General features: G+C 54.0%; 1 protein-coding gene and 1 non-coding gene across 3 annotated transcripts; both read left to right on the top strand.

Moving 5' to 3' along the window:
• Positions 1 to 27,995: 27,995 nt before the first annotated feature.
• Positions 27,996 to 54,521, top strand: LOC105860107 (cardiac-enriched FHL2-interacting protein). 2 transcript variants are annotated; one of them, XM_076010227.1, is made up of 3 exons: positions 27,996 to 28,473; positions 44,099 to 44,201; positions 50,000 to 54,521. In XM_076010227.1, the coding sequence occupies exon 3, from the start codon at positions 50,144 to 50,146 to the stop codon at positions 54,419 to 54,421; it is 4,278 nt and encodes a 1,425-aa protein (XP_075866342.1). In that variant the 5' UTR covers positions 27,996 to 28,473; positions 44,099 to 44,201; positions 50,000 to 50,143; the 3' UTR covers positions 54,422 to 54,521. The 2 variants fall into 2 exon arrangements, with proteins under 2 accessions (XP_075866342.1, XP_012600038.2); XM_012744584.3 differs by lacking the exon at positions 27,996 to 28,473 and having other exon boundaries at positions 42,755 to 44,201.
• Positions 54,522 to 60,565: 6,044 nt separating this feature from the next.
• Positions 60,566 to 60,672, top strand: LOC142875765 (U6 spliceosomal RNA). The gene has a single exon (XR_012923058.1). It is a non-coding gene; the product is annotated as a U6 spliceosomal RNA (small nuclear RNA).
• Positions 60,673 to 70,474: the final 9,802 nt, after the last annotated feature.

Here is a 70,474-nt window from a genome sequence, read left to right as displayed (position 1 = left end):
CATTTATCATACATCTATCCTTCTATCCATCCATTCATCCATTTATTCAACCATCCATCCACCCATCCATTCACCCATCCATCTGTCCATCTACCTATTCATATGTTCAGTCATCTATTCATCCATTCATCCTTCCATCCAACAATCCCTCCATTCATCTATCCACTCATCCATTCCTCTGTCTATCCTTTCATTCATCTGCCCTTCTTTCCCTCCATTTCCCCATTCAGCAGACCCTTGCTGCATTGTGAGAGCCCGCACGGTGCCAGGTCCTAGAAGATATTAATGCCTGTGACCCAGTCCTTGTCCTTGAGCATCTCAGGAGAGATGGTTGCCACATCTGGTGCCCCTGGCTGGCAAGGTGCCCTTCCTTGTGCTCTCATTGCACCCTGCCCCTCCCTTATCAAAGAGCGTCATGGTGGCTTATCTTGTCTGACTTCCTGCTGGGCTGGAAGCTCCAGGGTGACAAGCGCTCACACTCACACACACCCACGCACAGCACCGTGCTCGCGCTCTGTGTGGATTAACTGACGGCAACCCGAAGAAGCAAGAACTTGACAGCTGAGGAAAAAGAGGCCCAGAGAGATGAAGTGACTTGCCCAAGGTCATACAGGCAGCTCAACCCTGACCCTCTGGCTCCAAAGCGTGTGACCTGGACAAGGACCCCTGATGTCAGGCAGGAGAGCAGGCTGGGGCCGGGTTGGCTGCAAAGTCCCAGAACCCAGCACAGAGCCCGGCCTGCCAGGCGGCTGGGCAGTGTGGTTAGGGGGGCAAGTGGCCGCAGGTGCCGGGTGCCAGGGGGGCACGGGGAAGGGAAGCAGGGAGGGGAGGAAGGAGGGAGGGGAGGAAGGAGGGAGGGGAGGCGGAGGCATGGGGAGGTGGGAGAGGAAGCAGCAGCCTTGAGCAGGACTCTTGGGGCTGGGATGTGTGGCCTGAAAGAGGAGCAGTGACAGTGACATGAGGCTGCAGTGGGCAGGGCTGATTCTGAGGGATTTCTGTCCAGCAGGGGTGAGAAATCATTAACACACTTAGGCAGGGAATGTGACAAAATCAGAGCAGTCAGTGGCAAGGTGCTTGGTAGAGTGGGCCTGCAGCAGGGCACCGAGACAGGAGCGAGGTCGGGAGGCTGCTGCGGGTCCTGGGTGAGCTCCGGAGGCAGGGAGGGCATGGGGGAGGAGGAGGCAGGTAGGGCATGGGGGAGGAGGAGGCAGGTAGGGCATGGGGGAGGAGGAGGCAGGTAGGGCATGGGGGAGGAGGAGGCAGGTAGGGCATGGGGGAGGAGGAGGCAGGTAGGGCATGGGGGAGGAGGAGGCAGGTAGGGCATGGGGAGGAGGAGGCAGGGAGGGCATGGGGGAGGAGGGGGCAGGTAGGGCATGGGGGAGGAGGAGGCAGGTAGGGCATGGGGGAGGAGGAGGCAGGTAGGGCATGGGGGAGGAGGAGGCAGGTAGGGCATGGGGGAGGAGGAGGCAGGTAGGGCATGGGGAGGAGGAGGCAGGTAGGGCATGGGGGAGGAGGAGGCAGGTAGGGCATGGGGAAGAGGGGGCAGGTAGGGCATGGGGGAGGAGGAGGCAGGTAGGGCATGGGGGAGGAGGAGGCAGGTAGGGCATGGGGGAGGAGGAGGCAGGTAGGGCATGGGGGAGGAGGGGGCAGGTAGGGCATGGGGGAGGAGGAGGCAGGTAGGGCATGGGGGAGGAGGAGGCAGGTAGGGCATGGGGGAGGAGGAGGCAGGTAGGGCATGGGGGAGGAGGAGGCAGGTAGGGCATGGGGGAGGAGGAGGCAGGTAGGGCATGGGGAAGAGGGGGCAGGTAGGGCATGGGGGAGGAGGAGGCAGGTAGGGCATGGGGGAGGAGGAGGCAGGTAGGGCATGGGGGAGGAGGAGGCAGGTAGGGCATGGGGAAGAGGGGGCAGGTAGGGCATGGGGGAGGAGGAGGCAGGTAGGGCATGGGGGAGGAGGAGGCAGGTAGGGCATGGGGAGGAGGAGGCAGGTAGGGCATGGGGAAGAGGGGGCAGGTAGGGCATGGGGAGGAGGAGGCAGGTAGGGCATGGGGGAGGAGGAGGCAGGTAGGGCATGGGGGAGGAGGAGGCAGGTAGGGCATGGGGAGGAGGAGGCAGGTAGGGCATGGGGAAGAGGGGGCAGGTAGGGCATGGGGAGGAGGAGGCAGGTAGGGCATGGGGGAGGAGGAGGCAGGTAGGGCATGGGGGAGGAGGAGGCAGGTAGGGCATGGGGAAGAGGGGGCAGGTAGGGCATGGGGAGGAGGGGCAGTGCAAAGGTCCAGGTTTGTGTGGCTGAGTGGGCGATCCAAACAGCCGCCTCAGGAGCCCCTGCTATGTGCCAGGCCCTGGCCGGCCCTTACACAGCACCTGGCTTCGCAATTGCAGCAGAGCTGTGAGGCGGGTGTTCCTCGTTATCGTTTTGGGGAGAAAACTGTCAGAGCCCCTCCACGTCCCACGGACCACACGCCATGGCGGGGACGGGCCCAGGGCTCTGTGTGACTCCAGAGCGCCAGCACCAGGAGACCACACTCAGGTCATCGTCACTCCGCTGAGAGTATGACATAGCGACAGCTGCCCTGGCCTTGTGAGTGGCGTGGTGGCTGAGCGCCAAGCTACAAATCACACCACGTCACCACGAAAGCCAAAATCACAAGCATCCATGTGTGGTCTGCTCACTCCAGCTGTCTCAGCTCACCGGATCTATTGACGATTCCCTAATCCAGCGATAGCTGCGCGCTGACCAGACTCACCCACAGCCGAGCCCAAGGCGACACCAGCCTGCTCCCAAGCCCTGGGATTAGTCAGTGCTGGTCCACCCTTAGAGTCGCCTTCCGCAGATCCGCCTTGCCCGGGTGCCCTAGATGGTGGAGAAGCAGACACCCGGACCTTGTGACAGATCCTCTGCTCGGGCTTCCTGGTGTCACCCACCTGTCAGTGGCCATGTTGGTAAATTTCATTCATGAAAACACCTGAGTGGTGGCCACCAAAACAGCAATCCATGTCCAAATCTCTGCAATCTGTGAACGTGACTTTATTTGGAAAAAGGGTCCTTGCAGGTGTAATTAGGGGTCTTGAGATGAGAAGACTGTCCTGCTGCACCCAAAATGCAAAGACAAGTGTCCTTGTCTGTGTAAGACAAAGTTAGGGGATATTTGAGACAGACAGGAGAGGAACCAACCACAGAGGCAGAGATGCAAGTGACACTGCCTCAGGCCAGGAACAAATGGGCCCCGAAGCCAGACGATGCAAGGAAGGATGTGGTCCCGGCGCCTTCCGAGGGGGATGACCCTGCTGACACCCTGACTCTGGGCTCTGGCCTCCAGAACCGTGAAAGAATAAATTCTGTTGTTTGAAGCCGCCCGGCACGTGGGCAGCATATTACGGCAGCCACGGGAGAGTAGCTAACACGCAAGCTGACTTGGGTTTCTGACTGTGAGCATAAGTTGCTATTTGCAGGGGAATTTGTGACCTCATGCTTCAGGCCCCCGAGCTGGTCGGGTCCTGTTTTGCCCTTGGCTGGAAAGGGAATCCCGAGGCTGCATCTGCCGCTTGGGTGTGGGGCTCTGGGCCGGAGCAAGATGAGAAATGGGCCTATTTATAAACGGCAGAGCCAAGGGCGGGCACGAGGTCAACCGAGGGCTTCACCAAGGTCGGAGGCACAGTCCCCGGTCCGGCATGGCAGCAAAGGGAGGAAGGCAGGGGTGGGGCAGGGCACTGGGCCTTTCTGAGTGGTGGGCCGTGGTCGCCTTCTGAACGGCCGGACGCAGGACTGTCCAGCTGGCTTCCAAGTCGTACCTGGTGTCGTGGGCGAAGGGCAGGCCCGGGTGGGTGGGAGCAGATTCCTCCCTGCTGCCTCACTGCCGCTCTGAGAGAGGAAGCGTGAGTCCCAGGAGGGGCGCGCTGCACCAAGCCCACCGCCCGTCTGCGGGCAGTTGTGCCGCCCACGCTCCTGCCGCCTCAAGGGGGACCTGTCCCAGTGAGTGGGCCTCTGTGCTCCTCTGCGTTTCCCCCTCTGTTGGCAGGGCCAGGTTGGAGGGACTTAGTGGACAGGAAGTGCTGCACAGTGCCAGGATGTTGGTGGACAGGGACCCTACTCACGAGTGGCTGGGTTGGACCAGGGTCCACTCTCAGCCCACCTGGCACGGGAAGAGAGGAAATCCCAGCACCCGCCACCTTCCGCGCCCACCCCTGCTCCCTGCTCCCTGCTCCCTGCCCCAGGGAGCGGCAGAAGGCTTCCCCGACCGCAGGAGCGGCCTCCGGCCCAGTTCCAGCTCGGAGCCCTGGGCTCGCCACACCAGCGGCCCTACCATGAGCTCGCCGCGGAGTCTTGCCGGCCTTTAGGCTCTTCTCCCCGTAGGCGGCCATGTCTTACTGCATCACTCCAGCAGGAAGAAGAATGTGGGAGATTTTTACTTGCTCAGGTTCAGAAGGAACAAGCTTTAGCAAGCCTCAAATCCCAGCTTCATCCCTTCGTTATCTGTGTGACCTTGGGCAAGTAACTCAACCTCTCTGTCTTGTTTCCTTATCTGCAAAAATGGGGTAACAGGCCCGCTTCACTGCTACTGGAGGTTAAATGGGACAAAACCTGTGGCCAAAGCTCTAATCCCTGTAAGAGGATGTCTTATTTCCTTTTTAACCTTTCTTCTTGAGCAAGTCTGCCCGAGCTGCAGTGGCCCAGTCCACCCTGGCTGTGTGCCTGGGCACACACATGGAGTGGTCACCACAGTCCCACGTGTTGCACAGGGCTGGCCTCTGTCTGCCGGACATGCTCACAGGGACATCGGTGCAGCCCGTGCGGGACTCACGGAGCCCAGGCCCGCCGCCCGCACAGCCACTCCATCCAGCCATCCGGACTCTGGGCTCTGCCCAGCTGGCTGTGGTTAAGGGACCCAAATTCTGAGCCTAACCCCAAACTTGTGTCTTCATCAGTCACGTGCCAAGCCTTGTCCTTCCCGCAGAAGTCGAGTTATGGCCTTTTCAGGGTTAAGCTCAGGGTAGAGGAGGCGTAGAATCGTACTTGGCAGGGATCGTTTCTGGGAAATGACCACCACTCCTTCCAGAGCCACAGGGTGCTGCTCCACGCTTCTTACGTGGTCTTGGACAAGTCACTTTTTCCTCTCAGTTTTTTCACCTTTAAAATGGGTATAACCATGCTTAAGTCTCAGAGTAGCTGTAGGTTGATGGTAACCCTCTTGGCCTGGCGCCCGCCCTCTGGCCTGAGCGCCTAACGTTCAATCAACGTTAGGCTCCTCCCTGCGGTGGAACCCCCAGCCCCACCTTGCCTGAGGACAGCAGTGTGACTCAGGCTTCGGGGACTGGGCGCTGGCTCAAGGAGGGCCGGAGACCAAAAGACTCCTGGGCTCTACCTTCTCCCCTGCAGGGGCTCGCCTGAGGGCCTCGCCCCCGGAGGCAGAGGAAGGAGGGTGCCAGGGCGCCCTCTGCTACCCGTCCCTGGGAAACCCACAGAGCATTCTCCTGCGTTGCTCGGATTTGCAGAGCAGTGGACGGGGCAGCAAAGCTCGCAGGCTGCGCTGGCGATGCCGTCTCCCGGGCCTCCCTTGAGCCTCTCAGCAGCTCCAGCCACACGGGAGGGCCAAGTGCCCAGGAGGGCCAAGTGCCCGGGAGGGCGCGGTGAGCAGGCAGGGTCTCCTCAGGGAAGCAGGGAGGGCGAGGCTGGGGGAGGTGGTCTGGGTCCAGGTGGTGCCGCTGACACCTGCGGCGTCTGATGGGGTGGGTGGCAGGCTGGGACAGCAGGAACCCCGGGAGCTCAAGCCCTACTGTGGGTCCCGGTGCGGCGTTAGAACAGAGGCTAGAGCCAGGCCCCCACGGGAGGTTGGGGAGGCTGTGGCTGGGTGGGCAGGTGGCCAGGCAGCCTGCCCTGCTGACAGAGCGGTCGGAGGATGAGGCTGCGGGGCTTGCCCCCAAGGGCCTCGGTGCCTAGGAGGGAGGGGCGGGGCGAGCCGGTGCCATCTGGCAAAGAGCTCCTTAAACTGAAAACATTAAAAGATGACTCCCATGTATGTAAAAAGATGTTCAGACAAACTAAATATGCTTCGGCCGCATGCCATGCTTCGGCCACAGCGGGCCACGTGGGGCAGGCCCGTTGCCTGAAGCCCCGAGTTGGGGGGCAGAGAGCACCGCGTTCCTGGATGCCATGGGCTCAAGTGTGGCCCCCAAAACCTGCGAGAATGAGCTTATTTGAAAAAAGTGTCTTTGCTGATGAAATTGCATTACAAATCTTAAAATGAGCAGATCATAATTATTCAGGTGGGCCCTAAATCCAGTGACACACAAAGAGAGACACACAAAGAGAGACACTCAGATTGGAGAAGGCCGTGTGAAGACGGAAGCAGAGATTGGGGGGGTGCAGCCCAGGCCGGGGAAGGCCAGAAGCCACCAGATGCTGGAAGAGGCAGGGCAGGACCCTCCCCTAGGGCCTCGGAAGGAGTGTGACCCCACAGCACCTGCATTCCAGACTTCTGCCCCAGAACCATGACAGAATCAACTTCCATTGTTTTAAGCCCCCTAATTGGGGCAATTTGTTAGAGAAGCCACAGGAAACGAATGCAGTGGCCTGTAAAATGGAGTAGTGATATCTACCTCTTACAGTTATAGGGGAAGATTTTTTTAAAGTGTTCATAAAAGAAAGAGCATGAAGTTCCAACCATAAGAAACTGGCGGAGATTATATGACATTTACTCAAAGGAATAGAGTACAGCATACAAAGAAGTTTGGGGACAGTAGTTAATGATGGGGCAAATGTTCACATTAAAACATTGAGTGGGAAAACAGAATATTAAACTATAAAACTCTAAATATATGTGAATCTGGTTTTGTTTTTTGAAAGTATGCTGAAAACAGAAAAGGTAACTGACCACTTCTGGGCAACATAACGTCATGTTCTTTATTTTCTTCATGGTTATTTTCAGTATTTTGCAAATCCTTCTCAATGAATATAAATCACTTTCATTATCAGGAAAAAAAAGCGATTCTAAAATTGATTTTTTTTCCATACATATATTATATGCGGTTGTGCAAGAGTTGCTGGACTCCATTTTCTCCCCATCTATGACCTCATGAGAGCCTAATAACTGCCACCAGGAGGACCTGCTGTTACTCTGAGTTGGAGGTGAGAAGGACAGCCAGGCGCAGTGAGGTGACTTGTTCGGCCACAGAGGCAGCCTGGGGCCAGCCCGGGAACTGAACACGCCTGTCTGCCCTGGGAGCCCAGGCGAGGGAAGCCACATTCCCCAACTCCAGACATGGCCGACAGCAAGTGCCACCACCATCACCCCCTCCTGACCACACCAGGACTGGCGTTGTCCTTCAAGTCGGAGGCAGGTAAAAGTCTCAAGTGCCCTCCAGGCAGAGATAAATATCAAAGTGCCAGCCAGATCTGGGATTCTGCTTTCCTATTTTTACATGGGGTGAAGGATAAATCATTTCGGCTAACTGTTTTTACCTGGCTGCAGGAAATGATGCATCGCCATCTTTTAAAAGAAAATTAAGCCTTTAATTCCATGGTACATGTAATAAAATGGTACTTCAGCTCTCTGCGCTGAATATATGGCCCACCGTGCCCTAATTTACTATTTCAGCGCTGCCTGAAATGTTCTGAAGTTATTAATGCAGCAATATATTCCAGCACAAAAGCTGGCCTTCGAAGGCTGCCGAAGCACTCAGTTAACACAGTGCATGGCCGTGAGGTGCCAAAGGGGCAGACAGCAAGAGGCACTGCCCTGGGAGCTGGGTGTGCAGCTCGCCCTGCCATTGCAGACACTGCGGTCCCTGATTCACAAGCAGGCGCGGGGTGCCTGGCTCACCGCAGCTCCTGAGGAAACACCGTTTTGCTCCCTTACCTGCATTCCTGGCTGCACCAACGTCTCGCTGTCTGCCAAGAATGCCCCAGATGCCATTCTCCTTGTTCTGACTTTGTCAGTCCACAGGGGATTGCAAACGCTTCTGCCATGTGCAGACGCTCAGCATGTGCGTGCACGCACACACACGTGGCAGTTCATCCCAGGCTCCAAGCTGGCACGTCCTGCCCTGTCTTGGAGAACCAGCCTTCAGGGCCGCAGAGCTGGCCCAGTGATCCCTGCGAAGATACACCGGGGTGCAGGTCCAGCGTGCAATAACAGACTCGAGACTCCTGTTCATCTCCTGGGCGCCCCTGCCCTCTCCTGCCCCCGGGTGATGCTGACTGGTGCGGCCATCTGCCAGCCGACTTCACAAACCCTCCCTTTTCTTTAGCAACTGGACAGCCACTGCATGGGGACATCTGGATGGAGCCACTCTGCGTGACAGCCTTTCAAACATACCCCGGGGTCTCCGGGCTCGGGGCCCCGCTCTGTCTGCGGTCTCCTTGACAGTGCAGAGCAGCCCTCGCCTTCCCCGGGCAGACGCTCATCTTGTGTTGGGGCGCAGGCGTTAGGACAGCCGACCTAGCTTTCCGCAGCGCACAGGCGAACTGCAGACCTCTCACGTTCCCACACACGGACCTGCTCCCTCGGCGATGGGCTTGAGCAAGTGCCCTCTGAGCTGGTGGCCTGAGGTGAGAACCCATTTTCTGAAGGAGCCAGATGCGCAGGCTACTAGCCAGGTGACCTCAAGCAAATGACTTGGAGGACTGTAGTACTTCTGTCCTAACATTGCTGCAGTTATTAAAATGAGTCATCACGTGGCTGTCACCCAGGGCTGTGCCTGGCACGTAGACCCAGTAGGGTCACTGCGCACTAGCTGTGGAACGTGCAGGCCCCTCGCACCGTGGTGTCTCCGAATTTCACGCTGCCGTAAGTGACTTCCCCACACTCCCACAGCGAGTGAGCATTCAGCACTGGGAGTCTTCCCCGCCCCTCACAGGCAAGCCTTCAGCGAGTGACACACTCATTAAGAATTCGGAAAATATAGAAAACAACAAATTCTATCCCAGATGACCCCTCCTCTCCTCTCTCTGAGCCTCTGAGCCACCTTCAGTCTCGCCAGAGCCCTGCGGTGGCCTTCTGACCGGCCGCCTGCCCTGGCCTCATCCTACAACATTCCGTTTTCTGTTCAGCAGCCAGAGAAGTCTTTCTAAAATGTACAGCAAATCCTACGGACCCTGATTAAAGCCACTGTTGTCATCCTGTGACACTGAACAAAATGCAAACCTGTGTCCTGGCCGCCAAGGCTTCACGCAGCCTGGTCCTGTCTGCCCCCGCTCTCCTCGCAATGAATCACGGGCCCAGACCCCAAACGTACGTTCTGGGAGAGCAGGGCCCTGTCTGCTGTACCCCCATTGCCTGGCCCGTGGTGGTTACAAAACAATTACTTCTAGAATAGATGAAGGATTTGGGTCCATGTAACCTAACTCTGCTGCATTGCACTGGGCAGAGGGAACAGGTGCTAGTGGGAATAAATCACCGCCACTAAGCTCACCTCGGTCCTTCCCCCTGACCTGGGAGCCAGTGGGCCCAGAGGGCGAGGAAGAAGTTTGTCCACTGCCAGGCTGAGTCTCCAAGGACCCAGGTAGCCTTAGAGGGGCCACTGAATCCAGTCACGCAGGCTGTGGAGTGCGCAGATCCCGGGGTGCCACTGATCCTGGGGTTTTAGATGGGGCAGAACGGTAACCCTGGACCCCCAACCTGCCCCCTCAGCCCTGCCCAGGCCGCACTGTGCCTCTGTGCCTCGATTAGTCTCCTCCTTCAGAACTCTCAGACCAAGAAACCAGGGAACAACACGAATGGCCGCCCCTTGGGGAGGAAAGAGGACCGAGAGGCAGATGGGGCGAGGGAGACCTTAGTCCCATCAACACAGCTCTCAGTCTTGTCCCCACTGCTTCCTGGCTGTGTGCCCTGAGTCCTCCACTTTTGTGAGCCTCAAGCTCTCAGTGCAGAGAGATCCCAGAGCATTTGGAACAGGCCTCTGTACGGTAGGCTGATCGCAAAGCACGTGCCCATGGCAGACTCAATGGCACAATTCGCCCAGCGTGGGCACATGCTCTCTTCCCTGTATTTGCCGTAACAGTGTGTGTGAATGACCATTGTTCCTTCTTGCAGATGAGGGCAGAGGGCCAATGGCTCCCAAGTCCCGGGCCCTGCAGCTCCCCCCAGCCTGTGGTGCTGCCCAGAGGCCATCGGGTCAGAGGAGCCGGAGACTTTGATCTTCGAGGCTCAGTAACATGCTCCGGGACCCTGGGCAGTTCCCCAGAACCAGCCCTCTCTCTGACCCCACCCTGCTCCCCACATGTCATCCAGGCGGCTCTGTGGGGTCTGTCCGAGAGCCTAAAATCGGGGTGGGAAGGAGGTGGGACTCCTCCTGAAAGCCAGATCCCCACCTCGTAACTGAGCCTGGCTGTCAAGCCGAAGCCTGATGCTAAGTCTGAAAATCTGGGGCGGTGCTGCTGACAGCCCCATGACAGCCCAGCTGGGAGCTCGGCTATATTTAGCGCAGGCTTGACCTGAGATGCTATCAGGAGCAGATCTGCAGCAGCCGTGGGAAGCAGGAAGGGAGGCCACCAGCCCAGGGGAGGCTGCACCCCAGCTGTGCAACCTCAGTTAGCTGCTAGGGGATGCTTCCACTTCCCAGGCACTTGGCTTCCAGTGTTAGGAGGGTCTTGCAGTTTGCCTAGCACTTTTGGCCTGAGAGCAATAGCTGGCATAGCAACCTCGTTAGGAGGTAGAAGCTACAATCAATCCATTCTGTTTGCAGCAGGAGGAATTTCAGCACAAAAGAGTAAAGAAACATGTTGTCCATTTAAAAATACTGGGGAGACACTTGCATACTGAAAAAAGTTAGAATAATTTTCCTAAGTTACATAAAACATCCCTCGCAAACCATGATTAGAATTGCCTTACATTTATGGATGAATGAATGGAGAATTTGAATCTTTCTAAAACTGTGTCTTTAGTTCCCTTTTAGATGCAATAGTGAATTTGTAATATCTACACATTTCCCTGTAATTTTGCTTTATCTTTATTCCATATATTTGTAATTTAGCATTTGTATCAGTATTCTGTTTGTTACTTATCTTTAATTTTGTTGAATAAAATCAGACAACATAAAAAAAAAAAAGAAAGAAACATGTTGTCCATGCTCATGTTGTCCAGCTTCCTCCTGCATCCCCGGGCAGGACAGCGCGCCAGTGAGTCTACGTGCACCGGCGTTTGCTTTGCGGGGAAGGGAGCTCAGGCCGTCTGGCAGCACAGACCCAGATCCTCCTTATTGGTGCTTCCTGCCTCTTAGAGTCTTTGAAAAGATCGAATGAAATAGAGCATGAGAAGTACGCAGCACGACAAATGCCATGACTTTTCTCCCTTCCCTCGATGCTCCTGACCCTACGAGGTAGTTTTAGTAGATTTATCCCCATTCTACAGATGAAGAAACTGAACCCAGCACTCCAAAAGGTGGCTTGCCTGAGTTCTCAACCAGGATCTCAGCAATATCTGTGCTGCAGACACATCAATATTCCCACCTCCGTGGTTGACCTCACTAAATGGTTCAAGAAAATGGGGGTGGGGGCACTAATTTCCCAGAAGTGGTCTTACCTCTGCTCTTTGAAGTGCCACACAGCTGAGTGAGACTGCTCCTGTCAGCAGCCCTGCCTCAGGCTGCCGGCAGCACTTTTAGCACCTGATTACAAAGGGGCCTCGTTTCCTGAGCAGTTACCGGCCTGCCCCTCATGCTCTCACCCCAAAGGAGAAGAAACAGAGAAGAAGGCAGGCAGGCTGCCGATGCTCCCGGGACCCTGTCAGAGCCTCAGAGGGGGACGCAGCTGACCCCCTGCCCCGCTGGCAAGTCCGACTTGCGCGCAGCTCCCACCATGCCAGCCCTAGCCGTGCCTGGAGCATTCCACACCAGGTGTGGCCTTCAGGGCGAGCTCCTGTCACAGGCTGTGATCCGGCTGCTGGGGTATTTGGAAACGAAGCACAGGGAAGAAGGGGCCGGCCTGACTTATGGTTGTCATCCTTTCAGCTCTGCTTGAGAACATGTTAACCTCACACTATAGTAAAAGGAAACACAGACTCCGGAGATTACCTCTTGGCCACAATCCTAGGGCCAGGAGCACAGCAGAGCAGGGACTCCAAGCCGGGGCCCTGCCCAACGGCACCCCTACTCTGCCATCCGCCGCGGAGTGCCCGTGCTGCCTACTCAGAGAAGCTGGAGGCTGCGTCCACCCAGGCCCGTCCCCTCTGGTCCCAGCAATGGAAGCCCAGAAGGGTGCCCTGCCCTGAGGGCGGCTAAAAAGACCACTCCCCTCTCCCCCTGCAGTGCCCTCACTGGCATTCTGCTCTGCACTCTCCACTTGGCCTCCCACATAACCGGGAGGGTTTCGCTCCATTTCCCACAGCTCACGGTGGCAGGGACCCTCAGATGGAAACGTCCAAAGCTGCCGGAGCCGTGATCAAACAGGCAGGCCAACCCGCTGCTGGCTGTGGTGGGAAGCAATTTGCCAATATGTGTGCACATGGAGCTTAATAATGTGTACCTCTTTGACCCAGTCACGACACATCTGCAAATATACTGTAGGCGATGGATCGAAATAATTCTCACCTATAAAAATCTTTATCATGGCATTTTGTAAACAGTCAAATAACATCAAAGGCCCATGGTATAAATATTAACCCATTAAAAATAATGTTTCAGAGGCATTCATAGTAACATGAAAATTCTTTTTATAAAGTTTAGTGACAAAAGAGAGTTATGAAATTATCCAAATGGTGTGATCATAGCTATGTGGAGAAAATAAGAAGTAAAGATGTTAAATACACCAATGAATGAATTGGTATTCAAATGGCACACGAGATTATGGGCAGAGTTTTTATTTATTTGTTTATTAACAGTCTTTATTTTTTAGACTAGTTTTAGGTCCACAGTAAAATTGAGCGGAGAGCGCAGAGACATCCCCAGAGGCCCCCGCCCCACACATGCCCGGCCTGCCCATTGTCGACACCTGCCTGGGGTCCCCGCTGTCTTGTTTTTCACCACAAAATTATCTAGAATGAGAAAAATACACTGTGTTAGGAAAGAAGGAAGAAAGGAAATGAAGGAGGGAGGAGGAAAGGCAAGAAGAGGACCCTGTCACCCCCAAGGAAGACACAGGAGGCTCCTGTCCCTTTTGGCTTTCACAGTCCTCGCCATGCCGCCAGCGGTCGGCTGCTCACGGGCTAGCACGTGGCCTCATCCCCCGCCACATGTGCTCTCCGGAGGGCAGGCCGTGCCAACGCCCCAGCCCCCCTGCAGTCACCAAATCCGAGCCGCCTCCACAGGACACCTCCTGGGCCGGCTCCCCAACCCCGGGTACCTCAGGCAGGGTCCTCCTCTGATGGGGCCCAGCCCTCTCCCTTCACCTCCGTCCCCACGCCCGGGGTCCCCGCACAACCTGCAGGGTCGGCTATCCGCCAGCAGGGGGCAGTGTGCTGAGCCCAGGTGGGACCGAGCCCAAGCCTGCGCATCTCAGGGTCCCTGGTGCCCAGAACCCGGGGCACAGGAACACTGGCTGCGTGAGGGGTGTGTCCACAGGCCTCTGTCCAGCGCCCTCAAGAGCGTAACACAGGGAACGGGGCTTTCTCAAGCAGCAGCGGTGGAGCCCGCACGCGTTAGATTGCCCACGGGAGCGGGGTTCCTTGCCGCCTGCTGCGGTCTGCTGAGGGCTGTTCCCACCCAACCGTGCTGCCCAGGAAAGAGCCCGGGGTTGGGGTTTGCCACCCACACCCAGGTCACCTCGGACAATGCCCCTGAAAACCTCACAGTAGGTATGGAGCTAAGGGTTTCCTGGCCGCTGTCTTAGCATAGACACAAAATGCCAGGTCGGTATTGTTACACCCACTTTCTCAATCGGACAACTGAGGCAGAGGGAGGATAAATAACTTGCCCGCACCCACATAGCTAGTAAGAGAACAAACTGGGATTTGAAACCAGATGCCAGGTCTTTCCTCTCCTCTGACCGCCTCGCAGTCTGTCACCCGGGAGGGTGGGGAGGGACATGGCAGCCAACACTCCCTAAAGGAGGCGGAAAACATCCCTGAGGTCACAGCCCTGCTTAAGTCTTGCTCTCTTTCAAGCCCAGCAACGCAGCAGGTTTCCTCTGGGCTGACCCAGCATTTCAACAGCAATTACTATTAAATTAGTTCCTCAAGGGTGTGGCCTGGGTTTGTGGCTTCATCCTGCTCCAAATTAAAACTGTGGTCAATGGCAGCCCATTGTCTGGTAGATGCAGTTTATGTCTGCCTTGCCTCTTCATGCAATCCTTTGTTTTAAAGAGTTCTTTCTCTGTAGCGAAACAAAACCTGTCACCCTAGTCGATAGGGTTTTTGTGGGGGCGGGGCTGTCCTCAGGTGGGGGATTCTTCATGTGTTTACTGGCCAAACCGACTCTCACTTCCATGAAAGGCATGTCTGCGGGGCGTGCATGTCGTCACTCCCATTCCTGGCTCTCCGCGCCCCTTGCGGTGAAGCAGGGAGCAGACCCTTCCCACACGCCGGCCGAGGCCCTTGTCTTCATAGACCCTGCGCTCTCCGGGGAAGGAGTTCATGGGGCGTCTGGCTTTGGAGTCGGGACCCCAGGCTTGAGTTCCAGCTGCCCTCTGGGCTCAGAGCCCCACCTGCGGAACATGAGGGCAGAGCAAGGCAACGCGCCGAAATGCTTTGCGGAGACTAGCAGCTGCAGGAGGATGCTCTGGAGGGCTGGCAAACACAGCCCACCTGAGTCTCTGGTTCAGTGGAGCCTGGGAATCTGCATTTCTAACAAGCTCCAAGGTACTGATGCCGCTGACCTGGGACTCACACTTACAGAACATGTTAGAACCTCTCAGAACTTGGCCCGAGGAGAACTTCTGGTTAAGAGTGAAGCCCATCGTTAGGATGAGGCAGGGCGGTGGGTCCCGCCGGAGGGAAGCCGACCCCATGCCACCATTCTGCACACTTCAAAGCAGTGCTTCCCGATCCCAGATAAGCCTGCGCTTGTTTACAGACAAAACAACAGATTGTTGGGCCCTGACCCAGACTCACCAGATTCGAAGTTCCGTAATCTGCACTGTAACAAGGCTCCAGAGACGTTTGGGAAATGCTGCAGCTCCACGGCTAGCTCCAGATTGGAAAAAAACTGTATGGGAAAGCAAATGTTCACATCCCCTGCAAGTGGGGACATGGGTGAGAAGCGACGGCATCGTTTCCGGGAGAAGAGGGGCCCTGCAGCCTGGGAACGGATGCCTCGTGAGGCAGGCCCGGAAGCAAGGCCTCCGTCGAACGCTTCTGGTGGCATCAGGAAGCAGGACCGAAGCGGCCTCCACAGTGCAGCCGGCCACCAGCACCAGGAGCGGCCTGCCTGCTGCAGGGCATCCCGCCTCTGCCCCGCAGGCACCGTGTCCCTCACTGACCCTGAGGGATCCTACGAGGAGGAAAGCATAGCGCTCTTGAAAGCTGGGGCGGCGCTGGCCTGGCTGTACCTCAGGCTCCCCTGGGAGGCTTTGTAACCTCCCCCAGGGACAGAACATTGCCAGACCCACTGAGGCAGAAGCACAGAGCTGGGACGCGCCTGGCAGGGCGGAGGAGGCCGCCGCCGCTGGGGACGGAGCACTGCCGCAGCCCGGAAGGGGGAGGGGCCGCGCAGCCAGGACCGCCGGGTCTCGCCCTTGCTCAGGTGCCCACCCCCTCTGCACGGAGCAGGCAAGGACAGGGACCAAGTGCACGGCGTGTCCGGCTTGCGGGCTCTCTTACAATAAAACCCCGTCAAGTCATGTTCGGATGCTCCTTTAAAAACTATTTTTGAAAAGATGCTCAACATCATTGATGGAAAATGCAAATCCAAACCGCCGTTAAGACGCCAGCGCACACCCTTGGGGTGGCTGCTGTCAGAACGGAAACAGCAACCGTCGGCAAGGACGTGCAGAGATGGGACGTCCTGTCGCTGCTGCGGGAATGGAAGCGGTGCAGCCCCTGAGGAAAGTGGCGTGGCATTTCCCCAAGGGCCACACACAGAGCCACCGTAGAGTCCGGCAACCCTACTGCTGACTACAGACACAAAAGAAGCAAAAGCAGGGACTTGAGCAGATGTTTGTGCGCCAATGTTTGTAGCAGCATTATTCACAGTGGCCAAGAGGTGGGAACAACCCAAATGTCTGTCAGCGGCTAGGCAGAGAAACGAAGTGTGGTCCCCACACAGTGGAATGTGACGGAGCCTTACAAAGGAAGGAACCCGACACACACCCAGTGCGAGCCTTGGGGCCGCATGCCAAGTGAGATAGGCCGTCAGGGAAAGGCAGAGACGGCGCGATCCCGCTTACACGCGGTTCCTAGAGCAGCCAATTCACAGGCCGAGAGTAGACGCTGGTTGCCAGAGGCTGGGGGGACAGAGTGCTGTCTGCACGATGAAGACAGGTCTGCAGTGTGATCGCACCGTGATGCAAATGTACCTGCCACTGCTGAGCTCTGCGCTCCACACTTAAAAGTGGTTAAGACAGTAAATTTTATGTTATGTGTATCTTACCACAATTGAAAAAGAAAATCACAACATAAAAGAGCACTGTGGAAACAACTGGGGTGCCTTTCACGATAAAGCAGGGCCTCGTTTGAACCTAGTGTCGGCGTCGGGGCTGGGGCTGGGGCTGTGAGGCCCTGCGTGTGGGTCTTCGTGTTCCCACACACAGAAGTAATCTGCTAGGAAACAACCGTGAGCAAGAACATTGGTCACAGAAGTCTGTGTGTCGATGCCAGCACACATTTACGATTTGCTTCGTTCATTCATTCCTCCTCCTCTACAGACAGTTGCGGGGCGCAGACCCTGGGCCAAGGAGAGGCAGAGGGTCAGGGTGCAGGCTCCGGCCGGCAGGTCTTTCTGGAGAGAAGCGGCCCAGGCTTGGGAAAGAGGCCGAAGTGAGGGGGAGAGCCAGGGAGGGGCGCCCGGCCGCCTCCCCAGGCAGTGGGGGAGCAGCTGGAGGGCCGGTGGAGGAAGGGCCCTCCGGGCCTCATGCTGGGAGTGGCTTCGGAGGCCTCCCCGTGCCTGCTTCCCTCTGTGGCCCCAGCCCCTGGCACACAGTGGGGACCCAGCAAATGTGGGCTTGTGACATGTCAGGGAGGGGCCAAGTTTGTGAGACATCCTAAAGGGCTGCCCGACCTCAGCCCGGGATGAGTCTAAAGTGCAGACCTTCACCCAGGGTCTGGGAGGACTTGCTCCTCTCCTCTTTCGGGGACAGCCCCTCTGCTGGCCCATGGCCCTCCAAGCCAGCGATGGATCATTTTCATTCATTCAGATTGAACAGCAAGACAAACTGGGTCCAATTTCTGATCAGCCTCCTTTCTCAGGCTGCTCAGGGAAGATAGCGTCCGCTAGCCGCCCCTGCTTCCCTGCGAGGGCGCCACTCCCCGTGCAGCAGGTGGGGCTCTGGAGGGTGAAGACTCAGTGCATGTGGATTAGTGGCTGGCTTGTTGTAGGTGCTTAATAAATATTCAATCGTAACCATCTTAATTACTGGATTACATCATGTCTGTCTTAGGGTAGGACATAAATAAGTAATGCCACGATAATAATGAGGCCCGAACGGAGAGTCGCTCTGTTTGAGTTCCCACAACCACACAGGCAATTTTAATAAATGTAGGTGGATTTCATATTTCATGGAGAAGCATCTGCTCACAGCAGGTACACGTTTCTCAAGATAAGCCTTATTTAGTGCTAACGAGAGCAGAACACTTCCAGGTTTCCTGTTTTATGTCCTCTTGCAATCAAATCATTTCAAGGTGGGATGCAGTCCTCCGAGTGCCTGGGAGTGTCCACAGGCAGGGTCAAGGAGGGGACAGGGCTGTGTGGTGGGGGGTCCAGCACGAGAGCTGGCGTAAGGTGAGACAGGGAGGCAGGTTGGCTTTGCTGTGGTCCAGCGATACCTGCGTGACACAGGTGAAGCCGGGCTGGAGCAGCAGGTGTGAAGTCTCTGGCCGAGCAGCTTCTGTAAATGAAGGGAGACAGCAGGTACTCGGCAGGCGGGACAGGCTCCGTCCACAGGGCAGCCCCACACAAGTCCTGCCTCTGCCCCATACGGGAATGCCACCCAATAGTACCCGATCCCCCATTTAAAAAAGCCAGAAATGCAGCCATCACTGCAAAAATCTCTTGATTTTTAAATGCTACGAATCAATTGGGATTATTTTAGGACAAAACACACTTGCGGGTTTTGGGGCCACATCTGGCCCTGGGCTGCACCAGGCAACACTGGCGTTTGGAGCACACAGAGCTTTGTGCCGGGCCCTCGGTGAAAGTCTGGAGTGGGCAAGGGCGGGAAGGCCCCTGGCCAAGCAGTTGGGCACCCAGCTCTGGCTCCGGCACCAGCTCTGTTACCCACTGGACCCACCATGTAACTTCCCATAAGTCTCCAAGCCCCTGCTCCCAACGCTGGAAAGCAGGGAGGCCGGGGTGGGGGCACGAGGATGAGGAGGCTGCCGGGACTGTGCTGGGCACCACAAGTCCTCTGCAGAGCCGACAACACCAGGCCCCTCAGAACAGCAACTAGTGGATGCCCAAGAGACTTCTGGACTTCTGGTGAATGCCTCACATCTCCTTGAATTCTGGCCTCTGGAATCTTCTGGAAACTTCTGGAAGCAGAGCTAGTCTTGCGGAGTTAAGGCCTGAATGTCAGATACTGACCCCAAGGGGAGACGATGACCTGCAAACCTGCTCATCTGAGCGTGCACAGTCTGGCCTGCCCCGACCTCACACAGCACCAGAGCCAGGCCCGGTCCCACTGCGAGTATCCGTGTCCCACTCTGTGCTTAAACCTGGCAGGACGATGAAGAGGAACCTCCTCTGGGGAGCTGAGGTGTGTGGGGCAGGGGCGGCCTTGACACACTCTGTTCGCCAACAGGAAGTCCAGCAGCTCTGACCAAATGGCAGGTCTGTGAGCTGGGCGGCCCGTCCGGGGGCCTGAGTACCCCCACCTCCCTCCCGGGACCCGAGGTGACCCTGTGAAGCAAAGGCAATGCCCACAAAGGAACCCTGGGGCCTGCAGGAAGCAGTCTCCAGGAAGCAGCTCCTTGCCCCAGGCACGGTCACCAGCCACAGCACTGCCACTGGGGGGTGACCACTCACTGGCGCTTGGGAGAAAGTGTAATAGACAGTCCTGGGCTTCCAAGCGAGACTCTGCCGGCACTGGGGTATTGTTTAAGCCCCACCATCCCATATATCCACTCTAGGGGCATTGACATCCCGGGTGAAAGGAGCCACTCGCCTTCGTGTGGTTCCAGTAGGAAGTCTCGGGCAGCCGTGTGGGGTGAGGCAGGGGAAGTATCCCCCGTCAAAAGTAGGACCAGGTGTTCTTCACCCTGCTGCAAAGCACCTTAATGAAAAATGCATTAGTATCTTCTTAAAGAAGAAATCAACACTCAAACCTATGTATTCTGCTTACAAGACTATATTTGTGGTTTTAGGTATTTTTTTCCTTTAACACTTGGCAACATAGTATTTGAGACTTTTTAATATAAATACATTTTTATATTTTTTCTTTACATGAAAATATATATTTTTACATTAACATATAAACTCCACTTTTACTTGCTTACTTAACAATCTACTACAAATATTTCCCCCTATTTTAATATTTTAATCTGTAAGGGCAGCCTTAGGCAACCAACCTCTAAATTGTTTTTGGTGTTTGATGTACTTGCCAATATTTGCAGAGATGTCGAGCTCCCTGAAGCCACATTATATCAAATAACCCTAAGTGAGGTTACCAGACAGACTGGAGTCTGCAGGATGGCCACCTCCTCTGCCATGTGGCCCGAGGGGCCGTCTCAGGTCTCACCCTGGCTCCCACAGGGCCGCACCCGCTCTCTGCTGCCCCGGGGCTGTCAGCTGCCTGGCAGCTCCCCTGACCCTTTCTGTCCTCCCTGCTCCAGGGAATTTTCCATTTCTTAAAATTATGGAACATTTGAAATGTATACAAAAGTTCAGAAGATGGTGTGACAAATGCCCAACTTCAAAAATATTGCTTCGCCTAAGCCGCACCCCGTTTCCCATGCACTGCACGGCTCTGCAGCCCAGGCGTCACATTTCATTCACAAATACCAGTGTGGGTCTCTCTATACAGCAAGGCGTCTTTTCTCAACATGATACTATTATTGTGCCTAAAATGCTGGCAGCGATTTCTCAATATCGTCAATTACTCAGGCAGTGCTCGGAGTCCCTAGCTGTCTTACAAACGATTGCTAGAAACAGTTTGTTGAGATCGGGATGCAGAGAGGGTGGGCATGTGGCGCTTGGTCGGCTGTGTCTCCAGAGGCTTTAAAGTGACAGGTCTCACCTGCCTTGTTTTCAACAACTTATGTGTTACGGAAATTGGTTCCTGTTCTGCAGAGTTGTCCACGGGTTTGTCCAGTTTTCCCAGAGTTTGCTGATTGCTCCCTCGTGGTATCACTTACCGGCTTCCTCCATTTCTGTTCTTCCTGGAGTTTGGCAGTTAAATCTGGTTCGGAGACTCGTTCTAATTGAGGCTCGGTGTCTCAACAAGAACACTTCCTGCGAATTTTCGCAGGCAGTCGTTGGCAGTCGTTACCCCAGCCATGGTTTCATGGGGGGGCTGAAAACCTCTGATGGTCTGTTTCCGTTCCTCCTTCCTTCTCCATCTGTTAGGGGAAGCTTCCTTCTCTGCCACTTGGTGCCTGGGACTGTTGGGCTCAGTTCATAGGGGGAGCAGGCGTAGTCCCCCACCCCGTCCCACTTTGCAGCAGAATGGAGCTGCTCCAGGCATCCGCCAAAGGACCTCGGAGTGCTGTTTGGGCTGTTACTTTCTCAGTATTGTTATGAACTCGTGAGTTAAACACATTCAGTGTTTTTTATCCATTGTGGCTTTTATCCATACTGATGTACAAGCCAATCCACCCTCCACTAGCGGGGCCTCTGTAAGTCAGCTCCTTAGTGCGAACGTGATCCCAGGAGTTTTGGTAGCTGCCTGCCTTTCTGGAATGACAGTGTTCCAGACTCTTCTTATGTATTTTCTGTCCTTTTTAATGAGAAATGGTATTTAGAGACAAAAATCCAGGAGCAAGCAATGTTCATTGCTATCACGTTGGCTACTGTTTCTAGATCTTATCAGTTAACAATTTTCTTTTTTAAGAGAAAGTAATCAAGAGTTTATATCAATATTCAAATATGGGAGTGCAGGGCTTTACTTTTTGATATATTTGCATCTCTTTTCTCTAACAATAAAAAAATTTGCTTTCAAATGACATTAACATCCTTACTAATTTACTTTATGTGTGTCTACCTACATTTCTCAGATGAGTTTAAGATTTTATTTAACAGTTAATTTTGTGTTAGGATATATTCATATTATGAATTAAATCAAATTGCTATATTTTAAAATCACTTGATATAATTCTCATCTGTGAAATTATGCCAGCTACACATTAAGTTCATTTTCATTTCACTCTCAATTTTAGGAACTGCCTTTTTTAAAACTTTGATTTAATTTAGTTTTAAAATTCTGTAAGGTGCTTGCATGGGTCCAAGTCAAATCAACCCAAAAAAGGGCAGATTCAGAGAAGTCTGGCTCCTATTCCTAATCCCAACAACCTGTTTCTCCTTCCCCATAGGCAGCTTTTTAAAAAATTCATCCTATTTTATTTTCATATAAACAAACACATGTAAATACACATACATTTGTAGCCTAACCTATTTGAGTGACTGGTAAACACTCTGTACTCATGTTTCTCCTCTGTGTCCTGAGAGTTACTCCCTGCATGGACAGACAGACAGACGTTCCTGGTTCCTTTCTACAGCCGCGTAGTACTGCATGGTGAGGAGGTGCCCAGCTTCTTGGCCCTCCACGAGCTACCTCCTCAGCCCCAACCACCAAGGTTTTCAGTCATCGCACACCTGCTATTGCTCTCCAGCCTCACCACGACAGAGCCAAGGCGACCACAGTTATGACAAAATACTGCCGCTGTTGTACCTGAGCGTGTGCATCCACCTGTGCTAAGCACCTGCATCAACGCCAAGCGAGGGGCCGGCAATCAGCGTTTTCCCCTCCGGGCATTTGAGAGCCACTGCCTGAGATGAGCCCAACGCTCTGAGGCGGGATGGCAAGGAGGGGCGAGGCGGGAAGAAGCTCCCGATGGGTCAGCAACCCCCGCCCATTCCCTGCGCATCAGGCACAGAACAAGGCAGGCAAGAAGCGGTGCTCGAGGGGCTGTGTTCTGGGGGAGGGGCGTGTACAGGCGGCAGGAACCTATGAACAAAGAGGTGAGAGGGTTTCTGGTAGTGACCAGAACCATGAAGGATGCAACAGGGGCATGGCAGAGGCCAGCTGAGGCCAGGGTGAGGGCCTCTAGATGGGGTGGCCAGGAAAGACCTCTCTGAGGGGGTGGCACTTGAGCTGAGGCTTGAATGTCAAGAGAAAGCAGTGGTGTGCAGATCGGGGGCAGAGTGCTCCAAGCAGGGGGCCATGCAAAGGCCCTGAGGCAGGATGGCGTCTCATGCACAAAGACGGGCAAGGAGGCCAGTGTGGCTGGAGCCAGGGATTCTTGCCTTGGTCCCCCTCTGGGACTAAAGCAGCCCTGCAACCCTGCACCAGAAGTGTGTAGGGGACAGACAGTGGGGAGGAGAGCTGGGGTGCTTGGCGCTCCAGCCCTGCCTGTGGAGCCCCTTCCCCCACAGCCAGGCTCGCGGCGGGTCCCCCACAGCCAGGTGCGCGGCGGGTACCCCACAGCCAGGCACGCGGCGGGTCCCCCACAGCCTCTCCAGTTCTGCCAGGCGGCCCTGCCTGCCCCGCACGCCAGTGTCACGGCACCAGGGAAAACTGCGGTCTGAAGAGACAGGGAGACCTGACGGAGACCAGCTCGGCTGCCAGTCACATATTTCGGCCCAAGAGATTTTGCTTCTTTGAGCTTGATCTGTATCTGGAAATGGAGCTAAGGACGCTGGCCCAGGCGCTGTGAGGATGGAATGTGTGCGTGTGTAGGATGCTAACCCCACTCGAGCTTCCAGTGGGCACTTGGAAAATGGTACACTCGCTATTTTTTTCTTTATTCTCAATTTCCTATGGCCTGATGTTGTCTAGACAATGGTAGAAGCAAATGGTAACAGCACCAGTGATCTAGGAACCGTTGCCCGAGTTCCTACTTAACGCTCCACGCAGAGCAGGTGCCGATGGAGAAGCCGAGACCTTCTCCCCACGGCACCAGCCCGGTCCCGGGCAGGCCTGGCCTGAGGAAGGGCCAGCAGTGAGGGCGAGTGTGGCCCAGCACACAGCCAGCCCGGCACCGGCCAGTGGACATGCAATGTGTCATTTTAAATTTCCTAGCAGCCAAATTCCAAAAGCAGAACGAAACCTGTAAAAATAAACTTAAATAAAATGCTTCATTAAGCCCAAAATATGCAAAGTATTATCATTTTGACATGTAGTCAATATATAGTATCACTGAGATATTTTACAGGGTTTTGTTTGCATCAAGTCTTTGAAATCCGGGATGCATTTTACACTGACGGCACATCTCGATCCTGACGAGCCGTGTTGCAGACGCTCCGTAACCACGTGGGGTTGGTGTCCACGAAGTGGGCAGAGTGGCTCCAGGGCAGAGGCTGGCAGACCAGCCCTCTGGGTCTGTACGCCTGTGATCTAATGCAGTTTGTACATGTTTCAATAGTTGAGGGAAAAAATCAAAACAAGATACTTGGGACATGTGGAAATTATATGAAATCCAAATTTCTGAATTTAAATTCTGAAATTAAAAGTTTTATTTGCAGCGTTCACCACTCCTATTTGTTTAGAATGTCTCTGACTGCTTTCCCGCCACAGTGGCAGAGCGGAGCAGCTGCAGCAAAGACTCTGCAGAGCCGCCGCCTCCTGCAGGAAAGTTTGTCGGCAGTGCTCGGGAGAGCAGCTGCGCTCAACCGGCCCCAGGCGCCTCCGCGGGGAAAGCAAGCTCACGGACCCAGCTCCCCGGGGAGACAGGCCTCCCGGCTGCTCGCCCTGGCTTTGTTGCATTTGGTAGCGTTTTAATAAACTGGATTGACTTCGTTTCGCAGCGAAGGTTCTGTTTCTTTTGTTTAAGCCTTTTATTGTAAAGTCCTAAGCAAAGAATCCTAAAGGAGAGGCCTTGAGGAGAGGCCCCTGGCCAGGGTGGCCCTCGGGTGACTGTGACAGTCGCCACCCTGGAAGTAGGCTGGTCAGATGGAGAGGACGGCAGCCCTACAGAAGGGGCCTCGGTGACCTGGGTCTGTGGGCTGTTCTCAGCTGTGAGCACAAACAGTGCCCTCCCCCGCAGCCCGCCGCTCGAGCCAGCTGTGGGACGGGCATTAGCAGGCAGCATCCATCCCCGGCACCAGCGGCGCTCCTGGAGGAGGGCTCCAACTGCTCAGGCCCTCAGCAGGTGAGCCGCCCAGCTGGGCCTGAGCCCCAGAGCACCCTTCCCCACGACGCCCATCTTGCCGTCAGCCCTGGGGACACCCACGAACTGTGCCCACACCGGAGCACAGAATCCCCACGGCTCCCACAGCAAACGAGCAGCTGAGGAGGGCCTGGCCCACTGCGGGTTGAAGGAGGCTGCGTCCTGAACCCAGGCTGGTGGGGTGGTGAGCTGGGGGCGTAACGACAACAAACTGCCGGACGGCCAGGCGGGCGAACGCTCTGTGCATCCTCAGTGCCACGTTAGCTGCGTGGCACCCCAGGACCGTGGCTGCCAGCCTCGGTTTCCTCCTCTGTAAAGAGGACGCATTAGCTGCTGTCATATGGGGGCAGAATGAGGGTTCTGTGGAGCCAAGCACAGAAAGTGTTTTCCTGGCACACAGTGGCGCTCGGGAAATACTGGGTCCCCTTGTCTTGTCTTTCCTTGGCTCCCTGACAGGTAGCAATTCATGGGGACAGAACAAAATCATGCCGGGACCAAAGATCAAGAGTGTACAGTGTGGAGGTTTGCTTACGCAAGGACCGTGCAGGGCCAAGCAAGCGTTCTGGGGGGCTGGCGAGCACGTTCACGCTGCCGCTGTTCTGACTGCTACTAATATTATCACACCAGGGAAGTGCGCCAACCTCCCAAAGAAGTCTACAGAAATGCCTCGTAAAGAAAGCTGGGCCCTCATGCAGAGTGTCTCCCTGCAAGGAGCCGTAGCCATATACAACCAGGACACAGGGGTAGAAGAATCAGGTGAGAGGCCTCCTGTTATTTGCAGAGATGTGAGCTTCTGATACCCAGAACCAGAAACTGGCCTGCAGGACCCATTTAGCCTTGCCCTCATTGCCAGCTTTTGAAATTTCTAATTAATACAGAACATTCCTAATCCGCTGCAAAATTAAGTTAGCAATCACCATGTGCATCGCGGTGCCAGCTAGACCATTACCCACGCTGTCAGGCGGATGCACTGCCCTCACGGTGTTCCAGAGCCCTTGCTGAGGGTTGTAGCCAGTCAGTCCCTGTGGGACGGGACACGGTGAGCCCGCTGCCTGAGGACAGCCTTATTTACGCTCTTGCAGAGTGTGCAAGCGGCCTTGTTTGTCTGGACAGCCAGCGAGAGCGCTGGCTCACATAGCACCCACGGTTCCACATTTAGAATTGTGTCTTCATTCACATTCTTTCCATGCGGCTCACAGCTCCTGGACTGGGAGAGAGTAGTCACTTTCCTGGGTCAGTCACCTAGACAGATGCCAGCCCCAGGCCACGCAGACCCTGAGTTCTTGGTCTAGGGCCTGGGCTGAGCTCTCTGGCTGTGTTTTCTTGCTGGGGGTGATCCACACCAGTGTACCCACTGTAACTGGTGCGGACGTGGGGGTCTGTAGCACGGGCCAGGTGGAGGCATTTTCCGAGAGAAAGCAGATTCCGCAGGGGTCGGCAGTGCCCAGGCCACGCTCCAAGGGTTGCCTGCCCTGGGACAGGCCCTTGCTGGGCCAACTGTTTTGTTATTCTCCCCCATCCCTAGTGCAGACATCACGGACAGTGCCGCCTGCTGCCGCCCGGCCCCTGAATGCCCCCTCGTCATCCTCTTCCCCTGGTGCTCCTTGCTCCATCAGCCACTCCCAGCAAACACCGTCAGCTCCTGCCACTTCTAGGGTCCCAAACAAAACGCGAGGTCATGTTCTCCGCCTGGGAAGCATTAAGAGCGGGCTGGGGGAGAAAGGTACCGAGGAGGGCAAGGGGGGAGACGCGGGGGCCCTGCCGACCCTTTGTGCTCATGTTACGCGCGCCCGAAGCGACCTGCTCCACAAAGTGCGCGCAGCGACGCAGTGTCTCCTGACACCTGGGGCAGAACGCTTGGGGTCAGACAGATGACACAGGAACTCGGTATAAATTTGTTTCAGTGTGTACTAGGGAAACAATTTAATATCAAATCCATGATTTCTCAGGTATTACTGTTGCTCATAAAATTCTGTTCAAAATTTTTAAAAAGCATATCGATTTAAATTTTCTTTAAAGCAAAATATTAAGTAAATGTTGATACAGATGGTTGAGGATATGTCAAAAATCCTGGGGTAAATGGGGAAAAAAATAACAAATAAATGACTACTATTTGGGAAGCTTCGCAATATAGGAACATGTGTGTACATGAGCCCCTCTGGTCCTCAACCCACAGAGCATGGGCACACTCTCCACCTCAGAGATGGGTAAACTGAGGTTCAGAAAGGTCAAGTAAGTATTTGACGAAGTCAGATGGCTAGGAAATAATGGAGCCAGGGCTCCAAGTCCTGGGTACTATTTTAAAATGTTGGCTCACGTCTTAAGCTGATGGTTTTTCATCTGCCAAGTAGGCTGGTGTTTGTTTTGACAAGCAGGGGATGTGGGTGGGTGGGAGAAATTGGAGGGTTCACTTTGGGGCTCCCTCGAACCAGCTCTGAGTGTTGAGCAGTGAGCAGATGTCCCTGAAGTGAGGTCTCGAAGCTCTCAGGGCAAAAGGCAAGTCCCTAGGTTCCAGGGAGTGGGAGGGTCTGGATGCCCCAGGTGGTTGGGCTCTGACACCACGGTCTGCAGGGCAATGAGGAGCTGTTCTTTCTGACTTGGTTTGGACAAAAGTGCATAGACCCAGGTCCTGTGACTCTGGCCGCCAGCAGGCTCAAGGCTGGAGGTGATGCCAGGCCCCGAGCTGGGACTAAACAGAGGTTGCTGCCCCTGAGGAACCACAGGGTACAGAAGTGGCAGTCTGCAAATAGATCCAGAGATACAGTACCCTGCAGACTTCCAGGGGCTTTGAGCACTGCACAGAGCTGGGCATGCAGGGGCACAAGTCAGCTCCACTTTCTCAGGTCACAGGAGAGGGGAGCATGAGGAAGGGAAGAAAGAAAGAAAGAAAGAAAGAAAGAAAGAAAGAAAGAAAGAAAGAAAGAAAGAAAGAAAGAAAGAAAGAAAGAAAGAAAGAAAGAAAGAAAGAAAGAAAGAAAGAAAGAAAGAAAGAAAGAAAGAAAGAAAGAAAGAAAGAAGGAAAGAAAGAGTCTTGCATTAAATCCTGGCAGTGAGCAGACTCTTATGGGGCCAGCTTGGGAGGGCAAGGAGGGCAACCCGGGAGCTGGCACAGTACGAACAAAGTATGGCAGGTGGAGGAAGTTTGGGGGTCTGTGGGCAGTTTGGGGAGCAGGTCACCACAGGCCGAGACAGAAAGTAGCTATTGGGAAGGCAGATACAAGCCCATCTCAGGGTTGTGGGGGCCAGCCCCTCCCAAAGATGGAAGGGGGAGCTCTTGCCTGGCAGAACAGGACTTGTCCACTCGACTTGGACCTTGCAAACAGCTTGCCACGGCCAAGCTCACCAAGTGGACTTACCTTGCTTCTTCCCCGACTATTCCATATCCTTCTGCAACTCTCACCCTGAAACCCAGCCTGGCCTTCCCCCAGCCTGCAGCTGGGCGTATTACTTTGCTCCAAAAGCACGGCAGAGCATGGCTCCTTACTCGAGGAATGCAAGCTGTGGCCGTCCAGGGCCGATGATGAAACGGGCTATTTCTGCCCCGGGACCTCACAGGCTCCGGGCGCTGGCTCCAAGGCACACACTCTCCTGTTTTTAAGGTTTCCCCAAACAAATGTTTCACTTCCCACCTTGGAATATTTTTATTTGACTCTAGGTGCTGGAATGGCGTTAGAAATCGTTCTGAGTTGACGTTGGAATCGTGGTGAGGGTCCAGGCAGGCAGCAGCGACTTCTCACTCCCAGAGTTATCTGTTACTCGTGGCTGATCTGGATGTAAAAATAGCTGCTGAGGCTGTTTGTTTAATCTGACTGTTACTTGACACCACGCGGGTGTTGCAGTGGGACTGTTTGCCTCTTCCCCACCACGAGCTCCATTTGGTTCCCCCGGCTGGTCTCTATTTAGGTAAGCTTCTCAGACTTCCAGCGTCTGGCAGGCTTCTGGGCACTGATTTTCCTCAGACGGGCAGGTTTGTGGGAAACAGGAGGCTTGGGCTTGGATCCACTCTCCTCTCCTCTCTTCTCCGGGCAGCCCAGCTGAGGAGGGAAGAAGTTCTGGCTGCTGGGCAGAGCTGGGTGTCTCGTTCCTGGGGCAGCCTGAAGAGCGGACGGCCGGGACACACGGAGAGCGGAAGGTACAGTCCGGACGCTGTCTGCTCCGTGGCGTGGGCAGGGAGGCCCAGGCTCATGGCAGCAGGGCCGCTCGTGCCGGGCTGGTGGTGTGCCGGGGCGTCACTCAGCGCCAGGGTGCTGTGCAGGGTGGCGTGTGTGTCAAGGGTCACTGGGCTCGGGGGTTCTTGGTATGCTGGATGTGCCTCGTGGACCGTGTACAGCGGCTGTAGTACATACACGGAGACTTTGTCCTTATATGTTCACTGCCAGGGTGCTCTTTCCCACACGGCTGAGTGAGCACACGCCTGTGGATGTGCCCAGGGCCCTGAGGGCCCTGCATTGCCGAACGGGGGTGACCCCATGGTCACAGGCTTTGAGGCTGGCTCTCTGGTCTCCCCCAGGTCTTGGCCTGGCAGGGTCATACGAGCTGTAACAGAGAAAAATTGATGATCCGGACATAGTGGCTCATGGACTCCATGGGCACATGTGTACCCAAAACAAACTCTCCACGGGTTGCCCGTTCTCACGCACCCTGGGAGGGGCCCAAGCAGACGCCCGCAGGGTGGACTTGACAACTCCAAAGTTTTTTCTGGTGGAGGAGAATTGGTCATTGATTGAGAAGAGCTATGCTGACTAAGTGTGGGAAGCTAGAAAGGAGAATTACTATTCAGGACTTTAAAACACCTTCGTAAGGGTAGGAACCTGGAGAACAGATTAAACAAATGTGCATATTAAATGAGGCCCGGCTTTCCAGCATTGGAGTTCCCTGTATGGTAGTGGTTGGAAAACTACAGCCTATAGGCTGGGTGTCTGGTTTTGTAAATAAAGTTTTATTGGCATACAGCCACGATCATTCATTTGCATATTGTCTGTGGCTGCTTTCCCACTGCACCAGCAGAGACCACATGGCCTGCAAAACTGAAAACATGTACCATGTGGCCCTTCACAGAAAAAGTTTGCCGACCTCTGCAGTACAAGAACATTTCTCAGTGTGGGTCTATTCAATACAAAATGTATTAAAAACCAGTGAAAGTTCTTGCTTAGAATAGGCTGTGTGCCAGCCGCTTCAGGACCAGTGGCTGGCTGGACCAGCGCCTCCTGCCCTGCCTGGGCCCATTTTTCAGGTCTGGCTGGTATACAAAATACCCAGTTTGCCATTGTGGTGCTGGGAGGGTTAGTTTAGCTGTGGTATCACCAGATGCACAGCGTATCTGTGTGGCCTGGGCCGCTGGGCAGATTGTGCTTATCGGGTGGTTTATAAATAGCCATCTCTGGTGACCAAGTCCAACGTGCATCTGCCCCTGGGTCTTTGGGGTGGAACAATTATGCCTGCTGGTGGGTGACCAGAGCTCGTTGGGAAGTGAGCCAGTGTGCTCTCTGGGAGGAAGGGGCCTGGTGGAAAGCACATCCTAGAAGCAGAGGGGCTTGAGTCCCCTGGAAACCCAGGGAGAGAGAACTGTCTGAAGGAGACAGGGAAGGCCAGAGCCAGCTTTGCATCCTCTACATCGATGCCTAATCACCAGGACACGGGCAAGCGTCTGCATTTTCTGCTTCTTTGCCCCTGGCCTTAAGGAAGCCCTGGAGACCCTTACTGAAGAGGAGAAGCCCCATGTCTTGAAATAGCCCTATTCCTCCCACCTCCGCCAGAAATCTCAGTAGCTCAAACCTGCCAGTGGTGCCAGGACTGGGCCGTCTTCCTCATTGGCTCTCGGGACTTCACTCCATCTGCCCAGGGTTGTGGGGGAGGCAGAGGGCTGTAAGAGAAGGCCAGCGCAGGCACTCAGTGCCCCCAGCAGGAGCACAGGGGCTGGAGTGGGCCTCGGTCTTTTGTTCACTGGAGGCGGTAAGCCCCACGTCCCCAAACCCAGCCAGCGCAGAGCCCTTGACTCAACCTTATGTTTCATTTATTAACGGCTAGTTGGAAAAACCCAAACACGTCTTAATGTCTACTTGGTTCCAGGGTTCACCACACGAGCTGGTGGGGTACGGAGGGGGAAGGACAGGGCTCAGTGGAGGCACAGTCAGGAAAGAGCCAGAAGTGGGCATGTGGAGCCCATGCTGGTGCCGAGATGTGTCGCCCCAGCGTAAGTCTTTCTGGAACATGCCCCGGAGGGCTGTGCGTGTGACAGGGATGGTGTGAATGATACACGGCCTCCTGGCGCCGGGTGAAGGCGGAGCGGCTCCTCCAGACCGCAGTTAGGGGCGCCGGGAGACGGCTTGGTGCACACGCCTTCCCCTCTGCGCCTGCGTGGCTGGCCTGGGGCGTGTGACGGCAAGGGCCTGCGACCCAGGTGGCTTTCTCCCCAACCCTGGGAGACCTCTGCCAGCAGGAAGGGGAAGGCAGAGCCCTCTGGACCGTGGCCTGGGACAGTGGGGGCCTTCCTTGGCGTCCTCCTCTCTCTGCATGGCGGACCCCTGAGGGTCAGGGTCAGCCCCACAGGACGTGAGCCCGGCTCAGGCAGCCAGGACCCCAGAAGGGCTTCCAGATCCCATGGAGGTGCCCACACGTGGCTTCTGCGGAACCGCAGGGGCCTCGCACTCTGGGCCCTCTTCCTTTGCTCAGTTGTTCCACCCTTCCCTGAGAGGCCCTCTGGGTGGGCTTGAGCGGTGAGGGACTGCGAGTCTGGGCTACGGGCAGGGTCTGTCTCTGCCTTAGCAGTCTAGGAGCCCCTTCCCCTTCCCCTGCCATCTCAAAGCCTCCTCCTGCAGCTTGCTGGGGCAGGGAAAGGGGCTCCTAGATGGCTGAGGGAGCCTCTGAAGGGCTCCCCAAGGCTGCCCCGCCCTCCCCGGCTCCCTGTGGGTCCAGAGCCTGGTTTCCGACCTGGCACCACCCAGCCCCACCTGCTAGGGCCGGGTCACAGCCAGGTCATGGTGCAGCTGCCCCTTGGCTTGCCCTGGCCTGAGGCCACCAGGCCGCAGCAGCACCCCCAGCTTGTCCCCTCGCCTGGCCCTGCTAGCCTCTCTCAGAGGCAGGTCAGGCCCAAGGCTGCAGAGGTCGAGGGGCCGGAGCTCGGCCCACTGAATTAAACCCGCGGATCACAGCCACTTCCAGCCGCCACTTCCCTCCTGGCAGGCACAGGCTGACCCTCCATGTGCAGAGCCAAGTGTCTCTCCGGCTTTAGTCTCCCTCACCCAGTGCGGAGGTCTTGTGAGCCCTTCAGAGAGGCAGGCACTGAGGTTTAGGGAGGTGCAGCAACTTGCCCAGGATGCACAGTTAGCAAGGGGCTGAGATTTTAACTTGAGATCTGAGGCCAAAGCCCAGGGCTTGTCCTAACCACCTCCCATCCCCAGAACCCCTGGCAGCACCCAGCAGATTCTCTAGGAAGGAGGCCATGCCACGAGACAAAGGTCAAAATCCTCCTTGGAAGAGCCAAGCGAGCCCAGGGAGGCACACAGGTTTCATCCAGCTCCTTAGACCTTCCAGAAGCTGCCCCAGGCAAAGCCTGCTAGGGCTACAGGACAGGCAAATGCAGGCTCACAGGCCAGCTCTGCCATCTCTCAGCAAGCCCGGGCCTTAGCTTCCTCCCCTGTGATATGGGACTAATAACAGCTCCCACCTCCTTTGAGGTCCTGCGAGCATTAAAGAGCAAATACAAAAAGCACCAAGTACATGGTAGAAATACAAGAACTGCTTTTTCCACTCCATGGTCCTGTTTGGCGATATTTTTTCTGCTGCTTAAACTCCAGCTTGGGTCTGTACCTTTCAGAGGCCGCCAAGGAGAAAGCCCAGTGCTTCCGAGTCCAGCCGATCTGTGCTTACTGCTCAGCCAGAGAGCAGCTGGCACCACGGTGGCCACCAGGCACTCTCACATCACGATTACCTCCCCTCTGTACCAAAGAGGGTCACGCGTCTGAGCACCTCCAGTTCTCGGGGTGAGCCTCGCCCTAGAAGGAAGTGGCGTTCCCGCCACTCGGCGACGCCGCAGAGCCGGGTGCAGGGCGAGCGCAGACACAGCACAGGCCGTGGCCGTTGCCGGCCCTGAGACCCCGCAGCCAAGAGGCCGCGGCCCGTCAGAACAGCCTCAGCTGCTCACGACCTGCAGCTCCTTCCGCAGCTGTGGTCTCGGGACCGCGGTGGGACCCAGCGCCGTCTGGCCAGCCCGCAGGGCGTTCTGGAAAGTAGGAGGACCCTGCCTCGTGAAAGGAGAGGGGGACGCGGCTCGGGCCTTGTCTCGCACGCAGCAGCCGCAATCCACGGAGCTGTTTCTCACCTCGACACAGCCATGGGTTTAAGTGACGTGTCGTGGGAGGAACATCTTTCAGCTTTAAATTCTAGAAGGATAACCTGGGTGGTCACTTCTGAATGCTCTTTCTTGCCATGAGGAATTCCGTGAGGGAGGCTTGACCAGCTTCTCCTGACTGTGTCCGCACGGCAGGAGGCTCCTCCCGGCCCTTCCCCTGGCTGAGCTCGCCTCACGATGCCTGGCGAGCTGGAGAAAAGACGGCAGTCGCCTGCCATTTACTTCCCAGCCTCCTCCAGCAGGGACACGGGCACAGCTGGCCTCTGACCTGGCAGGAGGCTTAGGAATCCCAGGGGCGCTCTGCACACAGCTTGCTGGCGTCCGGGGTGGGGTGGCCTCTGCAGGAGAGCTGGGTCCTGCCTCTCTGGCTTTACTAAAGCAAATGCTCCCTGGCGGGACAAGAATGACAGAGAGAGATAGAAAGAAGGTGCTAGGACCGGGGCTGCCACCCCCTCCTCACCCTGCACAAACCTGGTGGCAGTTGGAAGACCATCCCGTCTCTCTGCTGTCACTGCATCCTGGCTCTGCTGCTCTTAGCTGTGTGACCTTGAACTCATTCCTCAACCTTTCTGACCTTTACTTTCTCTACTTAAAGTTCCTTTGGCAGCAGCCCTACCTAGTTTGGCAGTTGTCATGACCATCGAGCGAGGTCGCGGGTGCACAGTGTGTGGCAGGTGACAGGTGCACACAAGTGGGGTAGATGTGCGGGGCTCCTGGCAGAGTGCTAATGCTTGGCGGTGCCACTTCCAGCTCTGCTTTTCTGCCTGTGGCACCAGCCCTGTGGCACGAGTCCACAGATGGGGGGCTGGGTGCATGGATGGCTGGAGGTCTCTGTGGGACCCCTGCCTTCCATGGCTCAGGGGGGTCCTGCCTGAGCCTCCTTTCTCTGCCATGTCTGGCACACCCCCTCCCCATATTGCCTGGCTCTCCTCCCAGGGGCTAGAGAGAGGATGGTTGCTGAGGGACACCCCTACCCTCATCCCCAACAAACCCAATCGCCCCTTCCTCTAGACAAGGCCCTTCAAGGTGGAGTTCGGTCCATAGGTTACAATCATCCTGAAACCACCACTTCCTAATCCAAAAGGATTTCCACAAGCATCAGCTGCTGGGTCGCCTTAGGAACTCACAGGGGCGCTCTGTTAGCCAGCCCCACGGTTACCGAAACAAGACAGATTCAGACAAATTGAGTGGCTTGTCCAAAGCCTGTCTGGTCTTGAAGCTCTTAACTGGAGAGCAGTGTGCTCCCGTAGGTAAGGGGCAGGGGAGCGTTTCAAGGTCTTTGCACCCGTGCTATGGAAGCCTGAGCATTATCGGTGAGGGAACAGAAGGACACCCTGTGTCTCAAGACGAGCTCCAAGGAGACCTGAAGATAAGAGCCAAGAGCAGGGGGCTGCGGGGTGGCCAGGGGCAGGGGCTCCCCAGAGGGGCAGTGTGGTGCTGAGCAGGGCTCTTGCCTGCAGCTGGCATTTCAGAAGCCGCTGGAGGAGGCTGCCCAAGTGCAGGAGGCAGGGATCCCCTCTGCAGCAGCCTCGGGTTCGAGCCCCACACCCCGGAACTCCACCTTGGAGGGCCTTGTCTAGACTCCACGCTCCTCTTCGGTAAAGAACAAGAGTAATTCCTGCCTCATGACACTGCTGTGAATACTAATTAAATAATAATCAATAAATATTAGTCAATAGCACGGGGTTATAAAGTGCCTTTATACCAGGTGCTCAGTAAAGGGGAATTTCTCTTATCCGTTCATTCGTCTAACAAACAAATGGCCCCGTGCTGGGCACAGGCCCTGTGTCGCCACTGGGCTCACAGCCCAGAAACAGAAAGGCAAGGCCCAGCCTGGCGACCCAACCTAGCCTGGGGTCTCCTCCTCTCCCCAACGAAAATCTGGTCAGACCCCACCCATAGCTGCGTTCAGTCCTCGGGTCTCCAATTCCCCCCCTTAGATGAAAATCTAGCTCACTATAAACAACAGCCCTCAATGGGGCTTACTTAGGGACAGCCTGAAAATGCCACTGCAGATCGTAAGTCATTACTGAGTCCTGGAATCACTTACTAAGTTACAAATAGGTTTTCTAAATGAAAGAATAGAAAAGAATAGAATGGAAATTATCAGAACAGTGTAAGTAAGAAGGACGAGTTTTGCTTCACAAAGTTTTCCTTGACACATACATGTCCCTGAGCAGTGATGTGTGCTGTGATGCAGATGTTTCTTACTACGTGTAGAGGGAACACCTCTGCTCCAGGAAGACTCTAGAAGCATGTGCAGGACGCACGCGTTGCTCGCTGGGCCCGGCGCGGTGGCAGGCGAAGTGCAGGGCTGCAGCCGGGCTTCTGGGCCTCCTGGGGCACAGGCACCCCCGCTGGGGTTGATGGAGGGGCTGGTGGGGTGGCTCTGAGGGTCTCTCAGCAGTGCCCGCCTCAGTGACCCATTCCGTGGAAATTCCTTTCCCTGGAGTGGGAAGCCATCCTGGGGCGGGGCAGTTGTCATGGTCCTGATTTTACAGGTGCAGTAACAAAGGGACACACCCACTGTGTGGCCTGAGAGCGAGGGGCACACCTGAGAGCGAGGGGCACACCTGAGAGCGAGGGGCAGCAATCCCTACTGCCCAGACTGCCTATGCGATCCCGCTCTCGGATCAGGCCCTGCCATCCCCTGACGCCAGGGCAAGATTCCCCGGGAAGTGTGAGGAGGAAGGCGTGGCTGGGCCACCACATTCCAGATTCCACAGCAGCGGCTCTCAGCCAGGTGTGATCTTGCCCTCAGGAGACGTCGGCAGTGGAAAGTGCCAGGTTGAGAAGCTCCATTAGGAACCTCCTCAAGGTGCGCAGCATGAGCTGCGTCTCGCAGGAGAGAAACCCAAGGCTCGCGCGCTTGGTATCCTGCAGTTGTATTCAGCAAAGGTGGGGCAGCACTAGGGTCCCCCCCACCCCGATCCCGGGTGGACCCCCCATTGTCATAGCCCCTGCGTCTCTGAAATAGCTGTGAGTCCTTCCTCTGGCACCTGCCCCAATCCAGCCCAGCAGTAGGCGTGGCCCTGCAGTGAGGGTCTAACAGGAGGTCGGTCCGAGGTCAAGGCTGGGCAGCAACCATCTCTGCTCATTTGACCCTCTTGTCTTCGCAGCTTGCCCATCAGGCGCTGCCCCTCCCGGGCAGGGGAGCAGGACCAGCACTCACCCAGCTCAGGGAAGGCGTGAGGGAGGGGAAGCAGAGTTGTTTGGGGTCATCTGCTGTCCATTCCAGATCTTTCATGCTCCTCGTTTCACCTTTGATGGCAATGCAGCTGCTCCTATAAAAGCAAACTGGAGCACTTCTAAGCCCCCAAGGAGAATCTAAGGGCCTCCCATTCAGGGGCATCTGGCCACTGAGGCTGGGCCCTTCGGCATCTGCAGAGAGCACCTGAGGGAGCACCACAGAGACACTGGCAGTGCCAGGCTCGAGCTCCTTCCTAGTGGGAGGGAGCATCCAAAGACCCTACCTGTCCTGGCCAAGTCCAGCCCATCTGGCCACAAGGAGCTCCAAGGAGTGACCCCAAATAATATTCCACCTGCAAGAAGTGGTCAGAAACAGCGTGAGGATGACAGCTCTTGGGTCAGCCTCTATGGAGTGAGGCTCCGCCCAGGTGTCCTTGTCAGAGCAAACACAGGTGCAGTGAAGCCTGTTGAGATTCAGAGAGTGCCAAAGCCTCGGGCACCGTGCAAAGCCCACTGGGGCACACCTTGTCCCAACTCTGCCTCTGAAGTCACGTCAGCATAGGAAATCGTGCTACAAACCAGTGTTCTTGCCCAGAGAGCCAGTTATTAAACATTGCTTGGCCGGTCCTTGTCATCACAGAAGAGGAACAGAAGCAGGGAGGGGACAGGTTGTGGGGGACTCATTAAGCCCAGCCCCATTCTCCTTCTCTCTTTTTTTCTCCTACGACTGGGGCCCCTCCCTGAGTCTGTGATGCCAGGTGTCGGGCAGCCTCGCGTGCAGGGTGGCCTGAGTCAGACCAGGCCAGGCCTTCCCTGAGTCAGGCTCCCTGGCCTCTCTCTGCAGACACCCAGGCCTGAGCCACAATCGGAAGCTGCTGGGGAAGGACCTGTCCAGACGCAGGGACCAGTTGCTCAGGCCAGAGTCAGCAGAGAAAGCCTCTCTCCTCCACGCTCCCCCTGAGGGTGGCAGGATGCATGCAGCCCCTGCGACCACGACCCTCTGCTCACCGCCAGTCCTGTAGGTCCAGCAAGCCCAGGCAAGCTGGTTTCTTCAGCCACAAGCCCTGAGGTGTACAGGGGTCAAAGGCCTACACGCGACATGGTTTGTAGAAGGCCAGACTCCCGCGAGGCCGGAGCTACATGAGAGCCATACCGACACCAGCCACCCCGTGCTCCTGGGCCGCCCACAGCCAGCCTTCTCTCCCCCAGGGCCCAGGAGTCTCGCGGTGAGTTTGAGAGCCCTTGGCTTGCCTGGTCTAGCACCTGGGTTGGGGGCCATTCAAGCCAGGCTGGCTGCAGGCTGACACCCTGTCCCCTGGGTGCCAAATACCAGACCAATGGAGCCCAAATGGCCAAACCAGATGTGCAGTGACTCGTGTGCAAATCAAAGCTGTGTTTTACATGCAGAAGAGGCCCTGCCCAATGGAAGCCAATCGAAGTAAATGTGATTTTACAAAGCAACGCCCTCCCAGGATCCATGCTGTTCCACAGGGGGAGGGCCCAGGCCAGCCCTGCCCATGGCTGGGTCTCCTGCCCCAGAACAGGGGTAGCGTGTAGTCTCAACAGGTGCTCCATGAGCCACTGCTGAGTGGATGAATGCAGAAAAGAGCGTCAGGTTTGGCTTATGAGATCCCATGTTTTCTTCCAGTAGAATCTAAATGAACTTAAAATTCCTGATTTCCAAAAGTCAAGAGGGGTTGCAAAGAAAAGCAATTGCCACATCTGGGAAGAGCCAAGCAGGACTTACCCTGGGGCCAGAGAACAGGACACAGTACACCCAGGCCAAGGACTGGTGTGGCTCTGCGCCAGCACTCAGCTCTAAGCAAAGTACAAGTGACTGACCCAGCAAGCCTCAGTTTCCTCACCTGTGAGATGGTGAGGAGGCCTCTCCTGCCGAGTTTTATCCAGAAATAAGCGAGCACAGCCAGGTGCAGTCTGAGACCTGAGGCTGCCACTTCACAGACACTCAACAGTGCCTGCCCTCCTCCTCTGGACCCTGACGGAGGAAGTCAAAGACGTCACTTTTGCCATTTCTTCATGCACTGCTATGGACAGAATGTCTGTGTGCTCCAAATTCATCTCCAACAGGATGGGGTTAAGAGGTGGGGCCTCGGAGAGGTAATTAGGTCATGAGGGTGGAGTCTCTGATGACAAGAATAGTGCCCTTATGAAAAGACGCATCAGCGAGCTTCCTTCCCTCTCTCTCTCTCTCTCTCTCTCTCTCTCTCTCTCTCTCTCTCTCTCTCTCCCCCCCCCATATGAAGACACACGAGAGAGTGTCTGCCACAGCCAAGATGACAGCCCTCACCAGACACAAGATCTGCCAGTGCCCTGATCTTGGTCTAGCCTCCAAAACTGTGAGACGTAAACATGTGTTGTCTGAGCCACCCAGCCCATGGTATTTCTGTTACAGTAGCCAGAGATGGCTAAGACACTCACCTCATAAAACGTAGAACATAGACAAGGACGTTCCCCTTGAAACAGGAGGGCTGTTGGCATTGCACAGAGAGGTCAAGAGCTTGGCCAAAAACTAACCAGCACGTCATGGGTCCGAGCAAAGCAGCCAGTGTTGCGTGGGGTGGTGGAGGCTGTGTGTGCTGGGCGATGTGCATCCGTGGCCTGGAATGGGGTCTCCAGGCTGCCACAGACAGGGAGCTGTCCCTGCTCACTGCACTGAACTGCTCCTGAGCAGGCCTGAGTCAATGGCTCAAAAAGGCAACCCAGAAAGAAGAGCAAGAGGAATCAATTGCATTCTGTTAGGGTCTTCTGGGTGCGATAAAGCCAACCCCGTCATCCCCACTGTCTTCCTGCTTCCCCTTCACTAAGAAGGGAAAACACCATTCAATTAAGGTAATTAAATTCACCCAAAGATCTTGGGCTCAGAAACCACACTGCAGGCAAGCGGTCAAGCCCAGCAGCAGAGCAAACCCCAGCGGCTCCTGCGGGAAGTCGGCAGAGACGGAATAGAGCAGGGGCTGCCCCAGCCCTGCAGGCCCCAGCCAGGAGGGCCCCACGTTTGCCGGTCAGATCGACACGTCCACTCCTGTGGTTGTCTGGAAAAGCTGAGCTGAGAAGATCCGCAGGGGATGAAATGAAACCTTCTTTCCTCCGCCTGCATCCTCCATTCTCCCGTGCACTGCAGCCTGTGGGCCAGAGCAGGGCCCGAAGCGCCTCCCAGGACACGTCTGTAGGAGCCTGGGCCCGCAGGCCGGAGGCTCGGGGTTTCATCTAGAGCAAGCGCGGTATAGTCCAGTGGTGAGCGCATGCTGAATCCCAGCCCCAGTTCTTGTCTTTCTTTACATGCTGTGTGACACTGAGCAATGTCCTATGCCTCTCTGTGCTTTCATTTCTCCACCCAGAAAATGGTGACAACATGGCCTACTCAGCCCGCCACAGAGGGGTCATGAGACTCAAACAAGACAGTGAATGCTACAGTGTGTCATGAACTGCAGGGTGACATGCACACATGAGCCATCATTGTCACTGTGTCATCTCAGTGTTGACTCACCATACTGGCTTCCTCTGATTGTGGATCCACTTTGGGTGCTAAAAGTTGGTGAGGACCTTAGGTTACCCGATAAAAAACAAAGTCCAGTGGAGTTTGAATTTCAGATAATAGATTTTTAGTATAAGTATATCCCACATATTGCATGAGATATACTTACACTAAAAAGGTATTTTAGTATATACTTAAGTGTAAGTATACTTACACTTACTTTAGTATATACTTTAGTGTAAAAAGGTATTTATTCTTTATCTAAAATTCACATTTCGCTAAAGATCCTGTGTGTTTAATTTGTTCGATGTGGCAGTCTGGCCATGCCAGACCACCAACTGTTCCCTTCCCTGCTGTGGGCTGACTCCAAGGTCGCGGGTCCCAAGCCCTGCTTCGCCCTCGCCAGCTGTGAGACTCCTCCCCTCTCTGAGGCTCAGTGGTCTCATCTCAGAAGTGAAGCTGAAAGTGCAGAGCCACATGGGTGATTATGGTCCCTGAGCTGGGGCCTCCAGAATCACAGTGCTCAGGTGTATGTGGAGCATCTGGAATAGGCCTGGAATATAGGATTTGATATGCAGAGTCCCCTCCCCTAGCCGATTCCTGCCCGAGCGGCCTATAAGGAATGAGGGTGCAGAGCCCACCAGCAAAAGTTGGGCTACGTGACTCTCTCAGGCCTGGAAGACAAGGAGAACATGGGGTGCAGAGCCTTCAGCCCTCCCTCCACCTGCACCCTGAACACCCACAGCAAACCCCTGTCATCACAGCCTGTGGCCCAAGAGCTGCACTCAGCAACAGCAGCTGAAAGCGTTTACAGTCACCAGCATGCACCAGGCCCTGGGTCAGTCAAAGACAAGCCGGGCCGCAGACCCCAATCCAAGGATCTCAAAGTATAGTGGGAGAGATGGACTGAGGGGGAGGAGGGAGGAGATTCTATAAGGACTAGGAGAGCAGAGGAGGAAGTGATCCCCAGTAGTGGCCAGCGGACAGAAAAGAACATTCCAGGCAGAGGGACTCCCACTTGGAGGAGACAGTCCAGGACACGGGGGTCCTGCGGCTTCCTTATTCAATGCACCACAGGCCAAGCTCCCCAACAAAGAGGAACTTGAGGGTCATGCCAGGCATCCGTAAGGGATTAGGGGAGACAGAGAGTTATGTCTGCAAAAGGCAGCACGTCCTGGTCCATGAGAGTCCAACAGCATCATGTGGCAAGGCATGGAAAAAGCATCACGTGGGAAACCTTTTGGAAGAGTTAGAACTCAGCAATGACTGTGCAAAGGGTATTTCAGTGCTCGTCTTGAGAAAAAGCTGGTTCATGGGAGGCATGCTTAGATTTGATTGGTTTGATATATTCTGATTCAAAAAGATGACCCTGCAATAAGGACAAGACAAAACACATCCTTGAGCGTAACTCTCCCCACCCCAGGGCTACCGAAGCACGCTTATGTGCCCAGTTCACGCCATGGGCAGATTTATAGTGAGTATGGCAACGACCCTTTGCCCCTCCCCAGTGGCTGAACTGGAAGGTTCTTTCTACTAATTCCTGCCTGGGGATCCTATTTCCCAGTGTTTGCTCTGGTGTTTTGCAAAGCCTGCTTGACCTGATGCAAACTTGGCTCAGGCCAGCGGTGGAGAGCTAGAGACCCGTAGAACAGGGTGCTGCTGAGTTCCGCAGGCTTGCCTGCACAGCACTGGGCAGAGCCAGCTCTCCAGCTGCTGACACCCATGATTTAGATCATCATCATGGAGTGGCCATTCACACTGCGGCTGTGGACAGAACCCAGGCTAATGTCAACAAATATTTGCTGGGAGCTGCCCCTCCAGAGGGCATCAAAGCTACCCCCAACTTGGAGCACGGAGAGCAGTGACAAGGACAACTGGGAAGTGGAGAAGTCATGAAGTCGCTTCTCACTTCTCCCTGATGCAAATGCTAACCAGCATTCACCTTGAAACTCAATCCTGACTTAAACGCATGTGCCACGGTGCCAGTGGACAATGTCCCCAGCCAGCCGGCCAGCAGTCTCTAAGAATAATCCAGTCCACCTGCTTCCATCTTTTACCACAGGCAAATTTTATATATTTTAGGGCTTAGAATAAAAAAGCGAGGTGGAGGGATTTGCCCCTTCACTAGACACACGCCTCTCGCACTGTGCGCTGTGCTCTTTATACGTGACGGCCATGGGTCGGAGGGCCAGGCAGACCTGGCTCCCCGCATCATGAAGCCCCCAGGCTAGCAGGAGAAACAAACATTAAACAACAAACCTCCCGGTTAAATACTTAATTATAATTACAGTACTGAACGAGAAACAGGTATAAACTCTTATGAAAGTGTATCACCGGGGACTTGAAATAGCCTGAGGAAGCTGCCTTGTTGAAGGAACATGTGGACCGGTCTCTGAAGTACATGTAGGAGTTAACCAGGTAGCAAGGAAAACGTGGAAGTAAAGGATTCCAAGGGGAGGGAACAACGTGTGCAAAGGCCCTGGGACAGGAAGTGGCATGGCCTATTGAAGAAGCCGGAAAAAGGCCAGTGTGGCTGGAAAGCCAAGCCGGAGGGGACAACAGTCTGAGATGAGGCTGGAAAGAGGATCTGCGTTAAGGAGATTGATTTTCATTCTCCAAAACCGAGAAGCCATCGAGGGATTCTAAGCACGAGGTTGACAGGAACAGACGTGACTGTCAACAGCAGGTGTGGGTGCGGCGCAGGAATGAACACGGGGTCCTACCGTAGCCCAAGGAGACAGGACAGCGGCGCGGCCCACGGCGGCCGTGGAGAGAGTATGGGGGAGGAGCTGGAAACGGATGGGAGGCACAGGAGGAGGAGGAGGGAGAAGTCGCAGGTGACTCCAGGTGTCTGGGGTCCCCGGGGAGAACACTGGCTTGTGGAAAGCTCCGAGTCTGGAGTCTGTTCGAAGGGCTGGGGACAGGGGCGGGACTGGCGGGGCAGTGGGGGCGCGGGGCCTGCGGGAGCATCAGGTGCAGACCTCCAGGACGCCACAGAGCAGAGCGGAGCTGCCGATGAGGAGAGGAGGCCGGGCGGGGCGCAGGGCGCCCGCAGCGGAAGAGAGGAAGAGGAGAGAGAGCGGCCAGGCCCGAGGAGAAGCGCCCGCCGGGCTGGACGGCAGTGGCCGAGAGTCTGCGTGCAGCCTAGAAGCCACAGCAAAAATGACCCGTAAGAAGGCCACAGACATGAATGGGGGCTTTCCAGGCCGTGATTAAATATTCATTTTTAACTCTGTGTACTCCTTAGACCAGATTCCAGGACCCTGTTTAGAAGGCGGCTCGGCCACATGCAGTTTATCCTCCGTCACGTTTCCTGAAGGAAACCACACCTTTTTCCTGGAAAGTATTAATATTCTTCGAAGCAGAGTTTCCACCAATTCAAGTTTGCTTCCTTCGAACAGTTCCAGGTGGTGAGCAAGACCACGCTCGCCGCCTCTGGAAAACGCGTTGCGGCCGCACAGCAGTGAGTCGCTTAGGCAGCTGGCTGGGGGGAGCCCGAGCACAGAGGGACGGGCCCCCACACTGTCACAAGGTAAATGCCACCATGTCTTTCCACACCTGCGTCCCACCCACGTGCAGCACCAGGTGGGTGTTCAGAGCTCATGGAGCTGCAGCGGTGGCATGGCTGGGTAGTCACTCCACTGGGTCGATCTGAGTTTTTCAGGCGGCTGTAACACGCAAGGCGGAGGATCTTCCTCAATACAATGCTTTTGTCTTCTTCCTTTTTTCCTGTGCTTCAGTTTGCTGTTCAGGGGAAAAAAAATCAGAATAAAGATAACCCAATTCAGAACATTGTCACCAACATTTACTGAGCTTCTGTTTATTGAACTCAGTATACAAAAGCATGTGAGACTCCCTTCCCGGGTTCAGGGACTTTTCTTTCTAGTGGAGGAGAGAAGACTCGTCAGTGTCTGAAACATACGGGGGGTGCCACTCGGCCGGGGGACACGACAGAGGCCCATCAAGCCGGCCCGGGAGTCGGGGCTGGGCCGCGCCGTGTGGCGGTAGGCACAAAGCGCCTCTGTGATTCTCTGAAGAAACTAACTTCACAAATTTGATCTATTGTGATTATTAATGTTATTAATAAACTACCTTGGATTAGATTCATATCCAGGAGCTAGGAGCTGGGGAAGGTCTTATGGAAACCCCAGTGGTCTGCATTTAAAATTTGCACAGTAGATTTATTTTAATTAGTTTACACTTCATTCTGGGCACTCTGACAATCCTCCTGGGCAGCTTTTTGGTTCTTTTAGCTGTCAAAATAGATACTCAAGCCTCCTGCCAGCAGTAAATCGAACACTGTGCCGCCCCTTGATGAGTGGACTTGAATACGGCTGCTCCGGTCCCCTCTGCCCTGAAACCCAAGCTGTCAGTTCAGTGGGAAAAGGGCCTTTGGTCAGATGTTAGATCATAAAGTAATTCACAACCGGGACACTCGCATTAGAATCCCAAAGGCTTGAAACAGGCTCTTGAAGACTTATTGGACCACGAGCAAATTAATGAATAGTAGAATGGATATAAATTAACTCTATGTTAGTTTTCACTAAAAATGGCTATATAGAAATTTTGTTGAGTTCAAGTGTGGATTTTAAGAAAGTTTTTTTTTTGAAAGCCAACTGCATCATTGTATTACTGACATTTAAAGATCTCTTGTCCACTGAACACAGGCTGGGCCTTTTGGTCAGTTGGGTTCCACTGAAATTATTTTCTTCTTTTTTCTAGATGGGCAGTGGTGACACCACATATAAGCATGAAAAGAAGTTTTAAAGCTGCAAACCCCAGAGGCCAGCAAGGCAGGCAGCATCAGCCCTCAGTGCTGTGACAGGTATGGACCCAACCCAAGAGCGGCTTCTAGAAACAACTGCGGTTTGGGCCCTGTGCTGAGGGTGCCCTGTGCGGGGGTGTGGAGGTGAGGCCAGCTTTACGGCTTTCCCATCAGGCTCCAGGTATATTCAGTCAGAATTGAAGAAATTGTCTGAACAAAGCCAGCAAGGGCGGGAGCTGGCTCTCTTTTCCCTGAGGCAGGAGTAATGAGTTATTTTCCGAATGCTTTGAAGATCGGATGCTTCCTCACGGTTTGGAATTATGATTAAAACTCAAGATCAGCTAGGGCTTTTTGGCCACAAGCAACAGAAACAGGAGACGGAAAAAATGAAGCAGAAATTAAGCAGTGTTAGAAGGGAACTGGAGGTCTTACAGACTCATGGTAAAGGCCAAAGTTCCAGGCCAGGCCCCGTCAGGGACCAGGCAGCCCCAGGGCATCCCGAAAGCTCCACCGCTGGGAAGGCTGGCTGAGCTCGCCCCCAGCACGTGACTCCAGGAGAACCAGCGCCATCGATGGGCCCACACCAGGGCTCACGTCTGCTCTGGGCCCAGGACGCCTTGGCAGGCACCTTGACTTTCTGCCTCTCCAAGACCGAACGCCATGGGAGGAGGAACTTCCCCAAAAGGTATCAGGTACTTTTACTCAGAAGAGGAGGATGGAAGCTGAGTGTCCAAAAAATATATAGCAAATACTTGCTAACAGTCAGGGGTTTTTAATTGGGTAGAGGCTGTTCACTTGACTCTAAGCTTCTAATGCGGCTGTTCAACCATCCTATTTTCTCCTTAATGTGGAAGTGCAGAGAGCCCAGTATCCCTGAGTTTGGTCCTTGGCAAGGTGTAAAGTCCAGCATTCAGGACACCAGGAGACTTCTGACTATATTGGTAGGATCTCAAAAGGCAGAAAACCTGACTTACAAGGGCCAAATCCACTAAGGTCCCCACAGCCCCAGTAATACCAGTTCAAGCGGGTGGTGCTATCACAGCTCATAGCTCAGCGTTGCTGGCCAGGGCCTGGCGCTCCTCCTCTGCCCCGCCTCCAGGCCCAGCAAGTTGGCTTCAGTGGCCATCGCTCACCCCTAGGCTGGAGTCCCAACCCCAGTACCTTGGAACGTGACCTTTTCTGGAAATCGGGCTGTTACAGATATAATTAGTTAAGATGAGGTCATTAGGTGGTCCCGGATCCAGTGGGACTGACGACCTTATAAAAGGAGAAGATTGGGACATGGAGACAAGCATGGAGCAGTGGCAGTGTGAGGACACATGAGGTAAAGCCAGCCGTCCTCAAGCCAAGGAGGGAGGCCTGGGCACATCTCACAGCCCTCAGGGGACCAGCCCTGCCGACGCCTCGCTGTTGGACTTCCAGCCTCCAGAACCAGGACACCGGGCACTGGCGCCGTCTGGGCCGCCCGAGTGCCGCCTTGGTTACGGCAGCAGCACAGAGACAGGCTCTGCTCAGGCTTCGCTCTGCGCCCAAAGCAAGAAGAAAGGCACCCACTGCGTGGAGACGTCAGGATTGTTCCTTTGAATAGAAAGGCCGGCACTTTCCCAGACTTCTGCGGCCTCCCTCCTTGAGACCAGAGCCCTGTCCCCCACCAAGCCAGCTGTGTGGGAGGCTGAGGACAGCTTTTCTAGTGGTTGCGGGTGAAGGGAAGGGTGTGTGCCCACCCAGCCCCCTGAGTCTGCCTCCGCCCGCCACGCGGGCCCATGTCTCCCTGGCTCGCAGCCCTCTAAAAGCATGAGCCGAGCTTCCCGGGAGGCGGCAGCCCGCTTCCCAAGGCAGGGCTGGGGCCGTGCAGAGAGGCCTTCCCGGAGCAGGTCAGCTGCTGCTTGTTGGATCATTCAGTCTGCCAGGACGCAGAGTCCTGTCCTTTCTCCAGAGCCCAAGCTCGATGCTATCACTGACAAAAGCAAGCCACCCGCCCACGGGTCAGCAGCGGAAACTCACCGGAGTGCTGTGGTCAAAAGAAGGAAACAACAGACCCGAAGAAGGCTGGCCACCAGGACGGAGGACAGCACTGGCAGCTCAGTAGCTTCAATCGACCCCGTGACCAACCGTGACCAGCCCTGTGCAGCGATGTTGTCCCTAACCTCCTGGGGCCTTGCAGGGGCCACATGACCCCCATTCTACAGAAACAAGAGTGATTAGAATCACGCAGCACCCTGCAGGTGGGGGAACACAATGCGGCTGCCCCAGCCAGCCCGTGGTCACAGCAAGGCGAGGTGGAGCCGGGCAGGGTCTGGGCTTCTGGCGCGGGCCCTGCCTCCTGGTGGGAGCGCCCTCACCTCCCACCCCCCAGAGCACCGGCAGTCTCATGGCCAAGCCGGGAGCCGGGGGACGAGCACAGGCCGCTCAGCTCCTGCTGCTGTGAGCAGGGCCGCTGTCTGACAGTGTCCCAGCTGCCAGTGAGGACGCAGCAGCACCCTGCCAGATGTTCACTGACCCAGACACCCCCACGTGGGCCCACTCCAGGGTCAATACTTGCAATTTTGTCTAACTTTCTATGTCTTCCTTTTCTTGTTCCCGGTCCCAGGCCAGGCACTGTCCTAGGCGTTAGAGGTATGTGTCCCAGGAGGGAACAGTAAGGGTCCCAAAAGCAGCATCCTCAGACAGTATCCGGAAGAGCGCTAACAACGTGCTGCCGCACACCGCTAGGATGGCCATGATCAGAATAAACAAACAAGTGTTGGCAAGGATGTGAAGAAACTGGAATCCTTGCACGCTGCTGCTGGGAATGTGAGTTGACACAAGCACTATGGAAAATAGTCTGGAGGTTTCTCAAATAATTAAAAATGGGACTACTATTTAATCTAGCAGTTCCACTTCTGGCTATATACCCCAAAGGACTGAAAGCAGGTTCTCAAAGAGATACTTTCATACCCATGTTCATGGCAGCCTTACTTACGGTAGCCAAAAGTTGGATGCAACCCAGTGTCCAACAGTGGAAGAATAGATAAGCAAAATGTGGTATGTGCACACACACACACACACACACACACACGCGCGCGCACACACACGCGCACACACACGCGCACGCACACACGCGCACGCACACACACGCGCACGCACACACACGCGCACGCACACACGCACGCACACACACACACAAGCGCACACACACGCACACACACGCACACACGCACGCACGCACACACACGTGCGCGCACACACACGCGCGAGCACACACACACAAGCGCGCACACACACACAAGCGCGCACACACACACACGCGCGGTGGGATGTCCAGCCTTGAAAAGGAAGGAAAGTCTAACCTGCTACAACATGGATGAACCTTGAGGGTATTATGCTAAGTGAAATTAGCTAGCTACAAAAGGACAAATACTGTGTGGCTCCACTTTTATGAGGTTCCTACAGTTGTCACATTCGTAAAGACACAAAGTCAAATTGTGGTTGCCAGGGAGAGGGGGAATTGGGACGTCGCTGCCGGGTGTAGAGCCGCCGGGTGTAGAGCTTCAGTTTTGCGAGATGAAAAGGTTCTGAGAGAGTGGTTGCACAATGGGAATGCACTTAACACTACTGAATTAAATACTTAAAAATGGTTAAGATGGGAAATTTTATATTATATATATTTCACAATTTTTTTAAAAAAGAAGAGAATGTAATGAAGGGGCTAGACAGAGGTGTAGGCAGAGTTAGGGGACCCCAGGGATGCAGAGACACTCAGAGAGCGGGAGCCAGCGTCACCAAGACCCAGCCAGCAAAGGGGAACGACATGTTGTTGGCACCCAGCCAGAGCCCGGGTGAGGGCCACAGCGACAGGAGCGGAGCCTCTGGTCCCCACGCCGCCGCAGGAAGGGAGCAGGAGGAGACGCGGCTCCCATCCCTGCGGGCTCCCACCAGCACCTCCCACTGGCCACACACGAGGGCAAGTCAGAGTCACGGGCCCAGGTGACGTGAGCCCTGGAGACCGTACGTCCTTGGGGCGGCTCTGGGACAAGGCACAATCAGCAAATGGACATCCCAGCGGTCCCTAAGCTCCTGGCACTAACAATCCAATGATGGGATAGGCAACAAAGAAATAAGTTTAATTTTCGACTGTGCTCAGTACCATGAAGATAAACTGTGCACTGTGAGACAGGTGACTGAGGAGAGAACACCCAGGGAATTTCAGGGAAGGACTCTCCAAAGGACACATCTGCGCCCCGGGCCCGTTTTGAGGAACTGGCTCCCTGGATTGCGAGGCCGGCAAGTCCAGTCCGCGCAGGGCCGGGCCGCGGGCTGGGCGCGCAGGAAGACCTGATGCCGCAACCCCAGTCCAAAGGCGCTCCAGAGGCAGAATTCCCTCTTCCTGGGGAACCTTAGTCTTTTATTTTTCTAAGCCATTTTATTGAAGTAAGATTGACATACAAAAGCTGTATGTGTTTAATGTGCACAACTCAATGAGTTTGGAGATAAGAACACACCCATGAAACCACCACCACAATCCAAGCATAGACCTTTCCATCACCTCCAAAAGGTTCCTCCCACCCCCTTTAGTTATTACTTTTGTGGTGTGTGATAAGAATACAATGGAAGATCTACCCCCTTAGCAAATTTCATGTATACAATAGAGTACTGTTAACTATAATCCTCATGCTCATCTCCAGAACTTACTCACCTTGCATACTGAAACTTTACCCCTTTGACAAAAAACTCCCCATTTCCCCCCTTCCCCAGTCTCTGGTACTCCCTGTTTCTATGAGTTTGACTTTTGGATTCCTCATATAAGTGACATCATTCAGTATTTGTCTTTCTGTGACTGGCTTATTTCAGCATAATGTCCTCAGGATGTCACAAATGTCAGAATTTCCTTCTCTTTCAAGGCTGAATAATACTCTGTTGCATGCATATCTCGTGTTTTCTTTGTCCATTCATCCATTGACAGATGTTTAGTTTGCTTCCATGTCTTTGCTACTGTGAATAGTGCTGCAATGAACACGTGGATAAGATACCTCTTTGAGATTCTAATTTCGTTTCCTTTGGATGTACACCCAGAAATGGGATTGCTAGATCATATGGTAGTTCAATGTTTAATTTTTTGAGGAACTTTCATACTGTTTTTCCTAGTGACTGCACAAACTTATATTCCCACCAACAGTGTACAAGAGCTCCCTTTTCTCCACATCCTCACCAACACTTGTAATCTTTCATTTCTTTGATAACAGCTATCCTAACAGCCTGAGGCTCACTGTGGTTTTGATTTGCATTTCCCTGATGACATTGAACAACTTTTCATATACCTGTTGGCCATTTGCATGTCTTCTTTGGAGAAATATCTGTTCTATTTCTTTGCCCATTTTTAAATTGGCTTATTTGGTTTTTTGCTACTGAGTGTAGGAATTTCTTATGTATTTTCAATATTAACTTTTTATCACATATATGGTTTGCACCTATTTTTTCCCATTCTGTAGGATGCCTTTACATTTTTTGTGATTGTTTCCTTTGCTGTGTAGAGTTTTTTAATTAATGTAATCCCACTTGTCTATTTTTGCTTTTGTTGCCTGTGACCTCAGTCTTTTCTCTCTTAAGCTTTCAACCTACTGGACAAGGCACACCTGCATTATGGAGGCTAATCAGCTTTACTCAAAGTCTACTGATTTTAATGTTAATCGCATCTAAAAAATACCTTCCCAGTCACATCTAGACTAGTGTTTGACTAGAAACGGGTACAGTAGACTAGCCAAGTTGACATATAAAATTAGCCATCACAGGGACCACTATCCCCCCAGACCCGCATGCAGTCTTGCATAGTGCTACTAAATTGGATATCCTGTTCTCACTTGTTCTTCTTTCTTTTGCAGAGAAAAATAAACCCACCTGGTAATTGCAGATGGTTGACAAAAAACTCTAATTTTGTGGGAACGGGGCTACATCTAACCCTTGCCAGAATTATCACCGGAGGCGCCCCTGGCTGACGGGGACAGTCTTCCCAGAGCTGACAGATAATGCAGGGGAACAAGAAGTGCACGGACGGGCTCAGCGACTCCTCGAGCATCGGCAGCGTGCTGGACGATGCAGACAGGGAGGTGAGCAGCCTCACAGACCGGGCGTTCCGGAGCTTGTGCATCTCGGAGGACACATCCTTCCATGACTCCGATCTGGCCCTGTCCCCGGATACCACTCGCCAGGTGTTTGGGACTTTCCACCAGGGAACGGTGAGCCACACCCACAGGAAAAGTGGCATTTGGAGCCAGCTACCGGCCCAAGGCACAGAGCATGCAGGCTGGGCAGCCACCTTCCAACAGCTACCCAAGTACGTGCAGGGGGAGGACAAGTACCCCAAAAGCAGCCCCCCTCCGACGCCAGCCCAGAGGAGACTGGAGGTGCCAGTTGCCGGCCTGAGAAGCAGCAACAAGCCTATCTCCAAAGTATCCTCACTAATCCAGTCCTTCAACAGGACGGAGAGCCATCGTTGCGAGATCAGGCCTGCAACCAGCAAGCCCCCAGCTCTGAAAACCACTCCCAAATTTGCTCCTCTTCCAGACAACAGTGTCAACTTCTGCTTCGATTCCGCCTTTCTGACAGTCAGGAGGGTGCCCGCTGAAGTTTCCAGTGCCCATCAGAGCAGCCACCAGCCCGGCAGGAAGCACGGAGAACAGGAGTCCCCCCAAAATCCTGAAATGGCCTGTCATGGCTCCAGCAGCTTCCTCCCAGCGCCTGACAACGCGGCCATCTCATTAGAGTCAAAGTTCTCCTCCCCAGCCCGCAAGCCACCCCCGGGTGAGGCTGGCAGAAGCAAGGAGTGGGCTCATAAAGGGACCTTTCTACACAGTGAAAACAGTGCTTTTGAGTCGTGGCACGCCCACCAACCAAAGTTGCTTGAGAGAAAGAACGCTGCTGAAACTGTCCCAGAAAGCAAAGCTCCCAGATGTTATAAGGACGTGCCCCTGCTACGAGAACCCCACCCTCCTGAGCACGAAGTCTCGCCCTGCCAAGGCCAGGCCAGCTTCAGTGAGGCCGAGAGCAGACTGGCCGCCGGGGCTCTGCTGGCACCTGGGCCCTGGGGGTGCAGGGATCCAGGAGCCCCGGTGTCTGCCATGGAGGGAGAAGCTCCCAGCTCGCAGCCTGACCCTCAAGTGAAGCCTACCCAGGCCCCGTGGAGGAAACCAAAGACTGGCAAAAGAGGGAAAGCAAGTCTACAAGAGGCTGCAGAAGAAAAGAGACAGAGCAACAGGAGAGGCCCACCTCTGTACACAAAGCACGACCCCCAGGGGCAATTTCCAGAAAATGATGCTCTTGACATGCCTGCGGACCCAGGTGAGCATTACAACCCCCCTTTCAACATCAGCAAGCTCCTGACGCCCATCATACCCACCAAGCTCGCCCCAGATCCGTCAGACAGTCCGCCCGCGGAGACCCCCTCGCCCCCAGGACAGCTAAACGGGTACCAGGAGAAGGAGCCCAGTGAATGCCAGTCTCGAGACAGTTACAAGTCCAAAGCCCCTAGCCTGCTGTTCAACCTCAAGGACGTGCGGAAGCGTGTGAAGAGCACGTACAGCCCCTCACCTCTCCTGCGAGACCTGGATGAGCAAAGCAGAGGGAAGGTTGGCGGGAAGCAAGAGCCCGCGAGCAATGGCATCATGCTCGCCAATGGGCTCGAGGACAGTCCCCCAGACGAGCTTTCTGAGGAGAGACCTGAGGATGCCCTTACTGCATCACAGCTCGGTGCCCAGGAAGACCCTGCAGCCGACCTCAGTGGGGCCCCAGCAGACAGCTGTCTAGCCCCTAGCACACCTCCAGTCGTCGCCAACACCCCCTTCTGTGTCAACGGGGAGGCTGCCGAGAGCAGTCACGAGCACGCCTATGCCCACGGAGGGTCGGAGCTGGGGCCTGGCAGGCCCAGATGGCGTCCAGACTCCAGGGAAGGCGGCCCCAGGAAGCACCTGTCCCTGAAGCTTTGCAGCAGGGAGCCTGAGGCTGACGAGGCCGCAGAGAAAACAAAGACCCAGCTAGAGAACGGGCCCTCGAGATCCGACTCGCAGGAGACAGAACCCAAGAGAGAGGCAGGACTGCAGAACCCACACTTGACCCAGAAATTCTCCCCAGGGCCCCTGTCCCCTGAGGAGGAAGATGTGTTTTACAGCGACAGCCAGTCCGATTTTATGCCGAGCATCCAAGGCAAGGCCAAATTCAGCACCAGCTCGTCAGATCAATCCTTTGCCTCGTTTGATGATCAGCAGAAGACGTGGTTTACTGAGAGCCAGCAGGAAGACAGGAGGAACGGCATGAGTGCAGGTGACCGTCAGAGGGACGAGAAGGAGAAGGTGGGCGGGGATGCAGAGGAGCCTCAGTGCCGGGCCGCCGGCGCTGGGGGCGCGCGCAGGGAGGTGCGGGGCGAGGTGCTGGGAAGAGAAGGGGAAGATGTGTGTGAAGGAAGGTCCGGGAAGGCGTCCGCGGAAGAAGCTAATCCCAGAGGCTCTTGGGTTGGGGCACGTAGGGGCACCTCCCTTTCACACGCCAAAGACCCTGTGCCCTCCTCGTCTTCTGCTACAAACAAGCACATACTGTTTACGATTAAAGACAACACGCTCAGAGCCACCCCGGTAATAAAACCCATCATGCTGCCTCTCCTGAGGACCATGTCCTCCGAAGACTCTCTGGGCAGTGCCCATAGAGAGGAGGACTCGCCAAGGCCAGGGTGGGGGGAGGATGCTGGTTTCTGTGCCCCTAAAAGCCAGGAGATGCCTGGCACGCTGGCACCTGCTAACATGCAGGGCACACACATGAAGCCCTTGGCCCGTGGCGTCACAGAGGAACCCGGGCAGGTGTCCAGCACAGCCAGAATGGAGACCTCCCAGCTAGTCCCAAAGGGGAATCTCCCACCTCTGCCTCTGGGGGAGGGGGGGGCCGGGGTGAAGCCACCCCCAGATGCAGCGCATAAAGTCTTGGCACACGATGTCAAGAGCAGTCCCACAGACTCAGGGAAGCCGGCCGCCCCCCGGGACATCCCAACAATCGCTTTACCTGAGGGTGACTTAGAAGAACGGCCACTGCCATGGCAGCTGGGAACTTGCTGGGAAGAACGGACACAAGGTGCCAATAGTCACTTTTTGCCTATGCCCAGGGCAGGGCCACCCGGGAGAAGACCCGTGCGTGCTGAGATGGCGACTTCCCCCAACCCCAGCTCCCTGGGGGAGAGCAGCGTGTGCTCCCCTGCCGCCAGTGAGCTGGAGCTACTGCCGGAGGAGCCCCCTCGAGCCAGCCCCTGGGCCAGCCCCGGTCCTGCCAGGCTCACCAGAAGGGAGGACCTGACCCACGCCCTCGTGTGGGAGGCTAGCTCAGACCCTCAACTCGAGCCCTCGGCAGAAGACCTCCGGACGCTCTCTCCGCGAGACTCGCTGCCGGATATGGCCACCGGCTCTGCAGGCCCCCCCGGGAGGCCGGCGCTCCCTGCTCAGCTGGAGAGGGCGGCCAGCAAGCCGCCCGCAGTCCCGCCCAAGACAGAGAAGGCCCTGCGGCGGGCAAAGAAGCTGGCAAGCAAGAGGAGAAAGACCGACCAGTTGCCAGAGAAGCTCGGCGAGCCCCGGGAGGGAAAGCCCTGCCCAGAGGACTTGGAGTGGACAGAGCGAAGGCCACCGTCCCCTGGAGAGAGGCCGCCACACAGCTTCCCCGCAGTGCGCTCCGTGCCCCCTCCCCTGCATCGCCACTCCGTGTCCGGCTTCTCGGAGCCCACCGGGGGACAGCCTGGGGGGCCCCAGTCCCTCACGCCCTTGTCCCCTTACCCCGCCACCCAGAAGGTGCTCCAGGACCCCCAGTCCGGAGAGTACTTTCTCTTCGACTTGCCACTCCAGGTGAAAATCAAGACCTTCTACGACCCAGAGACAGGCAAGTACGTCAAGGTCTCCATCCCCTCGTCCGAGGGGGCCTCCCCTGAGCCGCCCCTGCCGGAAGCCCCGGCCGCCCCCTACCTGCTGTACCCCGGCCTCCGGCCCGTGCCCGTGACAGCCCTGACGCCCCTGCGCTGCTCCTCTCAGCTCTCCGCCCCCACCTTCCTCAGGCAGGGCCCTCGCGCCCCGGGGGCCGCCCGAGCCCGGCCCCAGAGTGCCCACGAGACTGGACTGCAGCTGGCCCTGGGGCCTCAGGGAGACCCCGCCCAGCACTCTGCAGGCCAGCGCCCCCAGGGGCCTCCCCGGGGCCCAGAAGAGGAAGGTGCAGAAGCTCCAGGCCTGGGCATCATCTCCACAGACGACCTGGAAGACTTTGCCACAGAAGGCATTTCTTGAGAATTGCAGGAGACGACCCCCAGCCCCAGATAAACCCAGAGGAGCTTACTTCCCCTGCCCCAGAACAAGTAACACACACACGCACACACACACACACACACACACACACACACACACCACCACCGCCTAGCCATTGGAGATCCCTAGAGTCCAAAAGGAAGTGGGGGTGCTGAGACAGCCCCCTCTGGAGGGCCCCAGGCTCCCCTCTGATGAAGGGCGCTGCTTGTGTGACAGCCCCTCCGTGGCCCTCCCGGATCCTTTTCGCTCCCCTCTCCCACCCTCCCTCCCTGCCCTGGCCGTCCCTGGTCCTGAGGGTCCCTCTGCCCCTGTGCCCACCCAGACCCCTGAGCCCCCCAGACACAGTAGCTGGTTCCCAGGTCCCTCGGGGAGAATTGGAGGACCCCCAAGGCAATCTCGCAGGAATGTTTGTTTGCATCAAAGCGGTTTTCTTCACAGGGGGAGACTCACCTCTGAAGGCTGTTTTCTGGTAAAGAAAAGGCCACCTTTCACAAAGTGAAACAGGTTTGCAGCTGTGGTTCTGTCCCTGGACTCCTATCCTCCTGTGGGCAGTGGGGGTCAGGTCTGGAAGGAGCTGCCTCCCCACCAACTGCAGCCCCGAATCCCACCTCATTCCTACAACCCGCCTCTGCCTTCCAGGGGCCAGGCCCTCCGCTAGTTCTGGGGAGGAGAGACAAGGAAGACCCAAGACCAAGGCCAAGGACGGCCTGGGGAAGCTGAGTCAGGCCCTGACCATCCCGATTTAGTGGACCTGCACATGTGCCCTGCACTCAAAAGGAAATTGTGTCCTGCCCCTGCCCCCAAGTCCCTGGCCTTTGGGGATCTGGAGGAAAATATCTGAATCACCCCGAGGGAGTAGAGGGTGGCAACAGCACACTTAAGACTGACGGTCTGAGAGTGTGTACCCACTGAGGCCGGGAAGGAAGCCAGTGGGCCCTCACGGGCTTCTGCTTGCGGTTTCTGCTGAAGCCTCTTAATTCTTGTTCTGTAGGAAACGCAGGAAGAAAAAGCCCTCCCTCTTTGTTTAGAAACCTCAGCAGCTGGCAGGCCTGTGCTGCTCAGGCCCAGTGGACGGGCAAAACACGCTGCCCTTGCTCTACTGATAAAGGTGCTATTTCCACACAGGGAGACAGGGGGACTCAGAGCCTTGCGAGTCCCAGACTCATCCAAATACAGGGGCTCGGAGGACACTCCACATCATGATTTGGATTCAGGATTGTATACCTATTTGCTTTCCCAACAAGTGTAGCCACACGTGACTTACATTGTGAAAATACTAAACACACACACACACACACACACACACACCAGCCCACTGCCACTCAGTTTGGCCACCTGAGGAGTCAGCAGGATGACCAGCCAGGAGGGCAGGCAGGCCACTGTCCCAGAAATTGAGCTCCCCTGAGTCACTCACTGGGTACAAGTGACAAGAACAAAGTTGTGTTTTGACTCTGTCGCCAAAGCACCTTTAGCATTCTATTTTTGTCTTACTAAAATATGAAAAATAATGTCTCATTTAAAAATTCTCAGGGCCCCAGGAAAATAATTTCCCAACAAAAGAAGAATCCCTCAGTTCAATAATAAACACAGTTATAGTAACTATGTCCCCACAAGGAAAAATATTGCTTTGGGGAACTTATTTGGGGAAGGAATCATCTTCTAGAAACAATATTGGCAGGGTCGTGGGCGGATAAAAACACAAAGACTTGGTCAGCTAGAAGGAAGCCCTCACTGCTTCCAGCAAAGGGCCTCTGCTCCTAGAAGAAGATCATGCCCCACGGAAAGTGAGGTGAGAGTCCCTACCCAGGGAAGCCGGTGAAGTCTCTAGCCAGTCACTCTCTAGCCAGGGAAGTCCTCTTCTTTCCTCCTGTTCATGATGGACGTCAGTGCCTCCTTCCTCCCTCCCTCCCTTCACTCTCTCTCTTCCTTTCTTCCTGCTTTTCCTTCCTTCCTTCCTTCCTCCTCTCTCTTTTTACAAACATTTGTAATGTGCCAGGCACTTAGGTGGGTGCCGAAGATAACATGATAAGATCCTGTCTCTGCACTCCAGGAGTTAAAATCTAACAGAGAAGAAAGACCATCGCAAGCCCACGTGCGAGGTGATTCACCCGCTTGCTCTGAGGAGCGCCGAGGCTGCCTGCAAGGAAAGGGCTCCCTTCAGGAGAGCGCAGGCAAGCCAAGCCAAGAAACACAGTCAACTGAGGAAGAAACCAGAATCTCCCAGCTTCAATCTGTCTATTAAAGATGGCCCTGATTAAATACTAATAGGCTTGACTTGCCGTATCAAAGAGTATTGATTTAGCTAATTGTTCATCGGCATTTCTAGTCAGCACAAAAGCTGAACCAGCGCAGTCTTGTAGGATAGACCTTTATTGATAAGTCCTTCGGCTTCTGAGTTGATATTTCACTCATCCAGGTTGCCCAGAAGCGCTGCGTTTAGCAGGAGGTGGTGAGAGGCGCGGGCACGCTGCTTGCGGAGGCTGCGGTGTTGCCTGCCCCTTCCGTTCAGTGCACTGGCTCTTTTCTGCGCGTCGCGGCCCCTCTCAGCGTCTCCGGGGAGTGCGCGGTTGGAGGTCCCGGGCTGTTCGGCTACAAATGCCTGAGAGCTCACAGTGTCGGACACGCGCTACCCACGTGCCAGCCCCTGAGTAGGGCCGGAGCCTGGGCTCAGTGCTCACGGCAAAGCTATGGGGGTGCCTCCCTAGCACCAGCATGCCGTAATGGACGCAAAGGCATGGGACAGGCGTAACCGCCCACAGTCACACGGCCAGCGCGGAGCCAAAGCAGGGACTCGGCCTCTCACTCCTGGGTGGACTCTCTCAGCCTCCAGCCAGTGCCTCTGAGATCAGAGAGACCTTGGTTCCGAGGCCACTTCTTTAGTCAAAGTCCTCAGCATGTCAAAGCACCATGCTTTGGGGTGTCATTTCCTGAGCCCCAACACCTCTGACAGGGTGAACCTAGGACTCTGACTGCCACCTCTCCGGTGGCGGGGTTCGTTCACCTGGCGGATATCAAGTCAGGAGACGCAGCCAATTCAGGAGCGCAGGGGGATCATTACTCTGCACGGGGAGCACACCAGGGTAATCCCAAGAGGCTTGGGCCAGTTTTGTCATCGTAGGGTGACGAGGCACAATCTGATTGGATCTGGCAATGAGGTGATGCTGGGAGGCATGATCTGACTGGACCCTGCTATGTGGCTTCTTAATTCAGTCCCCTCCTTGGGCCGAGCACTTAGATTCCTGCCATGGTTGTGCACTTGGTTCATCTGGGCATGCCCAGGCCCGTGACCTAAAACCTGGGGGGTCCATGCAACTGAGATGCAACTCACAACTTTGTCACATAAAAGTTGAGCCATAGCTACAGAACCAACACAAGTACACATTTGATGAACGTCCCTAACCATCGTCCCCAAGCAGAAAGCCAAACTTCCTGTGCTCATCACTTGCCAAAATGCAGTTTTAAATTTTTCTTTTCCTGTCTTAGCATTTTTCTCGAGCCTTGGCTTGCTCTGGGCACTGCCACACTCACCCTGGGTTTCCAGGTCCTTGCTCATCATGAGTCCTCCTCCTGGACCCCCACACTACCCTGTCTCTTGCAGCCAGCCCTCCCCGTCTCGAGAGCACCTCTGGAGGGATGTCATGGGCGCCTGCCTTCCTGTCCCGTCGCCCTCTGTCTTTCTCCAGTCTGGAACTTCAGGCTGCTGTGTTGTGCTTTCCCACTCCCAAACGCCAGACACCGGTCAGTCTCACTCAGCGTTCTGTGCTGAGCCCATTCTTCCTCACTGAGGAAAACAGAAAGTGTCAGCAGCCAAGCCAGGCGTCAATCAAGCCGTCTGCTTCCCGCACCTGTGACCCGCCGGTGCCTGCGTGGGGACTGGCTGCTGCCCAGGGCAGTGTGAGCTCCTGGGCCTCCTCCCCATCTGTCCTGGTCACATGCAGTGCCCACGGCTCTACTGCCTGGTGTGCTGGTTTCCCAGAAGGTGGCTGCGTTCTGATTGGAGCCTCTTGGCCAAGAGGCCATCATGGCCTCGAGGAAAATGCAAATGCAAACCACGGTGAGATACCATTTCACGCCCAGTAGGATGGCTACCATTTAAAAAATAAAAAGGAAAATAACAAGTGTTGGCAAAGGTGTGGAGAGAGTGTGCACTGCCTGGTGGTCCAAGCCACAGTCCTGGGTGCCACTCACCTGCTCCCAGGCTCTTGCCCCCAATTCAATCGGGCCCCGAGCCTGTCAATTCTGCATCCAGGTCTCTACCAATCCATCATCCAACTGCATCCCTACCCCTCCCCCAGACTGCTGTCGGCACCTTCTCCGTGCCCCCACTTCCTGTACAACCTCCTTCCCAACCATTCCCCACAGGGCACCCACTCCCCAGTGCACCACCCTGACCCAGAACCTGCTAGAACGTTCCTGTCCACCTCAGGATAGAGCTGGGCTCCAGGACACAGCATACAAGGTCCCCATACACTGGGACCTCTGTCCCCTCCAGCCTCATCACCTGCCTGTCCCTACAGCTCCCTTAGGCCCCAGCCACCTGAGCTTCTTTGAGGGGACCAAACGGGCCATTCCAGCCTGTTGTGCATGCCCTTTCTTCTGTGGCTGTGTTAAAGCCTGTCAGCCAATCTTAGACCTGCTCCCTCAGGACATGGGAAAACACTAGGCCACTTCCGCTGGCCCTCGGGAACACACGCTCCTGAAGTTGCAGCCGCCACAGGGCAGTCCAGGTGCGCTAGGTCACTCGCTGTAAGGAAGCCCACGCCAGTGGGGGTGGAGATGTGGCCTGGCAGGCCTGGGACCCCGTGGAAAAGCGGGCCTGCTGCTCCAGCTCCAGCCAGGCCTGACCCACACAGCTGTGAGGGACAACAAAAGGACTGTTGTTTCAAGCCACTCGGTGTTGGAGTGTTTTATTACGAGGCGACCGATAACCAGAGCCCTCTCTCCTAGGCTCCTTGCTTTCCACCCCTCCCCCCCGCCTCCTCCTATCTACTTCCTGCAGGTCCTAACTGTACAGCCGTCTCTTGTCTACCTCCTGTGTACCCTAATGTGCCCCAGCCTAGACACTGTGTCCTCTGGGAGGCAGTCCCTGATGCCTGACTCCTAGCATGTGCCTCACTTTCTGAGTCTGCCAGCACTGTGTACCCCCATCGCTGTAGCTGCCTACTGCCCTTTGTCTCCCTCGCCCACTCAGCAGTTGGTTTGGAGGGAAGATCCCGCCTGTCCACACGATTGCTGCATCCCCAGCGGCTGACACAGTGCTAGGTACAAAGTAGGCAACCAGTGAACATCACTGAATTCAGTAGAATTGTTGTAAATTGTTGAGTTGAAGCCAGAAAAATTAATCTTTGGGGACAGCAACCAAAGCCATTTTGACAATGTCTTCACTTTTTTCAACTGGTTGTTGGACACCACGTAGATCAGCTCCAGTCCCAAGCTAGAATGGGTGCTCTGCTCCCCCAACCCCTGTGTGGTAGGCAGGCTGCACCCAACAGATGGGTCCCAGGGACCCAAGGCCCAAGAACAGGTGCCCCACGACGCCACCCCTAGGTAAGTACTCACACTTCACTAATGTTCTTTGATGAGAAATTCCACATCTGCCAACAAAAGGCAGCCAAAAGGGCTTGCTGGCACCCACAACAACATCCAAAACCCACATTAGAACCAAACTATCATTTGGTTTTAGGAAGAGGACTTTAGGCAAATTGTATTAAGCGAGCACGGTGAAAGTTCCTGAATTCTGTGTTTATTACCATGGGGAGAACTCAGCATCAGACTACAGTCTTCTGAAGTATTTCATCGTTGTTTGGTTGCCACATGGAAAGGCCAGGTTAGTATAGAAGGATTTTAACTTTTGAGTCACCTAGGAAAAATCAGGGGTGCTACCCTTCAGGACCAGGAGAGTAAACTAAAGTAGTTATTTTCTCTCTCTTCCCATTTCCCCTCACACCAATGAATCTTTCTATTAATAATTTTAGTTCCATAGATGGAGAAATAAATATTATAACAGCAAAACTGTCTCTAAAAGATAAATAGCATCACAATCTAAAATATCCACACATCTAGCTTTAAATCCGCTAGTAGGATTTGAACATTACCAACCACTGAGGAGCTCTAAAGAATTCTGGAGTGCTCACTTCAGCAGCACTTATACTAATATTAGAATGATACCAAGAAAGTTAGCATGGCCCATGTGCAAGGATGACATGCAAATTCATGAAGAGTTCCATTTTTTTAATTAAAAAAGACACTTGCACTTGAGTGTGTATAGCAGCACAATTCACAGTCACAAAGATGTAGAAATAACCCAAGTGCCCATCAATATGAGTGGGTTAATAAAATGTGGTGTATATATATACTATAGAGTCTTCTCAGCCATTAAAAAATGGTGAACTAATACCTTTTGTAACAACCTGGAAGGAACTGGAGACCATCCTCCTAAGTGAAGTATTATAAGAATGGAAAACAAACACCACATGTATGCGCTATTAAATTGGAACTAAATGATCAACACTCATGGTAGTGTTGATCAAACACTGGTAGTAAAATTCAATGAAAATCAAACAGGTTGGGGGGAAGAAGGGATGAGTAAATTCATACCTAACAATGCACACTATCTAGGTGATGGGCACACTTATAACTTTGACTCAAACTGTACAAAAGTAATTCATGTAACCAAAACATTTGTACCCCCATAATATTCTGAAATAAAAAAAAATTCTAGAGCATCCACAGGATGCTTGATATCTTCATATCTCAATAAATTTTTCTATCAGTTTTTGAAACTGGTATCTTTTAGAGTTTTTAGGATAAGCCACACAAAGGTTTTTTTGATGCCCCCAAAAGTTCCAGCAGCTTCTTTTAAGCATGTTCTCGAGGCTCCCAAAACTTGAAACCAGTTGACCCCAGCTAAGCACAATTGTTCAAAAATACCCAGGCCACACTCTTCCCAGAGCATATTGTCTTCACTGACAAGGCTGGCCCACCCCGCCCTGGGAAAGACCTTTGCCTCTTACACTCTGTGTGGAGGAGGGGTGGGGCAGATGCCACCAGAAGCCAAGGGAAAGAAGTAATAAATCCCCTCCAAAATGCCCATGTCGTATTTGAAACGAATCTGAGTCCTCCACTCTATTGGCAGAAGATGCTAAGTCTTATAGTTTGAAGGTGTCTCCCAAAGTTCATGTGTTGGAAACATTCCCCGATGCAGCAAGTGCTGATAGGTGAGACCTTTAAAGAGTGATTAGGTCATGAGGGTTCTGCCCTTGTGAGTGATTAATGCTGTTACCCTGGGAGTGGGTTTGTTTACGAGGGAGTGTGTTCCTGGTCAAAGGATGAATGTGGCCTCTTCCCTCTCTCAGGCACTGCCCTCTCACCCAGGTGACGCTGTCCACTGTGTTGTGACACAGCTAGACAGCCCTCACCAGATGCAGCCACTTGATCTTGAATTTCGCCGCCTCCAGAACCATGAGCCAAATAAACTTCTGTTTTTTACAAATTAGCCCTTTGGGCAGAGACTCCAGCAAGCCAGGCGAGGTGTGTCCCTCCAAGGTGGCATCAGTAGGCCCACCCAACTGGGCCATTCTGATTTAAACCAAAAGCCTTTTGGACTTTTAATGGTAATTTGGTTATCAAAGGGAATCTGCTTAAGAATGATTTTATCATACTCCATGAATAAGCTCATAAGTACATAATAAGCTCACAGTGCTTAGTATCCAGTGAGGTGTCACCAGGCACGCACAAGCAGGAAACACAACTCATAACCAGGGAAAAAATTCATTCAATAGAAATAGACCCTGAAATGGAAGAAACGATGAGCTAGCAGCAAGAGCATGGAAACGGTGATTCTAAATATGTTCCACATGTTCCAAAATGTAGAGGAGAACATAAGCATAATGAGAGAAATGTAAGCTATAAAAAATAACTCAAATATAATTTCTGCAGATAAAATAATGTGAAATGAAAATACAGTGGATGCAATTAACAGATTAGACAATGAGAAAAAATTCAGTGAATTTGAAGATATAGCAATGGAAATTACATAATATGAGACACATAGAGAAAGACTTTTTAAAAAGTTAACAGCATCAGTGGCCTGTGGGATGATATCATGAGGTTTCATATACATTTAATTGGAATCAAAGGGGGAAAAGAAAAAGGGAAGAGAAAAATTTGAGGAAATAATGGTTGATTTTTCAAAATTTGATAATAAACATAAACCCAGGGATCCAAGAAGCTCAGTAAACTCCAAGCTATACAAATCTAAAGAAAACCATGCCAACTGGTGATAAAGAGAAAATTTTAAAAGCGGCCATAGAAACAGATGCATTGCATTTAAAAGATCAAAGGTAAGAACTACAACAAACTTATCTCCAGAAACTATGCAGTCAAGAAGACAAAAAAGCAACATCTTTAAAGTACTAAAATAAACACTCCATCAACCTGGAATTCTTTGCCCAGCAAAAATATATTACAAAAATAAAGGTTAAATAAAGTCCTTCAGACAAAAATCGAAAAGAACTTATCTCTGGAAGATTTGTAGTTCAAGAAATACAAAAACAAGCTCTTCGGGCAGAAGGAAAATGATACCAGATGTCAATCTGGAAATCTGGGTATATAGGGTGTCCCAAAAGTCACCATTCATAAGGGAAAGTGGGAAATTATAGCTAAATGTACCTTTATGCACAAAATATTCATTAAAAATTTTACAAAATTTTTCCTTTGTAAGGAGACTTTTGGTACATCCTGTACACTAAAGAATTTAAAAACTCCTAACAATAGTAAATACATGGGCAAACTAAAAAAGACTTTTTTCTTACATTTAATATATTTAAAAGCTAATTGTTTAAAGCAAAAGTAATGGCAATGCAGTGTGGGATTTATATAAACAGAAGTAAACTATATGTGAAAATAGTTTAAAGACAAAAGGAGCTAAAGAGAAGAATACTGTTGTAAGGTTCTTATGATGCATAAGAAGTGTGATAATATTATTGGGAGGTTGTTTTAAATTATGGATTAAATTATAAATCCTAGAGCAACTACTAAAGAAACAAAGCATGAGATTAAACCAATAGTGGAGTAAAATAAAATTATAGAAAATAATTTACCCAAAAGGAGAGGGAAAGAGAAAGAGGGAATGATGCTCAGTAATAAAAAGGAATGAACACCCATGAATCTCAATTGCATTTTTGCCAAAAGAAAGAAGCCAATCTCAATAGCCCACCTATAAAATGGAGTCCCATATGATTCCAATTATATGACATTCTAGAAACGGCCATAGTATAGAGACAGAGAACAAATCTGTGGGTGCCAGGAATCAGAGTTTAAAGGGAGTTTAACTATAAGGCAACACAAAAGAATTTTGGAGGGTAATGGAAATGTCCTATACCTTGATTGTGGTAGTGGCTCTACAACTATACATGTGTTAAAACTCATAGAATTGTACACTACAAAGGCCAACTTTTACTGTAATTATTTCTAAAAAACCTGATTAAAAAAAGATAGTACTACTACACACTCATAAGAATCACTAAAATTTTAAAACTATCAATACGAAGTATTGTCAAAGGGAATTTTTATGCATTGTTGATGGGAGTGAAAATTTGTGCAGTCTCTGTGGCATTACCTGCTAGAGTTGATTCCTGAGTCCCCGATACCCATCAGTTCCGTTCCAAGGTATGCGTCTAAGAACTGCATACATGTGCTCACCGGGAGGGAGGTAAAAGAATATTCCTAGCACCATTCTTTGTAAAACCCCAGATTGATAACAACGTAAATGGAGTTGATGAGCAGCATGGACAAACACTGTGGCACATTCATCGACAGCTTACAACGCGACAAGATCCTGCGGACCGCGGCTGCAATCGACACCACCGCAGGGGAGTCTCAGCCACGGTGAGCTAAAGAAGCCAGCCTGAAACGTCTGCATTACATCCAAAAGAAGTAAAAATTCTTCATGGAGGTACAAGCTGGATAACAGAGGGAGGGGCAGCATGGAGAGGAAAGACTGAGGAAGGAATTTGCAGGATGGTAATTTGATTTGATTTTCCCTGACTGGGTAGTGATTACACAGGTGTGTTCACTTTGAGATAATGCATTGAGTTTTACGAGCTATGCACTTTGCTGTTTATGTGTTATATGCATTGTTAACAAGTTCTATCAACTATATCAACTTATGTTCATCAATTTAGTAAAATATCTAGATATCTGGACAGGTGGGTGAGTGGATGATCCATGGTGGGTAGATAGGCAGATGCACAGGTATAGATGTACAGCTGACAGTACCTTGTTTAAAGAACATGGGGGTAAAGAAGAAATTGTGACATTGTTTATAGAGCTTTTAACTGACAAGTAATTTGATGTTTTCTAGTAAATTTGAGATGTTAGCAGCTATACAGCTAATCTAATTATTAGGCAAATATCTGAGTAAACTTCTCATGCACGAAGCGACATCCAGTGAGTGGCCTCAGACACTGTGCTCGTGCCCACTAGACAAGACCAAGGTGCTCCCATCTGTCCACTGCGGGGCTTCACCAGCCAAACCACGCTGTGCACATTCTGTGCTGATCAGGCCTCTCATCTGGGTGTCTTAGTACAAGTGACATGAAATTGATAAATATCCATAGAAATAATCTCATGCTTAAAACTTTGTTGTTCTCTTAGAACAAAAATGGTTTTGGAGGTTGGTTGTACTTGCAAAAATTAAAGTAAAACAAAATAAACTATGAATCAATAGGGTAATAGAAATACAGAATACAGAACATTCTCCAGTTGAACGTCATACAGCAAGAAATACAAGTGAACTGAAACTGCACACGCAAATACAAATCACTCTCACTGATTTAATGTTCACAGGAATAGGATAAATTCAAGTTGCAGAAGAATAAAAAAATTAAGAAAACTGGAGTGGCTGTATTAAGATTGGTAAAAGATTTTAGAACAAGGAGTAAATAGAGACATTTCAGAATGATAAAGGAGTTAGTTAATTAAGAAGACATAACGATCATAAATGTGCCTAACGACATATGCCTACCGACAGAGCTCTAAAGTATATGAAGCAAACTAAAGTTGAAATGAACTGGCATCACCAACCCATCAGATCGGCAAAATCATAAATTCTGACAGTACCAAGTGTTGGCAAGGACAGGGAGTGATGGCGATCCAAGCACACTGCTTGTAAAGACATGCATTAACACAAGCGCTATTTTAGTTATCTATTGACATATGACAAAGCATCGAAAACAGAGTGGCTTAAAACAAAAAGCCTGTATTTTCTCACGGTGTCATGTGTCAGGAAGGCAGGACTGGCTTAGCGGCATGTTCTGCCTGAGGGTCACTCATGAGATTGAATCAAGATGTCGGCTGCGGCCACACGTGTCTGGCCTCCTCAGTCAGGCAGTCTGAGAGGAGGTGGATCCTCCTCTCCCAAGGGGAGCCCTGAAGACGAGTGACCAAACATGCCAGCAGAGAAAACCCCTGCCCACACCCACCGCAGAGGCAGCTCACAGGCATTGCCAAGGAGAGGCCCCACATGTGAGGGGCTAAGGCACAAGCTTAGAATCAGGTTGCCTGGGTTCACATCCCCACTGGATCGCTATTTACTCAGTGACTGAGCCGGCCACTCTGACCCTCAGTATCTTCGTCTGTAGACTGGGGATCATGCTGATCCCAGCCTCACACAATGGTGGTAAGGGTTAGGTTGTCACTATCCCCAGTGCCTGGCACCCATGAAGTGCTCAGTAGTGTCAGGCACTGCCACCATCACTCTCTGGTCTCCTTGGCCACAGCCCCTCACTGCTGAACAGAGACTGAAGCCTAGGGACTGCCTGCAGCAGACTCTAAGCATGGTAGACGGCCGTGAGCCCGGCTGGGATGGCCGGGGGCAAGTCCCTCCCGTTCCTAGAGGCTAGGGAGGTCATACCCACTGCGCTTCCTCCCACCCAGCAGGCCTGGAAAAGCCGTGAGAGGAAACCTGCGGGGGTGCAGGCCCCTCGGCACCTGGGAGGCTCGGGCTCTGCGGCTGCGGCTGGAGCGTCACACGCACGGAAGCCCGGGCTTAACACAAGACGACTCCTAGGCCAAGGGGCTGAAATGGGTTCAGACGACCAGGCAAATGTGGCTTAACTGGGAAAAAGTGACGCCCTCCTTCCTTGCGCCAACTCCACGAGCAGCATCGGGAGGAACAAGCTCGGCAGGGGCGTCCACGGCCGCCGAGGAGCAGCCTTGCTGAGGCAGAAGCAGGAGGCATGCCCCGGCCGTGGCCCGGGCTTGCGGCTCGGGCGGAGAGCCGCCCGTCACTCTCTGTGAGCAGTGCTCGCTGGGAGCTGTAGGCTGCACCTGAAGCTCCGGGCGGGCCCGGACTGCCCACGTCTGGCAAGAGAAGAGCCAAAGGGATTTGGCTCCCAGAATTCCTGGGAGGGGGAGCGTCAGACCCCGTGCAATGACCCAGCACCCCACCCATGAGGGCTCCCAACCCCTCTGTCACCCTCTGGCTCTGTCTGCCATCACCCCAGTATCCATCACGCCAGCACTGCCACGCTCCACCCTCTGTCCCCCTTTGCCACTTCCCCAGGGCTTGTCACCTGCGGTGCTGCTGTAACAGAGCACCTGAGACTGACAATTTATAAAGAAAAGAGGTTTGTTTGGCTTGTGATTCTGATGGCTGGAAAGTCCAAAATTGAGCAACTGCATCTGGAGAGGGCCTCAGACTGCTTCCACTCCCTGCGGAAAGAGAAGGGGACCTGTGTGTGCAGAGATCACATGGTAAGAGGCGACGGTGCCAGGCTCTCTCTAACAGTCAGCCCTCAGGGGTATAATGGAAGGAGAACTCACTCACCTGGGGGCCGGGCATCGATTTGTTCCTGAAGACCCACTCCCATGACCCACAACACATCCTACTGGGTCCTGCCTCCAATATTGGGATCAAATTTCAACATGGGGTTTGGAGAGAACAAACCTCCAAACCACAGCAATAAGTAATTTAGTATTAAATCATATCTACTATTTATTGTCTCTTTCCTCCCAACAAGAATATAAGCCGTAGAAGGCAGAGGTCTCTGTCTGTTCTGTTCTCTGCTATAGCCAAAGCACCTAGCACATGGTTAGAGCTCAGTAAATGCGTGCATGCATGTGTGTGTGTGTGTATGTGTGTGAGAGAGAGAGAGAGAGGCAGGGAGAAGGGAGGGAGAGCGGGAGGCAGAAGGACAGGGGCAAGTGTCAGCAACAGATGGCAGACCTCCAACCACAAAGCAGGGTCCAAGGCCCCTTGAAACCCATAGAGACCAGGGGCAGCTCAACAGCCCAGCCAGACGCCACCCCCCCAGGCCCTGGGCTGCGTGGTAAGGTCACAGGCAGCACCAGGCAGGAAGGGGAGGCTTGGACCTCACTGGGGAAGTGTCAGAGCAACAGAGGAGTAAGAACTTCTCCCTGCTCACTTCCCACGGACCCATCAGCAGAGGGGTCAGCACCCTCTGTGGGCCCTGGGATAAAGCCGCCTCCCCTACTGGGCCAGCACTCCCTGGCAGATGGAGCCAGGGCAAGGGGGTGTCTCCTGGTGTCAATCATGGGGAAAGGAGCGGGTCCTTAGACAGGAGGTGGATCTTGAAAAGAAGGCCTGGGGCACGGAGACGAGGCCAACCTGGCTCTCAGACCTCACTTCCTGAGGCCTTGACTGGGCACACGGACGGTCCCTGGTGGGGATTACTGACCTGCTGCCTGTGGTGGCAGCCATGGGTGCGACCAAGGGGGATGCAGTCATTGTTGTCTCCAAGCTGAAGAAGGGGCATTTACCCTGTGCTCCGATGGCCCCAGGTCACAGGTCTCTTTGCAGTCCATTTCTCTGTAGGATGAATGTGGCAGATTGTGTTTTCCAAAATGCTGCAAAAGCATTTCCCATTCCATATGCTGTCCTGGAAGCTGGCCATTCCCCCATTAAGAGTAGGAGTCTGTGTCCCTTCCCCTTGCCCTTTGGCAGGCCTTTGTGACTGCCTCCATTCACAGAGTGCAGCAGAAGTGACCCTGCATGACTCCTGAGGCTGGGTCACAAAGGGTGGTATACAGCTTCTACCCAGCCATCTCTCCCTTTGGGACCCAGGGCTGCCAAGTAAGAAGTCTGAGGATGCCATGCTGTGAGGAAGCCCAAGTATCCACATGGGTAGGCCACAGGGAGAGCCCCTGAGACCCCGTGAGGAAGGAGATGTTGGTCCAGCCCTGATCTGCCCCACCCTCACCCTTCCAACTCCAGCCACTGCCCCAGGACAACCACATTAGAGATCTGGTGCCAGAGCCACCAGCCAAGCCATTCCTAAATTGCTGACCCACAGATCTGTGAGATATAATAAAGCACTGGTGTCTTAAGCCACTAATTATGAGAAAACTTGTCACTCAGCAATAAGATAACTCAGAGCAATGAAATATCCAGCTGTCTTCTATTATGTGCCACTGTGCTACAGGGAATAGGGGAAAGATGGAGTATCTGTGCTTAGGGTAAAAGAGGACAGCAGTTGGGGACAGCGTGGAGGCAACGGCTGGTTAGTAAGAGAGCAGGAAGAGAATTCTGCAAGGCAGAAGTTGAGGCTGTGTGCTCTGGTCAGCCACCCCTCCTTGCCTTGAAGAGGTAGGCTCAGTTTTTAGGGGCCTGGTGAGCCCCTTACAGGTATCTCCATTGTGCTGAAGAAAAACCTGAGGCCCAAGCAGTTCTGTGCACGCCAAGGTCATTGTGCTCACGTGGAGTGGAATTAGGACCTAAGTCCCAGGTTTCTCAACTGCAAAGCCTAAGTGGCTCTGCCAACACCATGATCCCCAAGGCAGAGCCCAGCCGTGCTGTGCAGACTGCGCAGTGCGAGGAAGCAGGCAGGAGTCCTGCGGCAGGAATGCGAGGCCAACTCAAGAGGACTTATGCTCAGCCAGGCCCACGTCCTGCACAGAGGGAGAGGCCACTCCTGCCCAGTAGCCTCATCCCCACCCCGGGCACACGCGGACACCTCCATCCGCACAGGCAAGCTCCTCCCTCGCCCGCCATCAGCCCGCCCTCCCCTACCGCTCTCCACACACCTGGAAGAACAGCCTCTCCGTCCGCAGGGAACAGGTGCGTTGGGAAAGACGCCCTGTGCCCAGGCAGGTTACGGTGAGGATGAGAACCCCACCCCCCGGCGCTGGCCTTGGGTCCTGCAGGCTTTGGGCAATGCCCAGAGGCAAGCTGTCATCGAGGCCCACGGCTACAGAAGGGCAGATTCGTGCAAAGCTAAAAAGCTCCATGCCTGAGACCTGAGCAGAGCGGGCAGCAATAGTGGGACGGGCAATGGGGAATCCTAGACTTTGTGGTGGCAGCAGCAAATTCCCCAGGTCCTGGGTCTGCTACAGGAACATGGCCCAGCTTTGAAAACCTCCTAAGAATTAGGTGTTAGGAGGTGGTGCTGGTAGGTCAGGGAGGGGACTCAGAGGTGTTACAGGCAGAGTGGAGCCTGCAGGAGGGGAAGGCTGGTGCTTAGAGGGGCAGCCCGAGGTGTGAAGGCATGGGGGACCAGGGGCCACCGGGTGAGGGAGGCCAGCAGGGTCCAGGCTCTGCCCCATAAACCCTACCCTCCAAACTCACCCCACTGAGTAAACAGAGATGAATCTTCCCCATAAAAAGGGATTCCAACGGATGCCATTACTAATCGCTGGCAATAAAACTGCTAAATAAAGAACAGAGACGGAATGATGGATCTATGGGAGGGATGCCCAACAGAACAATTAGACTTGAGAGGCGAACATTCGTTCACAGACATCACCATCAGGCATGTATTATTAATAACATAGACATTGAGCTCAGTCAATAATGAAAGGAAAGGGGACCCCAGCCTCCCCCACCCCAATGGAGTCTTCCCCCAGCTCTCTGCCTTGGCACTGAGCACTAACTGGGACAACCTGTGACTGGTGAGGCCACTGGACGCTGCCCCCTACAGGCAGGTGGCACTCCCTGTCCCACTGCTGGAGCCACAGGCAGGACTCTGATGTTTCCCACTGCCACCTCACACCCAGGTCTGCTCCTCCTTTCCAAAT

This window comes from Microcebus murinus, chromosome 14 (genome assembly GCF_040939455.1).
Source record: "Microcebus murinus isolate Inina chromosome 14, M.murinus_Inina_mat1.0, whole genome shotgun sequence".
NCBI classification, from domain to species: domain Eukaryota; kingdom Metazoa; phylum Chordata; class Mammalia; order Primates; family Cheirogaleidae; genus Microcebus; species Microcebus murinus.
The sequence above is the reverse complement of the archived record's forward strand: the minus strand, read 5'-3'. Positions and strand labels throughout refer to the sequence as shown.

Bases quoted from the DNA above. Each gene is read 5' to 3' on its own strand.
- LOC105860107 (XM_076010227.1), top strand. From the start codon at position 50,144: ATGCAGGGGAACAAGAAGTGCACGGACGGGCTCAGCGACTCCTCGAGC.